The 72,089-nt window shown below is 37.4% G+C and overlaps 3 protein-coding genes across 4 annotated transcripts; 1 reads left to right on the top strand and 2 right to left on the bottom strand.

Annotated features, from left to right (window-relative positions):
• Positions 1-599: 599 nt before the first annotated feature.
• Positions 600-8,637, bottom strand: LOC149077894 (uncharacterized). Its single transcript, XM_089241416.1, has 4 exons — positions 8,449-8,637; positions 4,179-4,226; positions 1,644-1,787; positions 600-1,437 (listed from the first exon to the last, which is right to left on the bottom strand). The coding sequence occupies exons 1-4, from the start codon at positions 8,585-8,587 to the stop codon at positions 740-742; spliced, it is 1,029 nt and encodes a 342-aa protein (XP_089097542.1). The 5' UTR covers positions 8,588-8,637; the 3' UTR covers positions 600-739.
• Positions 8,638-16,496: 7,859 nt separating this feature from the next.
• On the top strand, positions 16,497-26,573 carry mRpL20 (mitochondrial ribosomal protein L20). 2 transcript variants are annotated; one of them, XM_089241497.1, is made up of 5 exons: positions 16,497-16,663; positions 17,842-17,952; positions 21,016-21,093; positions 23,033-23,098; positions 26,353-26,573. In XM_089241497.1, the coding sequence occupies exons 1-5, from the start codon at positions 16,580-16,582 to the stop codon at positions 26,455-26,457; spliced, it is 444 nt and encodes a 147-aa protein (XP_089097623.1). In that variant the 5' UTR covers positions 16,497-16,579; the 3' UTR covers positions 26,458-26,573. The 2 variants fall into 2 exon arrangements, with proteins under 2 accessions (XP_089097623.1, XP_089097624.1); XM_089241498.1 differs by having other exon boundaries at positions 21,016-21,087; positions 26,353-26,565.
• Positions 26,574-30,747: 4,174 nt separating this feature from the next.
• LOC149077892 (endothelin-converting enzyme-like 1) lies at positions 30,748-63,371 on the bottom strand. The gene is made up of 18 exons (XM_089241496.1): positions 62,180-63,371; positions 59,635-59,697; positions 55,562-55,678; positions 54,140-54,226; positions 53,888-54,012; positions 53,572-53,675; positions 52,651-52,781; positions 52,432-52,533; positions 51,346-51,420; positions 50,215-50,318; positions 49,180-49,238; positions 47,794-47,845; positions 41,888-41,955; positions 41,274-41,398; positions 40,625-40,690; positions 39,698-39,793; positions 35,296-35,372; positions 30,748-33,992 (listed from the first exon to the last, which is right to left on the bottom strand). The coding sequence occupies exons 1-18, from the start codon at positions 62,930-62,932 to the stop codon at positions 33,893-33,895; spliced, it is 2,304 nt and encodes a 767-aa protein (XP_089097622.1). The 5' UTR covers positions 62,933-63,371; the 3' UTR covers positions 30,748-33,892.
• Between the last annotated feature and the right edge of the window lie 8,718 nt (positions 63,372-72,089).

Below are 72,089 nucleotides of genomic sequence, written 5' to 3'. Positions count from 1 at the left end.
ATCATTAAATGTGCGGTGGGTCACTTGAAAAACATTTAAATATGGCGTGGGTCACTGAAGAGATTTTTTTTTTAAATGTGCCGCGCGCGCGAGTCAATAAAGGGGACTATAAATAATGTCTAAAAATGGGTCACTAAGTAATGGGAAACAGTGCCACAGGTCCATCCAGTGATTTGTATGTAGGTCACTTTAAGTGATCTGTAAATGAGCGGAGGGTCAAGTGAAGTGGTCATTGAGTCATTAAATGATAAGCGCACCGTGAGCCATTAAATGGCCTGTAAAAAAAATACGTCACTCAGTTCATTTTTAAAAAATTAGGTTTGAAATCGCGGGCCATATCAGATGACTACGAGGGCCACATTTGGCTCATGGGCCATGGGTTGAGCAAGTGTGGTTTAATCTCTAAGCATTACAGCGGGCACCAAAATACATTATGTTTGTCTCCCTCCTTTAACTCATCGAAGCATTCCAAGTACCTAGTTGTGGCCCTACAGGCACACAGAGGCGTCCTCTTAATTTGAATATTATCCACTTCGAATCATGGTCATCGGTATACAGAAAAATTCAGATGAGGAAACATGTCCACACAGCTCTCTTTTATGACGAATTTATTGTCAAGAGTATGGCTGGTACTCATCACACGGATTCGAATTCGACGGCTGTATGTGGCCTACACGCTATTAGTTTATTGGAAAAGCTTTTTATTTGGTGTCCTTGAGATCGTGGAGCTGAATAGCCATCAGTTGATCGCCGGTCCGTTATACAGGTATTTGCTGACGGTCCTCGGCCTCTGGTGATTCAAGAGAATGTTATCAGGCAGGCTCCTCCTGTTAGGATCCTTCTGGAACTCGACACCGAGTCGACTCGCGGGTTTCGTGTAACGCTTGGTCGTTAGCCCACCATCCGAAGCGGTCAGTCTGAGCCTACACATGAACGAATCCCTCAGGTTCTTCACCGAAACGTTGGACTTCTCGTCCTGGCTGCCCAGAGACTGTTCCTCCAGGTATGTCTCGTCGATCTTGTGGCCGGGGTCGCTGTATGAGAGGGGCGCGCCGCCGTAGAATGGTATACGCTGTTGTTCTTGAGGGTGACCGGCCGTGGTAGTTGTGGTGGTGGTGGCAGTGCGTAGGATGGAGGCCCTGTTGTCGCTGTTTCTCTGGTATGATTTATCTGCGCTGTCTCCGTTGGCGGGTTTCTTTGAGCACAATTTGGTGCGGTGGTTGTTGTCAATCGAGACAGGGGTCTGATGGCAGATTTGCTGGGTGTAAACTTCACGGCGAGCTTTTGACGAATGCTCTGTGCCCGAATCACGTACAGGGTTTTCGGAAGTTGTCGAGCCGCCACGGCGCTGGCGTCCTCTGTCCGAGAACTCTTGGAATGTCAGGTCAGTATCCGATGTATCCATCAGGTCACTCTCTTTCTTCAGTTCCGCAAGACCTAGAAGACGAGAACGTCGAATCGATTATATGGCTTTCCTTGTTGGAGGAAAGTACATGTGGCATATCGTCTTTCCGGAATGTGTGATATACATAAACCTTATTGGTCGAATTCAAAAACGTTTTAAGGGATCAGGGATATGATATCAATATTGGGAGGGCCACTCATCTAACAATCAAGTGTTTGCTATAGAAATGTTTATTTACTTTTCCCGCCGCCGACTAATAGCTTGTGGACCATCTCTTGGCGCTCCATCTCTTCCTCCATGTTCTCGGGCTCTTTCTGGTGTATCCTCGGCAGTTCTTCGTCGACCTCTCTCCAGCGGTTCTTCTGCTTCGGGCTGAACGGCACTGCGGGCAGGAAACACGCGAATTTCAGCATGCGATTGAATCGAATGACGAAGAATGGCACACACACACAATGAATCATTGATATTGATGGACCGGAAACAACCGCTTCACATCTTCAAGAGGAGATTTTGAAGCGTTTCCTGAGAGACAGTTTAGGGCCATCTTAGGGGCCCACCCGTGCCCGGGTGAGTTCCCGCATTAAGACGGCACTGGGGCAAGTGCATCCGGAAAACAGTCCAACACACCTTTATTAAATTCAGAAGAGGTGCACGAACAACAAAAGAGAAAGAACGAGATGACACGTTTTGCTCGCATTAACAGGAAAAATAAATACGGGACATAAGAGTCATCTGTGTATAATTATGGGAATATATCCATCTTTAGGGCTAGTATTTCCTATGGGAGCATACTTTTCAGGGCCGTAACTAGGCTACAGCAACCGTGGGCACTGCTGCTGGGCCCCGAACAGAATGAGGAGGCTCCCACAAAAGTTTGCATTTGTTTTGAACAGTAATCAGCCCCGGGCCCCCGAAAAGACACACTACGACCCTGATACTTTTTATGATTTTGCATATTTCGCTATTTTCACGCGATGCAGCATTTTTCTAAGGCATTTTTTTTTTACGATTTTGAATGCTTTCAAGGTAGTTTCCACGACTTTCAGAATTTAAGGTATATTTTCATGTTTTAGAGCATTATTTTGCATATTTCAGCAGAATAATAAAGTAAGGGAATTTTTTCTTTTTTTCCTTAAGCCTTTTCTTCTTCCCTTGCTTCATTTCATACAATTGGAAATTATCAGTGATATTAGCAATAATTGGCAGTTTCACTTATTTTTGGCATTGTTTTTTGGTAATGATTGACGATTGTTTTGGAAATATCAGCAGCAATTGGCAATTTTATTTTATTTTATTTGTGTACCTTCGGCATCATGACGATTTCCTGTAACCCCACTGAGGATATGTAGAGGCTATTTTAAAAAAGGCATATTTTTTTAGGTTTTTTTAGGGTATAAATGATCTTTTTGTGAAGCATAATCTGTCGGTTTTCAAGTCATAGAAATCATATAACCCCTAATCGTCATCAATCATTAAGAATTGCAAAATAACGAAATAAAGCTCCTTGACGTACAGGCTGATCTATCTTGGTCTCCGTTTGTTGGCACTTATTACTGTTATCATTGTGTCAGCTGTCATTTATAGGTATATGAATGAATGAACGCCAGAACTTTGCCACTGGACTTATCCCGTTGCCGAGATCTCTTCCAGCCCAGCTTCGTGGCAGAGTCTGGAACACTTTATTTAGTGTCAAAAAACAAACAAACATACAAACTTTTACAACATATTTTCCCGGACAATTGGGTACTGTCGCGATTAACAAATTTTGTGGTGATTACAGACGAGATGGGATTACGAGTTGGAGTTGAAGTTTCGGGGTTTAGTTAAGATGAATGTACACATATTAGGACGGAGGTATGTTTTAAAAGCAATTGAGACCCGACCCCCCCCCCCCCCCCGCATGCCATCTCATCTGTTATCTTATCCTTGCCATATTATATACACGGGATACAACTATAGGTATATACTGGGTTCCAGCTACCTTTTTTACATTTTTTAGCACCTGAGCTAACCAGGTTAATGTTACTGTAGCCGAATCCAGGAAAAGTTGGCGAAATCTACAATAGGCACCTGCTGTTTGGTGCTACTTGGGTAATAGACACTTGATTATTTGAAGACTTTGTTTACTCGTTAAATGAAGCATTTGTTTGGTCGCGATTTGATGGAATGGCCGATCGGAAATATATAATGTAAATTATAGGAAGTCGATACCTTTGTCAATAGATTAATATACTTTATGGTACATATTTCGAAATTCATAATTTTATTAATATTCTAATGCAGTGTTTCCCAAAGTGGACACTGTCCCCCCCCTCCCCCATGGTGAGTGATGGAATGATCCAAGGGACCGACAGAACCTACAGATTTCACTTCGGGTCCTATGGATTTACTTGAGTTGTGGGCGATAAGACGAAAACATTTCTGAAGGACGGGGGTTGATGGAACAGAAATTTTGAGAACTATGTTCTAATGCATTGGTTCTCAAACTGTGCACCACGGCACCCTGGTCCCCCTCCAACCTTTGTCAGGGGCGCAACGGAGCGGTGACCCTGACAAAGATTTCTTGAAAATATCCTTTGTTAAACAGCTCTGGGGAGCTGTTAAGCATTGAATAGGGAAAAGGGGCACTGAGGGTGGAATTTAGCTGAAGTGCTAAAAAATGGGTAAAGGTAACTGGAACCCTGTATACATGCCTGTAAATGACAGCTGGCACAACGATAACAGTTTTAGAACCCCTGTTCTAATATATGAAAGAAAGGTTTCTCATACTCACCGTATTCGTACAAGCAAATTGGCTTTATCTTCGTCTCTACACCCAGAGCTACAAAATAAAGAACAGCAAACGCTCATCTATATCAAAATCATAACGAGAATATTACGATGAGTTAAAACTGTTTCTTAAACGGGTTAAATTGGCGTTAAATTGTCATTCAAGATTACACGAAAAATAATCATTAGTCACGGGGGGAAATGAGTGAAGTAATAAAAAGTGCGGAAAACATCAATTTTTCGGCACAACATATGAAAGGGCATGCAGCAAATTTCTAAGGATAGACAAGCCGTGTACGCAGGATCGCCATGGGGCTACGAGAAAGTAGAGCTTTGGGCACCTATAACAGATAGAAGGCACTTGAGAGAGAGCTCATGTTGTGGCCATTTCGATAGAATGAATTCACAATATTCTCCACGAGAAATTAAAAATGGAAAAGTTTTGTGCACGCAAGATGGGCGCCAGGATTAGTCACGATTGATCAAAAGCGAACTTAAAAAGCATTTCAAAGAGCCAATATTGGCTCGGAACACTAAAGATTTTAGGCGTAGATTTTTTTGCTGTTTGTGAAGCATGGATTCACCACTGTTCACGTGGTCAAATGGCACCAGACAAACGAAAGCCTCCTTTGTCTGCTGAAAAAGTGATATCCACAATTTTTCAGGATTTTTCAAAGCAATGCCTACATAGGCTACTTCCTTAAGCTTCACTAATAAGAGAAAATTATGCCCATACTTTTAGGAAATTTGAAAGAACGGCTGCACTGGTGAAACGGCTAAGATATTGACGAGCCTAAAAAACCCTCTCTTACCAGTCCAATGATCCCATCTCTATATGTATCTAACAGGTACGCCATTGCAATAGCCAAATTGTGTGAATTAGGCTTTGCACCGATCTCTCATCCACTGAATTCTACAGATTCGGCTACATGCGAGTGAACGTGGAAGTTTGACTTGGTGGGTTTTTTTTTCTCATCAAATCAGAGGCTATTGCAGTTATAAATGAACACTTTAAAAGAAAACGTAATTTTTTGCAGATGGGATAAGGAAATTTAAAATCATTGTAGAAAAGCGCTTCAAGGAGACAATGTTGAAAAATAAAATTGAATTTGTCCAAAACATTTTTTTTAAATACCCCTTTTTAACATTACTTATCAAATGATGCTCGTACTTAAAGCTTGAAAATTTGAAATTCTGGAAGCCAAAAGCATATTTATGATAACTAGAGCCCGGAAGTTTAGGCACTAGAAAAAGGCATTTATAATTAATTAAATGGGAAAAAGGAAAAGCAATTAAAAGCCACTTAGCCCCCCACAAGGATGGGGCTGGCAGGGAAATTCGATAGAATGAATCCAGCCCTGGGCCCGGAAAGATTCTTGTCAATTTTTTTTCACGCGCAAATTCATCATAAAGGGGCCCCGCGAAAGTCTGTTTGGGGGGGGGGGGGGGCCCGCAAAAGATCTTAGCCAACGACGCAAATATTCAATCGTTACTAAGGTGACCATACATCCCGTATTTCCCGGGACAGTCCCGGTTTTTTCTGTTTTTTGGCTGTCCTGACCTTTTTGCAAAAATGTCACGTATTTTCAACGAAGCCAACTTGAATCTTTATTCTTCAAATCAATGATTAAAATCTTTGTAATTCAGAAATTGTATTACGATAATTACGACTACAAACAAGAATATTCATCTCAAACACTTTTTTTTTAATTCACTGAAATTTGCTTTGCCTTGGTGAACGTGGAATTAAATTTAATCTCCTGCAATATATATATTTGCGGTAATGCTTCATTTCCCGCCATTACGATTTTTGGGCAATTTCAGCAATGTTTGGAAACTTTGTTCTCTTGTAGTGTCATTCTTAGCGATAATTGGCGATGTCCCATATTTCTCCGTATTTGGAATCCCAATTTCCCGCATTTCTCTCGAGGAAATGCAGCCAACATATTGTGGCCGGTTTAATTGGTCGGAATAGTGGCGCCATCTATTGGGGAAATTGAGATAAGTGACGTCTTTAAGGCTGTGTGCGCCGATGTTCTCCTTCAAAGTCTCCGTAGTCTGACCATATTTCCTCGAGAGAAATACGGGAAATTAGGATTCCAAATACGGGGAAATACGGGACATCGCCAATTATCGCCAAAAATGACGCCAAAACCAAACAAAGTTGATAGATATTGTTGAAATTACGGAAAAATTAAAATGGCGGGAAATGAACCATTACTGAAAATTGCAGTGGATTAAAATGAATTCCAGGAAAAAAAAAACGTTCACCCAGACAAATGTGGGAGATTAATATTCTCATTTATAGTTGTAATTATCATAAAATAATTCATGAGTTGAAAAATAATGTCAATCTTTGATTTCATTAAAGAATAAAAATTCAAGTAGGCTTCGTGTAAAATACGGGAAAAATCGGAATACTTTCACCAATAAGTCGGGACAACCAAAAAAAAAAGAAAAGAAAAACCGGGACTGTCCCGGGAAATACGGGACGTATGGTCACTAGATATGCTACCCTAAGTACACACAGTTACAAAAATCCGGCACAACTCACTAGGTAGTGAAGGTATATTGTAGGTCTATTGTCCATGCCAATAGGCCTGAGTTGTGCTCGATTTGAAAGAAGGAAAACAAAAAATCCTAGCTTAGGGGGCCCTGCTCCAGGAAGTGGGAGAGGCACATTGAAAAAGCTATATACAATATTAAGGGTCCGAAAAGTGGCTACAATTTTGCTAAACTCACTGAAGCTAGTTTTAATAATAACTGCATTATTAGCTAAGTTGATATTATTACGCCAAAAAAAAGGTGTTTATGGGTATTTCAGGGTTAGGGCGGAGTTCCATTCAACCGGAACACTTAATATGTAATTATATGGCTGACATGCAAAATGACTATCCGCGTTCACCTCGGCGCATACTATCCTGGAAATACCCAACACATCCAGCTGAATCAAAGAATACTTACAGTATATAAAAACTATAATATTTTTTCAAATAGAATTATTTTACAATTTTCTGAGCTTTCTATTCGATCGATTTGAAAAAAAGGATCTCTCGAATTCTGGAGATGATTTTTGCATATCGTCAACTAATGGACAGGGCCGTAACTAGGCAGTGGCCTCTACCGGGGCACTGCCCCTGAGCCACGAGCTGAATTGGGGTTACACTTGTTTCGCATGATAATAATACTTTCGAGTGGGATTGATTCCAAGGAAAAGTTTGCCCCGGGGGCCGCCCGAAGAAGGCAAACTACGGCCCTGACTATTGGGACAGTGAAGTCATTGTTCAGCTATTCATCGACAGGGCTATGCAATGCGTGTTCAAATCTTGATGCGGATTCGACGGTATGTTGACTGCTGAAAGCTAGCTGAAAGCTATGGATAGCGTAGAGCAGCGGTTCTCAACCGGTGCTCCGTGTGCACTTCCCGGGGGCTCCGTGGTGACTCGAGGAAAATAAAATAAATCAGTGAATTTGTTTGATAGTTGTGTTATGTTATGAGTTACTTACCCCGACCCGGCGAATGTGATTCGCCATACGGGGGTTCCCCGAAGGGAGCATTTATTTTCTCAATCAAAAAAAAAAAAAAAAAATTACATGTTAAAAATATATACATTCTATATCACCGGAGCACCATTGGTCCGAGGTTAACAATTCACCTTACAAAACTCGGGCAACACCATTAACAACCCGCGAGCAGGAATGTTGTGTTATGTTATAAGATAATTGTGTTATGTTAAAAGATAGTTATGTTCCGCCATAAAAATTTTACACAAAAAGGGGCTCCTCTAGTCAAACAGGGCTCCGCCATAGAAATTATATGCTGAAAAGGGCTCCGTGAGTCAAAAAAAGGTTGAGAACCACTGGCGTAGAGGAATATTTTTTGTCCCTTCTATATGCCTAAAACCAATTTTCCTTTCTCTCAAGCACTTATGCCTATTTGCATCTAAATGGAGACAGGGGAAAGGGGGGGGGTCTGATAATAATTAATGCTAAGGGCTGAAGATTTAATTATATTTAAGGAAAAATTATTTTGAAATTGTCAATGCTAAAAATACCTAGACCTCTAAATATCACGAATAAATATAAAACAATGCCGAAATAGGCATTTTTGGCAAGAAAAATTAAAAAAAACAAACTTTTACACAAAAGTTTAAAGATTGGCAAAAAAAAAAAAGACATTCATATGGGATTTTGCCTGAACTTCCGGGCTCTAATGATAACAGGAGAAAACAAGAGAGATTGATTATTTACACATTCCATGGCAAGTAACTGACCTTTGTTCCTGTTTTCGATGATCCTTTGCCTCTCGACTTCTTCCTGGATCTGCGATATCTTCTTCAACTTCCTATAGTGGTTGGGCTTGGCGGAATTCGGTGACCACTTGTCTTCGCACGAACATCCGGCTTTCATCATCCTCTTTGTTCAATTCCGGTGTGACAGACTTGGTGTAAGTAGTATCGAATCTAGAAGTGATGAGATAACAATATACGATAAGTGTATACAAGCCCGTGAATGGTAGTCGTATCGCATATGAATGGGGTTGTTAAACCAGGGCCTGATTTTGATACGGTGGAATTCTTGGGAAAAGCAGCAAACGTTGGGGGAGGGGGGGGTTCTTGTGGCATGGTAAATTATGTTTTTTGGACTCTCCACAAAATCACAGGCCCCCCCCCGGAAAATGCCCCACTTGCCCGTAAGAAAATCAGGCCCTGTGCACATCTTTGCTGCCCTGAATTCGTAGAGACCCTTGAATCACGTATGCAGTGTCACTCAGGGCCGTAACCAGGTATTTGATCAGCCAGGCTAAGCACGAACTTTGGCAGTGTAATGTTAAAGGAGCGGTTACAAAAAGAATTCTGGTACAGCGCCTGGGGCACCAGATCCGGCGGCTCCCCCCCAGTTGTGGTGACCCTGGTGGCACTTATAGGCTCATATCCCATGCGACGCGTCAGCAGAAGTGATTTAGGTGCCCAAGTGTCCCGTACGCGACAGATCATTGTTTTCTTATGTTAAATTTTTTCTCTCCTGGTTTTTTTCTGCCCTGGGGATCCTTGTCTATGGACACCTAAAAAAAGGGGGCCACACTTCAGTGGCAAAATTTCATCGGAAGTAGTAACTGGAACACACGGTGACCATATGACCCGTACATTATGAGACATTCCGGATGGCAATAATTGACCACCTCACCCAGGGCCGTAGCGTACCTTCTCGGGGCCCCTAGGCAGACATTTTCTTATTATAAATATTAATAATAATAAGTATGCAAACGAAGTGTACATTTTTTGTCAAGCCCCATTTAGCTCGGGGCCCCGAAACAGTGCCCGCTTCCCCAACCTAATTACGGCCCTAACCTCAATGCGCTTTTCTGTAGTCCTAATTTCCCCCCATTTCAGTGATTTTAGCTATAACTGCAGCTTTGCAATTAGTTGGGGGGGGGGGGGGGGTTGGTGGCAATGGGTGCTGTCCCACATTTACCCAATTTTCCGTATTTTTCTTGATGACATATGGTCAGTCGGTAGTACATAACTGTGGTATGGTACATTTCCGGGTTCCGTTGAAGCTAATGTGACCAGATTTCAATGACATGAAACGAGACATGCAGACAATTTTCGCCTAATTTTGATGATTTTTGTGATTAATATATCAGAGGTGTAATCGTAAAATAATCGGCCGGGACCTGAAAAAACACCACCTTGAAGAAAACTCCACATGAAGCTTGTGACGTCACTGAAGCCCACTCACTTATAGCCATTGGATATACTACGAAAAAGGGTAAGGATTGTGCATGCTTTGGCCAGCTATATCGAATGGCTATAGGGGTGATGGCCTTCTACAGTGACGTCACGAGCTTCTTGCGGAGGCCGCCTTCTATGGGTGATGTTGGATTCCCCCCTAACCGATTGAAACAGGACATTCGTCTGGACAACTTGGCAAAGCGTCTCGACATAGGATCAGGATCATCATCTTTAAGGAGTTCGGTCAAGTCACGGCCGCTACAAATGCAGGGTTACGGCCCGAAGGAACGCATCTCGTATTCTTTTTGGTTTTTCACGCTATAAGTTCACAATAGAGGAGGGAAGTGTCAAATGTCCCGGCTTAGGGGGACCTTGCTGCAAGTTTTGGGGAGGGGGCATGGGCAGTGCCGTCTTAACGCATGGGTCCACCCGGTCACAGCCCGGGGGTCTCAAGAAAAGTGGGGCCTCACAACAATGAGAACCGGTTCAAATTTTCGAGAATTAGCCAACTAGGGCCTCAGAAAAATCACTTGGCCCGGGGCCCCATTAAGACGGCCCTGGACGTGGGTTAGGCTAGCAGATAACCTAGAGACCCCCCACTGCGCTATAAAGCATCTCTTTGGACTTTTATCTCAACCCTGATTTCAGTAGCGATGAAAAACCACACAACTTCGAACAAATCAACTTAACACACAAATTAACTTTCAACACAACAAATTCTGCTTTACCGAAAAAACGGGACATTTTCAGGAAAAAAATGCGGGAAAATATGGGGATGTGTCCCATGAGAAACGGATCGTAAGGTCACGCTAGACAGAGTCATAGTGATGGGCCAAGTGATAAGAATCGAAAAGGTAGACCGAGGTGTTGACCAACAGTTTGGGGGATCCGGGCTGGATCGTACTTCTAAATATAGTAGAACCTACATGACGGACATTCCTCGTCAGCGGACACCTCCCGTTAAGACACTTTTGACGGCTGTGAAACAGGACACCCCCCCCCCTTCCAATGTATTTCGCTATGAAGACACTCTCCGTTACGGACAGAAACTTCGGTCTCATGGTGTCCGTTATCTAGACATACTACTATGTATGTATGCCAGAGAGTAAGTGGGTCTGATGCCCTGGGCGCTGAATCCACCCTTTAACTGCTTCTTCTACATTCAAGGGGCGATAAAATTCTGACTTGCCCCGGGTGACAAAGTATCTAGTTGCGTCCCTGGGTTCTACTGTAGTTTTATTGAACCCGATATAAAAGTGAACTGCCACCGAACGCGACACAAAACAAAATAAAATGGTCTTGTTATTACTTTCCATGCAGTAAAATGTTAAGCACAGAGCAAATATTCAAGGTATAATTCTAAATACACGGAAAAAATATTTAATACAGTAAGTTGATAATGTATGAAAACGAAAATATACCTTATGTGTTTTCTTTTGGGTATGGGGGGAAAAATCAGCTGCGAGAAGACGGTCAAGTTTTTAGCGGCGGTTCGGTTGTGTATTGACTGATGTGTTAGAATGTTTCGGGACGTGAGAGGATGATGATGTGTTACCAATATTATTATTCTTTTGAAAAACCGCGCGGAAACGGCAAGAATTTGGAATGCCTTTGTATCGGATGTTAAAATAAATGCCATTCGTTTCACGCTTCCTCTCAAAAAGCATCGGTCACCAAATTTTCGGACCGCACAGAACTACTAAACAAGCAATTTTAAATCCCTCTATATAAGACCGCTAAAATCAATTTTTTTCTTTCAAAAAAGGTACAAAAATCTATAAAACGTTGATCATGAAAGAAGAAAAAGCTCCGTTTTATAAATATAAGAAATGCACCAGGGCGAGGGAGCCGTGGTGAGATGCGCTTGGTGTGAAGCGGCCAAATTAATTTTTTTGGCGCAGGACTCAGCGATATCCCAGAAACCGGATGAGGATCCAGGACGATCCAGGGAGGGGGGGGACGAATTGTGTAAGCTCGTTGGATCGCCGTATTTTAAGGGACAGGCAGATTTCCCCCATATTATTCGGGTCTTGGGAGGGGTGAGCGAAACGATTGCCTCACACACGGATCCGCGCCTGAGCGAAGGCGGTCTTCAGCTGCGAATGGAGTGGAGACAGACATCTTCAGCTCTGAATGGAGCAGAGGCGGGCATATTCAGCTGCGAATGAAGCCGAGGCAGGTTTCTTCAGCTGGAAATGAAGTCGAGGCAGATATCTACAGCTGCGAATAAAGCGGAGGAAAATATCTTCAGCTTCGAATGGAAAGATGGCAGACGTCCTCAGCGGTGAATGGAGCGGAGACAGACGGATTCAGGGTAATGTGTCGCAGAAGCGACTTATTGTGTATGTGTATTGGGTCATCTCGTATTTTAAGGGGCAGGCGGATTTCCCCCATATTATTCGGCTCTTGGGAAGGGTGATAGGAATGATCGCTCCTCCCCCGGATGCGCTCCTGAGAGAAGGTGGACTTCAGCTGCGAATGGAGTGGAGAAAATTTTCTTCGGATTCGAATGGAGCGGAGGCAGACATCTTCAGCTGCGATTGAAGCCGAAGCAGGCATCTTCAGTTGCAAATGAAGCCGATTCAGGCATCTTCAGCTGCGAATGAAGCCGAGCCAGGTTTCTTCAGTTGGAAATGAAGTCGAGGCAGATACCTACAGCTGCGAATAGAGCGGAGGAAAATATCTTCAGCTTCGAATGGAAAGATGGCAGACGTTCCCAGCGGTGAATGGAGCGGAAGCAGACGGATTCAGGGTAATGTGTTGCAGAAGCGACTTGTTGTGTATGTACATTGGATCATCACGTATTTTAAGGGGTAGACAGATTTCCCCATGTGATTCGGCTGATGGGAAGAGGGTGATACGAACGATTAACCCTCCCCCGGATCAGCGCCTGAGAGAAGGTGGACTTAAGCTGCGAATGGAATGGGGACAATCATCTTCGGATTCGAATGGAGCGGAGGCAGACATCTTCAGCTCTTAATGGAGAAGAGGCGGGCATATTCAGCTGCGAATGAAGCCGAGTGAGGTTTCTTCAGTTGGAAATGAAGTCGAGGCAGATATCTACAGCTGCGAATAGAGCGGAGGAAAATATCTTCAGCTGCGAATAGAGCGGAGGAAAATATCTTCAGCTGCGAATAGAGCGGAGGAAAATATCTTCAGCTGCGAATAGAGCGAAGGAAAATATCTTCAGCTGCGAATAGAGCGGAGGAAAATATCTTCAGCTTCGAATGGAAAGATGACAGACGTCCCCAGTGGTGAATGGAGCGGAGGCAGACGGATTCAGAAGGTAATGTGTTGCAGAAGCGACTTGTTGTGTATGCGCATTGGATCATCCCGTATTTTAAGGGGCAGACAGATTTCTCCATATTATTCGGCTCTTGGGAAGGGTGATAGGAACGATCGCTCCTCCCCCGGATGCGCTCCTGGGAGAAGGAGGACTTCAGCTGCGAACGGAGTGGAGGCAATTATCCTCGGATTTCGAATGGAGTGGAGGCAGACATCTTCAACTCTGAATGGGGAAGAGGCTGATATCTTCAGCTGCGAATTTAGCAGAGACAGTTATCTTCGGCTCTGAATGGAGCAGAGGTGGACATCTTCAGCTGCAAACGAAACCGAGGCGGGCATCTCAGGGCCGTCATTTCTACTTTTTCCGGGAGGGGTCAAAGAACATGTACTCAATGTATGTATACATATATACCATTTTTAGTGTATTTTCAAAAACCGGGGGCGCTGCCCCCTCTATGATCCCCCAAATGACGGGCCTGGCGGGCATCTTCAGCTGCGAATGAAGCCGAAGCAGGCATCTTCAGCTGTGAATGAAGCCGAAGCAGGCATCTTCAGCTGTGAATGAAGCCGAACCAGGTTTCTTTAGCTGAAAATGAAGTCGAGGCAGACTTCCCCATATTATTCGGCTCCCGAGAGGGGCAATCCCCCGCTCCCGATCCACCCTTGCCCAGAACTTACTTTGATTTCAGAAATTAGAAATCTCCTAAATAAAATTCGATCCAAAGTGCCCACAGTTCTGGAAAAACGTCCGACCATCCTACTTTCAAATTAATGGGCTTGTTTCAAAAGTCAAAATATTGGGAGTGGAAAAACACCAGTTTAAAAAATTAGGGACCGTCTTAATGCTTGGGCCCACCCGAGCATGGCCGGCAGGACTCATGATATTGAGATCTCATTAAGATTATAACGTTAAACATGCAAATGAGTAAGCAATCATGTCTAGTTAGGTAGAGGGCCTCAGGAAAAATCAATTCGACCGGAGGTTCATGATCATGACGTTCGCAAGAAAGCACTGCTAGGAACCTTTGACTTAGGGGAAAGCACAATGATGATGATACGAGTACACAAAACACCTATATATGCATTTTAGATCAGTCAGTGTTTTTTTATTGGACACCCGGTGCCCACACGCATGGTCCTCACAAGGAGTGGGCTGACAAGGCTCCAGCCCCGAGGCCCGGAACGATTTTCACAATTTTTTGCTTTTTCTCGCTATAAATTCATCATAAAGGGGCCCGCAAAAGATCCCAGTCTAGGGGCCCTGCTCCAGGATGTGGGGGGGGGGGCCATGCCCAAACGATTTATTCATGAGAGTGGGATGAATATAGGCGTCCACACAAAAATGCATTTTTAATAACAGAATGTATAGAAGCACGTGAAGAACGTATACGAAACACTACGCTAAACAGGAATAGATGGAGAGTATAGGAGGAATGGAGGGAAATGATTTCAATAGAAATTATTTCAGTCAGAATTAAATTAAAGAAATTATTTTAGAACTGAAGAGAGAGAGAGAGAGAGAGAGGGAGAGAAATAATTTCATAACCTCAGGGGAAGGAATAATTTCATAATCTTAGGGGAAGAAATAATTTCATAACCTCAGGGGAAGAAATAATTTCATAAACTCAGGGAAAGAAATAATGTCATAACCTCAGGGGAAGGAATAATTTCATAATCTTAGGGGAAGAAATAATTGCATAAACTCAGGGGAAGAAATAATTTCATAACCTCAGGGGAAGGAATAATTTCATAATCTTAGGGGAAGAAATAATTTCATAATCTTAGGGGAAGAAATAATTTCATAACCTCAGGGGAAGGAATAATTTCATAATCTTAGGGGAAGAAATAATTTCATAATCTTAGGGGAAGAAATAATTTCATAACCTCAGGGGAAGAAATAATTTCATAACCTCAGGGGAAGAAATAATTTCATAAACTCAGGGAAAGAAATAATGTCATAACCTCAGGGGAAGAAATAATTGCATAAACTCAGGGGAAGAAATAATTTCATAACCTCAGGGGAAGGAATAATTTCATAATCTTAGGGGAAGAAATAATTTCATAATCTTAGGGGAAGAAATAATTTCATAACCTCAGGGGAAGGAATAATTTCATAATCTTAGGGGAAGAAATAATTTCATAATCTTAGGGGAAGAAATAATTTCATAACCTCAGGGGAAGAAATAATTTCATAACCTCAGGGGAAGAAATAATTTCATAACCTCAGGGGAAGAAATAATTTCATAAACTCAGGGAAAGAAATAATGTCATAACCTCAGGGGAAGAAATAATTGCATAAACTCAGGGGAAGAAATAATTGCATAAACTCAGGGGAAGGAATAATTTCATAATCTTAGGGGAAGAAATAATTTCAAAAAAATCAAGGGAGGAAATTATTTCATAATCAATGAAATTCAAAATTGTAAAAGAAAATGATTTCAGAATTGATGAATTTAAACATCAATGGGGAAATTCATGTTTTTTATGAAAGGAAAAAATATCCGCATCAAGGAAAATTTATATTTAATGGAAAAAAATAATTTCAAAATTAGTGGAAGTTCAGAATGAAAATTATTTAATTATCGCTATTCCGGAAAAAAACAAAAAAGCGTCCTCTGAGAGAATCCATCTCATTGGCACAAGAAATCAGTAAAGAGAATTAAAGGAGATTAAAAATACTGCTTTCTTCACAAAGTTTGAAATTGGCGCGTTAATTATCTAATCCAGCGGTTAACTCGCGGAGCCCTTTTCAGTATATAATTTTTATGGCGGACCCCCCCTGCAGACTTCTTTTTCTCATTTATCTCTATCAAATATACTGATTTATTTTATTTTCCTTGAGTCGCGGCGGAGCCGCTGGGAAGTGCGCACGGAGCCTTGGACCTTGGGGGGCTCCCAGTGCCGTCTTCAGACATGGGCTCACCCGGGCACGGCCAGGGGACCTCAAGCGAAGAGGGGCCTCGCAAAAATGAGATCTGGTTGAAATTTTCGAGAAGTTGTTTGGTAGGGCCTCAGAAAATTCAATTGGCCCGGGGCCCATGATACTCTTAAGACGGCCCTGGGGGCTCCGCGGAGTGCCGGTTGAGAACCGCTAATCTAATCATTTCAATTCAGAATAGAACAAATAGTGTCGTCTATTAGTCATTTAATAAAACAAGAAAGATTTCAGTGTCTTGAGAGGTCACTAGATGACACTACAAGTAATTTGTTCACGTAGGTATGGATTCTATAATACGGGACGAATGGTCATTAAAAGACAAAATCAAGCCTTTCATTGTGGTCACAGCCGTCCTGGACAAAAACTTTTGTTTACATTTTCCGTTACTCAGTGTTTTCCGTATGCAAAGTTGTTTATTGACTTAGCACTTGTTTGAAGGGCTCGATAATGGTTTTTTTGACCGCTGTCAACTTTAAAAAAATCTTTTTTGACCGCATAGCTAAAAAAAATCGATATTTGCGGTTATCGGGAGTGAGTATACAAGTAGTTAAAGCCGGGGTTTCCGAGGAATAGATTTTTAGCGCCGCGTGAATCGAATTAGACCATTTCGCGTCTGCAGCAACGTGTTACATAATCACACTACGCGTTTGTGTTTTCCTAGCGTGGCGCATCAGATCAGGACGGGTATATTGTAGTATATGGCCTTGGCATCAGTTACTCTGTCGTCTGCATGCTCCGGTTTGAAGGGAAGGGAAAGAAAACACACAAGAGTGGAAGAGAACATCGGCAAAACGCGCGGCGCACGACGCATTTAACTCCTCCAGAAGCTGTCGGCAAATCACGCCCGACGTAAAGCGCTACCGTGAGCCGTATTGCGCTTTGCAGGAGAATAGTCATACTGCTTTTCTTATTGGTGAGTGGAAGGCGTATCGTGCTGGGCGGATCACGTTGCACGCGGCACAGAAAACCTGCTCCTAGGAAAACCCGGCTTACAGTCAGGGATTCTTGAGCCATGGGTCACGGCTACTTGATTCGCATGGGGGCTTCCGATAGGTCGTAAAAACCCACATGCAATCAAGGATTCTTGAACCATGGGTCACAACCCTGCCTTAATTTGCATGGGCTTTCAAGATAGGCCAATTCGCAGGGACTTTAGAGATGCATCATAAAAACCCCTCACAGTCATGGATTCTTGAACCATGGGTCACGACCCTGACTTGATTCACACTGGGCTTCTGAGATGGGTGGTAAAAATCCAAATAGTCAGAAATTCGTGTGCAATTTACCATGCAACCCAGACTCGATTCGCAGGGTTTTCAGAGATAGATGGATTGTAAAAAAACCCTTACAGTCAGGGATTCTGTAACCATGGGTCACGACCCTGACTTGATTTGCAGGGGGGCTTCTGAGATGGGGTCATTAAAATCTACTTATAGCAAGGGATTCTTGAGTCAGGGATCTTACAGCCCAGACTTGATTTGCAGGGGCTTCTGAAATGGGTCGTGCAAATACATTTACAGTCCTGTTATAGTAGATGGATACACTTATTTCGCCACTGGTTTTACTAATTTTTAACACCAAACAGTTTCCATGGGTCGTGAAGCTGATATTGTTGCTGGTTTTGAGTCGCGACTGAAAAAGGTCAAGAATCCTTTATTTCGTTCAGGAATTAATTTCAAGTAAATCATCGAGTTTAATTTATTTTACAGAAATTCTATGGACGGGACCGGAACTGTATATCATTCGCTATCCGCGCTGTTCACAAAGCTCTCAAATTCGCCACTGTGTCCAGGAAAGTCAAGCCAGAGTTTGTGCACCAAGTAAGGTTTCTTTTATTTTTAGTTGTTAAACTGCCATTTGTAATTACTGATTTTCCTTGTAACTAGTAAAAAATTAGATACCAGTCTAAAATTCCATAAGCGAGGTTGTTGCCAAATTCATCACAATTTATGATTGTGCTAAGGCCTGAAAACAGAGTTCAATAAAAAGACCTCTGGTTACACTAGCGTTGCAAACCTTATTTCACTTATTTAGCATCATGAAAAGAACGGTAGAACCGAGGCAGAAGAGAATTTAAAAGAGTGTGCAGCGATGTTTTCTGAAAGAACATTGTGATTTGTGTTTTGTTTCTTCTTCTTCATATCATATTGGAGTATATTGACAAGGTTTCCTCTAACATTTTTTATACACGTGAAGAACGTAAAATAGAGGGATCTATGTCATGAAAACAATCTATTGCTGATTTCAACTTGCGAAGTTCTTCCATTATGTTACTCATGATGAATTTGTCTTCCACTTTACCTTGTTCTTCATCTGGTACTGCTTCAGTTTCAGGAGCAGTCAGCTGCGTTAATTCCTCCTTGGCCAATGCCTCTGAATTGCTATCAATTAGCTGTTCAACTTCTTCTACATCTATTCCATTGAACCCTTCTCCACCCACCTGTTTCGCTAACGTCACAGTGTCTTTTAAAATCTCTTCAGTTGGCTCTGTGGAAGTGGTTGTGTTCTGGAGCGCACATTCTGGCCAAAGGTTAATCTAACCAGAGGTGACTGTTTTTCTCTTCAGAGCTGCCACGGCTCTAGTGATGACAGTAATGGCATTAGTGCTAGTGCAGTTCTTCCATACCTTCAAGGACATTTTTCTGCATTTGCATCTTCTATTGAATGCACAATCATCTCCATTGCGTGATGTGTATAGCGAGCCTAGAATGCTCGCATTACCCTTCTGATCAAGGGGCTGAATGATAGATGTTGTATTAGGGGGCATATATAGGACTTCCACGCCATCATCTTTGAACTCGCTGATATCTAGGTGTCCAGGAGCATTATCCAGTATCAAAAGAACTTTGAAAGGGCATGGCTTCACTCTCAAGGTACCTCCTGACTTCCAGAACTAAACATCGTTTAAATCAATCCAGGGAAAGTGTTTTCATAGTCCAATCTTTTTTATTGTTTGTTGAAAATACTCGGTGACCTTTGACTTATTTTTTCGCTTCAATGCTCACGGATTCACAGATTTGAAAATGATGCTGGACTTTATCATGTACCCATACATACGCATTTGCACAAAACAATATAGTAAGTCTATCTTTACTTGCCTTAAAACCATGGGCTCGCTTTTCTTCTTGGGTGATAAATGTTCTTTGTGGAATTTTTTTCCAATAAATAGTGCAGTTTCATCAGCGTTAAATGCCTTCTCTTCTTGTAAAGTCTTAATTTTTTTTCTTTTCGAAGCATTATCAGTAGCACTAGAAAAATGAGCCATTGTGAACACACACACAACTCAAATTTTGTAAACAAAACACGTGAATGGTGATTGCTGAGTGTTGACAAAAACTTTTACCAATAAAAAACCCAGAATTTAACGGTTTTTACAGAAAAAAACCTGAGTACGGGGGCTGACTGTATATTGGGAATTAGCCAATGGTAACACCCGAGAAAAATTGAAATTTTTTTTTTTTAAATTTGAGAAAAGGACCTCAGTTGTGTTAAAAGCACAAAAAAAGCAACACAGTGTTACCACCAATATAACAAAAGCGCTCTAAATTATGCAAATTTAGGGAGGTGTGCCAATAGAAAGTGAGGTTTTCAAATCTCCAACTCCAATAGTTGGCATCATCAGGAGGTGTCTAAGTTTTTTTTTTTTTTTTTTCAAACCGAGCACAACTCAGGTCTATCACCATAGGCAATTTGCTACCTAGTGAGTTGTGCCGGAATTATGTGTGTACCTAACACTCTGAGTGCGTATCTGGTGTTGTGTATGATTTTTCAGTGCTGCCATCTATATCTCAGAAGTGAAGTGAGTGATGTGTAGTGACTGAATATTTGTACTGTTTGTAGGCCTGTTGCTCTCTGTGGCGAGACTTTTTAACGGGGAGATCGGCTCGCATTTGCGCCTCGAAGTTGGGAACCACAGGGTGTCTAAGTTGCAGGGCTATGGATTCAGTATAAGTGAGGGTTTCAGTCCAGTGTAAGTGAGGGTAGTGGTATGTTACAAGTAACTGGCTATAGCCCAGGGTGGCTGCAAATTTGAGGAATGAGTAGCCAAGACAAATGGTATGGGAGAAGGGCGGTGAAATTTGATAACTTATTGAGGGTTATCAAATTTCGCCACCCTTCTCCCATGCCTCTGTCCAGACAGCAAGGGACCAGGTCATTGAGGGACCAAAAGATAGACGTAGAGAGTTTGCAAGCACGTGAGTGAGGAGAAGAGTGAGCAAGCATGTGAGTGACCTACAAAGCAAGGGAACAGGTCAGTGAGTGACCTACAAAGCAAAGGGACAGATCAGTGAGTGACCTACAAAGCAAAGGGACAGATCAGTGAGTGACAAGTATGTGAGTAACCAAAACCGCATGTGAGTGACCAAAACAGCGTGCAAGCATGTGAGTGACTTGAGAGACACATTGTACTTTGATCTTAGCCAAAAGGCCGAGAAGTACAATACAAAGGCCAATACATTGTACTTGGGTGGGGGGTCAAGTAGGTTATAGCACAGGGTGGCAATTTAAGTAGTCAAGAAAAATTAGACTAGAATAGGAGTGGCAAAGTTTATGTAGCCCACAGGCGGCAAAACCATAAATGCGCTTCTGAGCGAGGGTAGAAAATTTTTTTTATTTATTTAAGAACCATAGCAATCATGTTATAAATTGAAATGCCCAGTGAGTGACAGTATCATCAACACTGGCAGTCATTCTCACTAACAAACCCCAGCTACCCGATTCAGTCTCACAGCAGACCAGGGCTATTGCCACATACTGTGGTATTCAATGAAATAGGATACTTGTCAATGAGAGAACTTACATAATTTCATATAATCATTAATGAAAATTATGTATCACACTTTTTATATGTAACATCATGATTATGTTATTTTTCCCCATAGCTGAGAGTCACAAGGTTGGAAGCTGCGTGTAATGAACATGGATCGACTTACACGACTGTATCACAAAACTTGGTGAAGGTTAGCTTCTGGTTTTTTTCTTATGGTAACACTTTTTTTTCGTCCATAATATTCTATTATAGCTGCCAACTTTCAAGAATGTGAATCTGGGAGATTTTCGATAACATAAAAGGGATTTCGGAAAAACGAGACATCGTACTAGTCATCTGTAAATAGTGATAGTGATCGGAACTGAGAAACCTTCAGGCGCTCTGTCACACTCAATGATATAAGCACATTGTTCAAAGTAACTCTGGTGCTTTTGGGAAAAAATATCGTAAAACAGCTCCTCTGTAAATAGCATAAAGTTGTCCATTATCGCCAAACAGTTAATTAGAGCTCTTTGAAATACCTCTATAAATGCTTTAGGGTAAATTATCACCCATTACCACTGTAGTGTCAGGCATGGCCCAGGCTCTGTTCCACGGGGGATATAAGCACATTATCCCGAAGGGTTGAACCACGCTGGACTACTCATTACCACTGGGGTCATATATATACAGGAAGGGGGAGGGTTAAAAGTGGCGTATAGCCCACGATTACAAATTCGGTGGGACAGCAAATTATCGTAATTGGTAGGTCAAGATCATAAAATTAGAACGGAAGAAGGGTGGCAATTGCATAAATCTGCTATCTGCCTCTTATTACTATAGTTGAATAAAAATTGTGCCAACAAAAAAAACATCATCAGGCTAAAAGCTAGACAGACTGACTAAACCGGGCCATTTTATGGATTCTACTCTTGAGAGGCTGAACTGACACTGGCAGTTTGACAAATTTCATTGGTTTTTTTCGCCAAAATGAAACATTTCTTTGTTATTTAACACAAAGGTCCCAATTTACACATCATGTGACCATTTTGTGGAAGGGAGAAAACGTGCAACGAATGTTTTCCCTAATAAGTTCTCTTTGCTTCTGAAAAGGACCGATTTTTTTTTCTTCTTTCAAACATGGTCAGAATTTACGAGACATAAAATTTTTTTCGTTAGTATAGGCAAATGGAGGTAGAAATTCTGGAGCTCCTGAAGGTATTTCAGCTATGTAATATTAACTTGAATTTTTTTAATATCATGAAATAATTTTGATCACTTGTCCAATATCGTATGGTTTTTTTTTTTGGTATGGTGGCTGCCATCCATTATGTGTCTAACAAATCGAACTTGTAATTTCCCACAGTATAAGTGCCAGAAATGCCTGAATTCACTGTTAAAAACCTAATAACTGCAATATAACAAATCTTTAGTCGTTCTGAAGCATGAGGTGTGCAGAGCAAAGACATCAGAAGTGTTTTGAACCTGTGGTGTGCTCTTGTGAGAATTTTCATGTAGGAAATTTTGATTTCTGAATCAATTTTGGGAGCACTCAGATCTCTCTCTACAAATTTTAGTGGGTGCATGAACACCACCCCCTTCCAACACCACTGGCGCAGAGGTGCACATTTTAACTCTTTGCCTCTATTATTCAGGCTTTTGATACAAATTGTTTTTTCGGGTTCGAAGACCGTCGTCTGTTTGAGTTTGTTCTCAACGTTTCCCCAACACTAGTGGTTGGCATCATCAGGAGAATTGATAAACTGGATCAAAGTCAAGTTTTCCGGAGTCTCAGGTTGTATTTATGCACATAAGTGGCTTGAACTACACTATTGTTTTGCGATTGGTCAGTTGATTCTATGGCTGGCAGCGTATTGTAAACAGTTGTTATGCTGGTAGAACCTGATTGGCCGAGAGATGTGGAGTTATCTGATTGGCTGTTGTCATCATTCTGTTGCTGGACCTTGAAGGGGAAGGTTCTTGTTCTTCTGAGGGAAACGTTGAGAACAAACTCAAACAGACGACGGTCTTCGAACCCGAAAAAACAATTTGTATCAAATGATGGCCGCGAAAACCTTATAGAATATTCAGGCTTTTGTTTGGAGAAAATATTTTCGTAATAATTATATATATATTTTTTTCTTATGCAGTGTCATCTCCAGTTGGACAAACACGTTCTTACAGATTTGGCGATATGGGAACCTCGAACATTTGAAGTGAGTTATCGGAATGTATAAGTCATTTTTATAATCATTCAATTGTGGCATTTTATGATTTAGTATAGTTTTGAAAGTTCCAAATAAAACAAGGTAAGACAGCAATTTTTCTTCTCGTTCCCAGAAAAAAAAATTTCCTCCGAGAATGTGTATTGCTTTATTTTTACCACAAGTGCAAATAATTTCAGTTTGAAGGGGAGTCTCAGTAGGTCCAGTCCATTATAAGTTAGGAATCGATTCGATGAGACTAAGTCCAAGTACGGTTATAGGTTTAAAAAAAACGCAAAGCAATCACGAGTTGATTTTTTTACCATTAAATTCTATTGGAACCGTCAACGACTTCCATATACATCATGTAAGCCATGCCCCTTCTACATAAGTGGAATGCTGGTGGCACTTATCTTTTTTCTTTCTTTCAAACCGAACACAACTCAGGTCTATCGCCATCTATGGGCGACTCTTTACTACCTACTGATTTGTGCCAGAAGTGTAAGTGTGTGTACCTAACAGTCCGAGTGCATAGCTAGTCTTGTGCTTGATTTTTCAGTGCTGCCATCTATATTTCAGAAGTGAAGTGTAATGATTTAATTGCATTTGTACTGTTTGTAATTCTGTTGCTTTCTGTGGCGAGACTTTTTAAAGGGGAGATCGCCTCGCATTCGCGCCTTGAAGTTGGGAACCACAGAAAACCAGCCCCAGCAGATCACCACCACTGTGGCGATGGTGGGATTCATTGGCGGATGCAAAGGGGGTTTGGGGGTTCTAACTCCACAAGCCGAGATTATAGTGTTGTTTTGCAGGAAAAAACGTAAACTCTCCACTTGAGAAAATTCTGCATACCCCTATGTTATGACCACTCGACCATCACAGTGGACAACCTGCATGATTAGGTTGGACTTTTTTTCGCTTTATAAATTTGCCATAAATCAATGTTTTCGTTTAGGGATCCACCAAAAATATTGGCCTAGAGGCTCTACCACAGCTGTATTTAGATTTGACGGGTACCTTAGGCTATTGAAAGTAATATGTGGCCCATTATAAAGGGTGCTGCCATGAAGAGGTGACAAACTCAGAGGAGTGACATTAGGCATCAAGGGGAACAAAAATTGCCATATAACATGGTATCGCAAACCACGTTTAGTCGGTGAAAATCGCAAAAATACCTACGAAGGGTGAGACAAAAAGGCCAATAATAAGTAGAAAAAACATTTATTTGACAGCATGTGATTACAGCACAGCTTGTGTCAACAACTCCTGTAATCATTTCTCATCATCTGCTTTCCGACATTGAACTGTGCCGCACAGGCTGTATTGTAATCATGCTGTCAAGTAAATGGGTAAATGGTTTTTGTGCATACAGTCGATCCCATTTATCATGTCCCCACTGGTATGACTTATTTTCGTAGTCTTAACCCTAACTAATTGTCATTAAGATCTCCCTTTTAAAGCGTTTTCCTGCTCACAATGTTTTTTGTGGCGGCTTTTCAAAATCATCATAAGCAGGATCGACTGTATTTATTTTACTTTTTTGTACTTATTTTATACTTATTATTGTACACCACAGGCTGTGTTGTAATCACACACACATGCTGTCAAATAAATGTTTTTTCTATATTTATTGTTGGCCTTTTTGTCAAACTTCTCACCCTTCATAAGTAATTTTGCGATTTTCATTGACTGAACATAGTTTGCAATGGTCTGTGGCAATTTTTGTTTCCTCTTGTTGCCTAATATCACCCCTCTGAGTTTGTGGCCACTTCAAGGCAACGCCCTGTATGTCTAACTCACCCGCGTGGCATGCTCATCTACCATTGTGGAGGTTGCTGTCACAGTCACAGGTTCAAACCCGAGGGAGGATATAGATAAGATATTTTCCCTAATGAGCTTGAGGCGACCACTGATAGACATCGCCTTCATTTCCAGCCCATCTCACTGATGGCATAAGTTGCAATATAGCGATATGGTGTTTGGTGTAGTAGTGTATGTCCAACTTAAGCTGTCCTTTGTCAAGTATATTTTATTGTTGTCTCTCTTTGCGTTGAATATATGATGTGTGGTAATTTATGGTCCTAATACGTATATAAAGCCATTTGCACATAACAGTTTGAGATTTTTGAGAACCGTTACGGATCTCTGGGTGTTAGGATGCGGACTGTCTACCTATAAGATAAATCCAGCGCTGGGCTCTGCTCTACGATGTAGAGAACATGATGCATAGCTATGTTTTTGCAATATTGTCTTTTTATGCAGAAACTAATATTTTTGGAAAGAAAATATCAGTTTTGGCATAACATCCAGAAAATTAAATTTCTCAGTTATCTCAAGTTTCTCAAATCAAATACCTTGGTGTCATAATCTCAGTCGATCTACGTTGGAACAAACATGTTGACTACATTTACCAAAAGTGTCTAAAAAAACTTTTCTTCCTCCTCCGCAACCTTGAACACTCCACTCGGGGTATCAAAGTACTCTGTTACCAAACTTATATTTCCCCCGTTCTTTCCTACTCCTCCAGTAATATAGACAAACTCGAATCAATCCAAAATAAATCCACTCACTTTGCTCATGACTGCTGGTCATCTTTCGTTTCCGTGTCCGAACTTAAAAACTAATTTCATCTCCCTCTCTCTACTCTGTCTCATTTCTCGATTAACATTGTTGTATAAAATTGCCCATGGCCAATTCAACATAGATACTTCTGGTATCTTGGCCAAACCATCCTACATCTCTCGAAGACTCAACCCATTCCCTTAAAATAAAACCTATTTTTGCTTCCACTGACTGCTTTAAATACAACTTCTTCCCTCATACTATTGGTGAATGGACCTAACAACCAAACTCTATTGTTGAATCCTCCACTATCACTAGTTTTTTGTCCAATATCAAACAATATCTTTGTCATTTTCAATCGCACCGTCTTGTATAGCCCCAGGGCCAACAATATTGTATAGATAAAATGGAACGTCCCTATAAACCCTGCTTCTTTGTACCTCATAAGCTATCAGTAAAACGCAAACGCTAATATTTAGGGTCTTGTAACCATGATTGTGGGCACTATAAGGTACCAACAAAGTACCTCTGGGCCGCAAAGAGTCAATCTGAATAATAAGACCTATATTCTGATTTTGCATAACTCTGATGCTTTTACAAAAATTTGTGCCTTATAGAATCAGCGCATGTAGTTGTTTGTAAAATGTTTTCATTATTAGTTTCTAAATGTTTTAATTTAATATATTTTTGTTACATCTTTTTAGAGTCTCGTACGACTTGCTCAAGCGAAGAACAAAATTGAAGCACCAGATCATATCAAGCAATACCTTCCTGTCCCAGATAACGTCATAACGAGAGGCAAACTGTGAGCCCTCACGAACATTATTCAGTTGTAAAGTAACGCAGGTAACGCTTTTTAGGTGTTTGCTATGGACCTTGTTGTGATTTGTACTAAAATAATTAAAACAAATATTCGTGCTGAAGGAATACGTCATTTGTGCTTGGTTTTTTTTTTCTATGCCGTTTCTCTCTAAAACTGCAGTGAATACAATCATAAGGTGATGTTAACTACGGGGTGATTCAGAAAAGATGGGAAAAACTTTAAGAGGTGATAGTAAACACCAATACAAACAATTGCCATCAAAGAATACATGGGCTAACATGAAATGCCAATGTGCTAGCGCGTTTCAAAATGGCCGCTCCACAAACGTTAAACCGACATTCGTGTTGAAATTTATTGGGAGAAAAAGAACACCATGCATGCAAATGCAACCTGGGGGAGAAGCCGTATGCAAATCACAGTGAATAAAAGGCATGGACACCAGCCCTGTGAAGTTATTCCAGCACGAAAGCGTTCTAACAGTTGTAACGTACGGGATAATGGCTCACTTTAGTAATACTGAGTCCGTGCCTTTTATTCACCCTGATGTGTGTGTGCAGATTTGCATACGGTTTCTTCTTCCCCAAGATACATTTGCATGCATGGCGTTCTTTTTCTCCCGATAAATTTCAACAGGAATGCCATTTTAACATTTGCGGAGTGGCTATTTCAAAACACACTAGAGCATTTGCGTTTCATGTTAGACCATGCATTCTTTGATGACAATTGTTTGTATTGGTGTTTACTATCACCTTTTAAAGTTTTTCCGATCTTTTCTGAATCACCCTGTATAGGAACCGATTGTGGGATGCCCTCCCACGATTCATGAATACTGAATATTGACCAGTGTTAGGTATTTCAATTCCTTCATAAATAAAATTTTGATAACGTCTGTCCAAAAAAACGGTTTATTAAATGATAGTCTCAAATTAATTTTCTGTAGTTTTCAAACATTGAGGCATGAACTGAGCAAACACATCGAGCCGATTTCACATTAAAAAAGTCTCTCCACAAACAGCAATCAAGCCCACAAAATTTAAAAAATTCATGTATGGCATATGCAAAAAACAACCAGCCAAATTTTCTGATTCAGAAGACAGATGATAAGCATCCCACAGAAACAAACTTCACACACTTGGTTCACAACACAAACACATTCTGACATGCATCCATTCGTTTAAAATTCTATCGAGGAATGTTGACGAGATGCATGTGCAGTTTAATAGTAGTCTCCAACTAAGAGCCAGAGACATATTTTTAATTGTCTTTGACAGGCACAGGTAGCCCATGCCCTGCCCCTCTCTCCCCCAAGACAATAAAAATGTGTAATATCGCTGTGAAATGATTAAAGTATGAAAAGAAAATACCTTCATAATTATCTTAATTTCTGTTGCTTTTCACGATTCATAACTGAAAATTCTCTGAAAGAAATTTGTTGTATCCCTGATTCCAAATGGGCGCAGATCCAAGATTATCTGTCGGGAGGTGTAAATTCTTTGAATCATCCCACATTTTATGGGACAAACAAATTTTCCCATATCATTCGGCTCTTGGGAGGGGCCATCGCTACTATCCTCCGTACTAAATCTACACCTGAGCAAAGGCAGACATCTTCAACTGTAGGAGACAGGCACTTTCAGCTATGGATGAAGCAAAGGCAGGCATCTTCAGCTTGAAATGAAGCCGAAGCAGATATCTTCAGCTGCGAATGAACTGGAAATGGAGACATTTTCAGCTTCGAATGGAACAAAGGCAGATATCTTCAGTTCGGAATGGAGCGGAGTGTCTGAGAAGGGACTTATTGCGAAAGAGAATTTCTAGCCTTTGGACTGACTGTGTGAATCGGGAAACGTTTCTATTCTCAGACCGATTTAACTTAACAAGTTTGATTTTCCACTGAAATGGTCTAGAAAAGTGTTTCTCAACTTTTTTCGGCCTTTGGAACATACTTTGTCTTCATGGCTCTCTCCTGTCTTATCCAGGGGGGAAAAGACCCTTTATATATATATATATATTTTTTTTTTCTGTAACGTTATATCAAACAAAAGTGTGATATATAATCTTACCACAGGTATCTCCAGACCCCTGGGCTAGAGTTCAGTGAACCCCCTCTTATTTTATGCAGGACCATCTTAATATCACAGGACCTTGGATGAAATAACAGCTTATATATTCCCATATTATACCAGGAATTCCCATTGGCAAATCGGGAAACAAAGCCATGGATTTTGCTCAAGAAAAAGTCCCACAAATGTTTTTTTTTTTACTTTTACAGAATTTGATGGTCTTTTTTAAACGTAACGAGTTCTGAAATAGATTGAGAAAATTTTGATTCATCCTAAGACTCTAATTTAGCAATCAGGTTGCCATGGCAACTTGGTGCCCAGGATTTGTCAAGCTCTTTGTGTCATACTCTTGAAAATCATTACGATAGATCTCCAAACTAGATTATGTAGCTCCTTCCCATAGATATGTGATGATCCAGGGGATTTCTTAAGCTAAGAGCACCCCAGTTTTTCTATGGGCAATTCTGCTGCAGTCAAAATTTAGTCGATCTTTAGAATGCTTTCCCTCTCGGTAAGACTTATTTTCGTGGTTTCCCAACTTTTAATAATATACTTATCTAGATTTAATGTTGAAAGCGTTCTCCCACTTACATTTTTCCACGATGGTTTCTTGGGAAATGTCTAGGTATAAATTCACCTTTTTATTTTGAACTACTTTTGCAGAAATATGCATATACAGTGTTGCTTGTATAACAAAATTTAACACTTTATGGAATGCAGCAGTTTCTGCAACTGGAGTATTTGTTGTACGAAAAAGTGTCAAATAGCATTCAAAGTAGAGAAAATAATTAAGACCAGTTTGCTTCGTGTGCATTTTTGGAAGGATTCCAAGAAAGGATGGGGGGGGGGGGGGGGAGAGAGGAGGATTTCTCAAGGTAACTAACGATGTCAAAACCAGTGGTCATGCCCCACCAACACACATACAGATAGAAATGTGTTTTTCCATCTCCTATATGTTTAAGAAAATATACAGCAAGTAGTTACCTTTTTTTTATGAGAATGTACTTTCATGCTCTGTTTATAAGCAACTATGAATAGGGTGATGAGATGAAAATAAAATACCCTTTTTCCGGTGCATTTTATTCATAATTTTTAAAGAAAGGGAAAATGAAGCATACTTTTCATGAATTTCTGTTGAAGTTACAGCAAATGTGTTTGGATTTTCATTCGTAAATAACTCTTTATAAAGCAAATATATTTTGTATCTTTAACATTAGGCCAGCGGTTCCAAACATTTTTCAAACCATGCTCCACCAAAGCATCTCTGAAATGTTGATGTCCCCCCCCCCCCCATCAGGGCCATAACTAGAACTTTTGTCGGAAGGGGTAACCCCCCTTCCGTGAAACTTCATAGTTCCACAAGAATGTTTTTTGTTGTGTAAAAACCATTCTTTTTGATTTGCGTCCTTAAAATTTGCAACCCGGGACCTTCCCCCCCCCCCCATAGTTGTCTTCTCCCATCACTTTTGTTATTCTTATTATATTGTCTTGTTATTAATAAAGTAAACCCCCTATTCACATTGAGGGAGCCAAAAAAAAAAGTCATTTACTCAGTCAAAAGCATAGGTTCTTAACCAGCAGTACTTGGAGAGACTTCAGGAGATCCGTGATTTTGGATGACAAAACAATTAATTCTTTTTTACATTGATATACATAGAATATCATTTTGTAAAAGGGTCAGTGGCTTTCATTTTTCTTCATTTTATTGTGGGGGGAAATCCACGGACATCTTACAGGCACAAATTATTCATGGCATGAAAAACGTTAGGAGCTCCTTCCAAAGAAAACACTGAAAGAGAAAAATAGGAGTCAAAAAGTTTTTAAAAAATATTTAAATTGGCACTGCTATCAAAATGGTGGGTGTTCTGAAAAAATTGAAGCCTTGACAGAAAAACTCATTGTCAAATTGCTCGCATTGAGAATCAGTGCATTAGGTCTGACAATCATTTGAATTATTTGTAATAGTGAGATTCTTATTACAAGCCATACCCATTATATATAACAGACTTTTACTGTATTTTAGTGCAAACAACATCTGTTTAAAGTCGAATAGTTGTATTTTTTTTTGTTAACGTTTTAGAATGTGTACAGGACTTCTTGCCCACCCTGTATATTGCTGTGGGTATACTACTAAGTCTAAGAACGAGTCAAACCAATGTTTTTTTCTAGAATTAAAAGGCTTAAAAATGAACTTTAAAGAAAAGACATGAAAATATATTCAAATAAAAACTTTACTTATTAACCATTTTTTTTTATTCATGAAGAAATAACAAATTACTATTTAAAAAAAAAAGCTGGAAAGTACAAGAACGTACAAACAATGGCGGGGGGGGGGGGGAAGGAACATAAAATACTGCTTCCAACAATACACAAAAAAAGTATGAGCCTAACTCATATACACATATGTAATCTTGCAATTCTTTAACATAATCGAGTAAAATAAAATAGAGCATAGTCGTGCATTTAGGAATAAATCAAAGAAAAAATACTAATAAAATTGTAATTTTTTTGCATATGAAAAACAAAATATTTACATAGTAAGTAAAAAAAAATTGCATTTAATTATATAGTAAAATATATACACTCAAACCCCTACTATAGCAAATCTGACTTATAACAAACCAAGTTTTCAGTCTTCTGAAGTTCCTTACAAAAGGGTTTGCATGAGTATATATATATGCATACAAATGTGCTAAAAATTGAAAAATAAATTTCTCGCTAATTTTCAAATTGTCACTGTCTATTAAAGAAGATTTTCCCAGGTCATTTTACTTTAACATCTTCCAATAAAAAAATAAAACATGGCACACTGCCAGAAACAATTAAAACAGTAGCCTACATAAATAGCCAGACCCACTCATATTAATCACATCAGAGTTTGACTTTTTGAAGTTCTTCTACATCTCTGGAATGTTGCAGACGTTCGTGTAATTTTGATATAATTATCACTATTTTAGTTGGCCTTTCTCACACAGGAATACTCGTTGATCTGGGTATCCTGGAGACCAAGAGATTGGAAGATCGAATGATTTGAAAATCACCCATTCTTCCTCACACCGCCATACTAAAAAACTTCAAAATCCACGAAACTGAGAAAAAATCAGTTTTTACATCCTTTCCTTCACTCAATCATAAGAATATTTGGCAACGCTGCAGAAGATGGATGAGGCATTTGTCAAAAAAGTTATTTAATTAATGTATACAGTATAAATTCACAAGAGACATCCTGATGAAAGAACTATGAACAATCTACAGTAGACCCTCGATAAACTAGTAGTGCGCTAGTCTGCCCTATTATGGCAGATGTTCATCTACTACCATGAGGTTACTGTCAGGTCCAGGGATTTAATCCTACAGAAGAACGTATAACAAGTTTTTCCCCTATCAAACCTGGAGCAACCACCAATAGATGGCTCCTTTTTTTCCGACCCAACTCAATCGGTTGTAAATTGTTGCATAGCAACATGCCCATTCAGCATAAGCAGATAGGCTCTTCAAACAAGAGGGAGAGGATTTTCCACCTCTCATTTATGCTAACAATGCAATTTTTGGGGGAAGGAGTGAATACTTTAATATCATCATCAAAGTACTTCCACAGAAACAAATATGTTGGGTTACCTGGATTCAGAGTCTTCTGGTATCTAGGCAATATCAGTATCCGCATGTGAATAGGGACTCTGGTTCCAGTGAAACTGGAAAATCAAGCATCTGCAAGTTGGCAAGCCATTCACACAAGTTATTTGACAAAAACCTCTTTGATGTACAGACAACAGAACAGCCAGTCCCACCACATCAAAATTACTTGCAAACTCAGCATGTCATATGGGTAACAGCCAGAAGTTAAGTGGCATGAACCACCGTCCATGTTCACACTTGCTAATCAGATTCTCAAATTATTATTGTGTATCCCGCTATTTCAAAACTCATCAAATTTATTTCACAGTAATCAAATGTGATGAATAGACTTGAATTCACTAGAGTCTCAAGCATTCGATAACCTTTGCTGTCTCTCTCAAGGGAAGCACACACATTAAGCGTGCTCGGGTTTCCTCCTGGAATAATAAACTTCGTTGCTGTTTTTGTTTTTCATATAAGTGGGTCTGACTGTCAAAAAATCTCAGTCCAAAGGGACTTTTAACCGTTTTTGTTTCGTTAGCATTACACCATGTAACACAATGCTAATACACAATACCCATTCTCTTAACAAGACTTTCATCTATGTTCCTTATCAGATTATGTCTTTAGAATTTCGGCTATTCAGAAAATGCCAGCCAGTCCTTTTCTAAATGCTGTGATAACTCACATACCAACTGCTAGGGTTCTTTACAATATCAAGAACCCCCATTATAAGCAGAACAATAAAAAATATAGTTTTAAAAATGAAATGATGATCATCTCGTCTTGTAAAAAAGGCACAGGTCTGAAGATAAAAAACCATTAAATGATGTTATGGAATGCTTTTATATGGCAAGAAGCCAGAAAATAGGATAAAATTTTGTGTAATTCTCATCTCTCAAATAAGCACAATCTGATTAATAGCAATCAATCTACATAAATCTAAAATCTTATCCACATATATACAAATAAAAATTACAAGTTTCGTGGGGCACAACTACCAAAGTAAAATCTCTGCATGCATATAACATAAAACTGTTACTTGTCAGCAATGAATCTTGGGGTATGATGCAAAATTTACATTCTAGTGTTGTAAATCGTTCCCAAAATCTTATTCACTAAGGTATATAGACAAAATCAACTCATCTTTGAGACATGCATACAAATGTTATATTTTCCATTTATACACTTTTAGCTTAGCAAACACAATATCTTACCCTGCACAAATTTCTACATCGAGCTGCAGTTGATATTCTTTCACCCCAAATAACTTGTACAAGTTAAATCAAATAACTTCTGATAATTTAAATCAGCTGCCATATCAAGTAACATTGATTTTTCCTTGCGATAGATAAATCAGCGATTTCATGGCTCACTGACACAACACACATACATATATATACATACACACAGATACAGATTATAGACTGCATGATTGTAATACTTTGCATTGAATACGCCTCAGCATGATAAAAGCCAGCCAGGTGCAAAATTAAAATGACACATTAAATATTGCATGTATTGAGTAGCAATAAATAACTGTTGCTAAAATTTGAGATTTCAATCATTGATTTTTTTCCAAGCTTGATTTCAATCATGAGTGTATCATATCCGAAAGCAGTACAAGCTTGAATGGATAATAACTGTAATAAATTAATATTCATAAAAAAATAAAACAAAATTTAAAAAAATTTAAAATAGAGTTTCTGTGGGAAACACTGAATTCAAACACCAGGTTTTGAATTACCACATCCTGCACCGCCGCACCAAAGACATTTTAGATCCAGCTCGGCACCCGAATGAATCAGAAAATTCTGTTAACTGCTGCAATACCGCAGTGATTCTGAAATAAAGAGATATGATAAAGAAAATGAATATGCAGTGGAAAATGTATACAGTGACATTTACTCATTTGAATCTCAGTCAATTTTTTTAAGTTCGAATATCGAGTGAAATGGTGATTTGATTGAATGTGCAGTTGGCCAAAAAAACCTTTGACTTAAATAGACAATCAGGAATTTGACCTATCAACTGTAGTTTAAATTTAATGTCCATTGTCTTTTTCCCCTTCACAATTTCACTGGCTTTGGATGTGATGCAATCATTGCAGTTTGCTCAGAGTCATGATCTTGACCCAATTAAACAGTTATGGGATGAATTGTCGTAGAGATTGAGGCCTAGATCAGCACACCTGCTCTATTGATATCTTTTCAGAAGGAATGAAGAAAAAATTACCATTTGATGTAATCCAGAAATCAGTTGAGTCTTCCTAAGAGGATATTCTTTGGTATTTAGTCCAAAGGTAAACTTGTCTTTTATGAAATACACATTGTTTCACATGTCCAGACAATATTATCGGTAGGTAGTGGTTATATTTTTGGGGCAAGCTTGAGGGCTGACGTTGAAATAATTATATATATTTTTTCCATCACATTTTTTACCCATGAATTTCCAGCTTGTTTGCAATTACCATCTACAACAGAAAGTATGTACATTTCTGATTTTTTTCTTGAAGAAAGAGCTGACTGCTGAATTAAGAGTTTTGGCACTCACCAAAATGTCTAAGGAGCTGAGCATCCCTTTTTTAAAGAGAAACTGTCCGAAATATTTCTTGAAATCATCTCTAAATATTTTTCCAGTACTTGATAACCTCTACCATGTTCAAAGGCACACTAATGTAAATTCTGATTTTTTTTTTTTACACATTGTCCTGAGACTCCAATTTAGTTGCTACACACAGAAATTTTAGGTCGCAATTCCAACTTTTTAGTCATCTTAGCAAACTGCTGCTTTGTTCTGAGACTCATCATGCCCAGCTTGTAGAGTTCTATGGCAGTTTCACAAACTTTTGGGTGATGCATCATATTTATCACGCCATGATTACACAATCAATCATTTTAAGCAAAAATGAGAGAACTAATTAAATAAGTTTGAAATTTGTTCAAAATAATTCTGGACATATCCTGGATTAATCTAAAACATGTTTGAGAGTAGATTTGCAATATGTGAAGAGTTTTATTCAGAAATATCAACTAAAAAGTATAGTTTGCACTTTCGATTTTCTTTTCCTATTGTGAATCAAATACAAAAGAGTTTTTTGAGCTATAAACTAATAAAATTATCTATAATTTAATGATTTTACATACCTGATTTCAGCAGGTAAAGTTTCTGATGAATCATGATATGCTAATATTTTCTTCTGCCGACTCTCTTCACAAAGTGACTGCAATGAAGAACAAGAAAATTAAATTTATGCAAGACCCAAATTTTCAACTTATGGATTCATAATAGGGCAACAACACACGTAATAATTCTTTATCTGGTCAGTGCATCTGAGTTTCATGTACTGAAGCAGATACACAAAAAGACAGCGAAACCTTCCTGAAGCTACTATTTGCCATTCTATAGAAAAGTGGAGATGGCGTTTAAAATATATACAAATACAAATACAACGCCACAACAGGCAAAATGCCCAACGAGGTGGCTGATAAAAAGATGCCCATAAAAATATGGTTGTCATATGTTTCAAAAATACAGCAACCCAATTAAAAATGCAATTAACACAAATTACAAACAATATATACACATGATAAAATATGATACAATGCCCATAAAGAATACTTATGGTTGTCTTATTCTAAGAATGGATAGCTTCTCGATTTACCCCAACATGTTTATCGTATTTCTTTTTAAACGTGCCAATTGTGTTACAATTTACTACCTCCGGGGGTAAGCTATTCCATTTATTAACAACCCTACTGGAGAAAAATTCCCTGCGACACCATAACCTTGCATTGTCCCTCACCAATCGATACTGGTGTCCCCTTGTAAAAGCAGTCGATTGGCGGTGTACTAAAAGTTCATGGTCCATCCTATCCATCCATTGAAAATTTTGAACACTTCGATCATATCTCCTCGACACCTGCGTTCATCCAATGTAAACATATTCAAAAAATGAAGTCTTTCTTCATAACTCAAGCCCTGTGTGCCAATAAGGACACGCGTAGCTCTTCTCTGCACCCCTTCAACCAAGTCTATGTCCCTCTGTAGGTATGGTCTCCAAAACCTTACAGCATACTCCAGTCCAGGACGAACTAAGCCTCGAAAAAGCGGAAGAATGACTTTAGGAGAACGCGAAGAGACCTTTTTGAAAATGAGACCAAGCATTCTATTCGATTTTTTGACAACCGCTGAACAATGTTCAGAAAACTTAAGTCGCTCGTCAATGAGAATTCCCAAATCGGTGACTCTAGTTGCATCCGGGATAGTGACACCATTCAACTCGTAAGAGAACCGTGGGTTGTTCGAACCAAAATGAGCGACCATGCACTTATCTACGCTAAACGTCATGCTCCATTCATTTGCCCATGCTGCAATCTTGTTTAAGTTGGTCTGGAGCAACTCCCTATCGCTTTCATTTCCGATTACCCCCATTAGCTTCACATCATCTGCGAATTTGCTAGTAATTCCATCGATACCCTGATCGAGTTTGTCGATAAAAAGTGAAAAAAGTATGGGGCCAAGGACACTTCCCTGAGGAACTCCACTTGTGACGTCTGTCCAACCAGAGAATTCCCCGTTCACCATAACTCGTTGCGACCTATCTCTTAACCACGATTCTATCCAATTCAGCAAGTTGCCCCCTATTCCAATCTCGTGTAAACGCTTCAAGAGTTTGCCATGTTGGACCCGATCGAATGCCTTCTGGAAATCAAGGTAAACAACGTCGACATTTTTGCTCTTACCCAAAGCCTTAGTCACGTAATCATAGAAGCAAAGGAGGTTAGTTACACATGACTTCCCCTTCCTGAACCCATGCTGATTATCCGACAATACATTATTCTCGTCTATCCACTTCACAAACTGCCTTTTGATGATAATTTCCAAAATTTTCGAGAGGGAGCTCGTCAAACTCACTGGACGATAATTAGACACCACTTCTCTACTACCCTTCTTAAATATCGGAACAACGTTAGCCAGTTTCCAATCTCTCGGGACGATACCCTCAGCAACACTACTCCTGTATATCTGTGCGACTGGCCCCAACAATTCATTAGCACCTTCCCTGAGAACCCTGGGATAGATATCATCTGGTCCTGGTGCTTTGCTTGCACATACATTTCTTAGAAGATTTAGGACCTCCACGTCTTCCACTTGAATATCGTTGAGCGTTTTATTACCCCATGCAACACCCGTATATCGAATATCATTATCTCCATTAAAAACCGACGCGAAAAAGTCATTGAAAGCACTACACATGCCTACATTGCTCTCTACTTTTGAGCCTCCTATCGAGAGGGGGCCAACTGTCCCCTTACATCCATTATTGACGTATCGAAAAAATGATTTTGGGTCAGAGCCAATGTTATCTGCCAACCTAGATTCAACTTGCTTTTTACTATCCCTTATCGCTTTCTTCAACAGTCTTCTTTTATCAGTAAACAATGATAGGTCACCTCGTCCACTTTTATACTCTCTGAATGCTCTTTTCTTTTCAAGATAAAGGTTCCGCACGCTATCCGTGAACCATAGAGGGTGTGATGTACAAACACGCTTTTTTCGAACAAAGGGTATGACGTCGTGCAAAACAGAGGACAGCTTCGTACTAAATTCTTCCCATTGACTTACCACCCCTACTGATTCCAACCGGTCTTTGAAAACTTCCGCTAACCTTCTTCGCAAAACATCAAAGTTAGTTCTCCGAAAACAAGGAACCAGTCTTTTGTTATCAACCTTACCCGAGGAAAAATTACAGTGAAATCTGACGATACGATGATCACTGGAAGAAAACTCTTCCCCCACCGAAACATGTTCAACTAGATCCTCAGAACTAGTAAGAACTAAATCCAAAATAGCAGTACCCCTAGTGGCTTCTGATACATGCTGATACAAAAAATTTTCGAGCACCAACTTAAGAAAGTCTCTTTCATACTGATTTCCAGATGAAAGGTTCTCCCAATCAATACCCGGGTAATTGAAATCCCCTAGTATGAGAACCCTCTTTCGCTTACACATGTAGGAAATTTCATCATGCATTTTGGCGATATAGTTTAGATCCCTATTCGGTGGATTGTAACAAACCCCAACAATAAGCTTATGACGTCTTTTGTTCTCAAGCTCAACCCATACAGTTTCAATATCACTTCTCTGCACGTTACACTCTCTAGCCTTCAAACATGATTTCACGTATATCAACACTCCACCCCCTTTCCTATCAGATCTATTTCTCAAAAAAGTATCGTATCCGGAGATGTGTAAGAAAGATTCATCCCCATCGTTTGCCCAAGATTCTGTAATGGCTATAAGATCCAAGTCCTCCACAACTATCATAGTTTCTAAAAAATCTTTCTTGTTACCCAAGCTCCTGGCATTTATTAACACACATTTTAATTTGCCCGGTGGTTTGTTGTCAATCGAGAAGCCATCCAAGTCAGAGGTGGGTAATTCCCCGTCAGTACTGTTGTGATTATCATTAACTAACCCGCATTCCCGACTACGTGGTCTGGGAGTAAAAAACCTGACCTAAGACTATCGTAAACCTCCCAGACCCCTCTCTTATTTAGATGGATCCCATCCGAACGAAGCCACCTATCGGTAAATGCGGGAAGCTCCAAGAACGTGACCCCAAGTGAGGAGCAAATGTCCTTCAGGCCTATATTGAATTGGTGGATCCTACTCCTATATCCCCTACTACCCCTTGGCAGCACTGGAATCACTGCCACATCCGAACCCCCCTCCCTAGCGGATAATAGTAAATCCCGGTATTCTGACAGAGACTCACTAATATTCGCTCCTACCTGATTTGTTCCCACCCACAGAATCACCCGCAAGGGCAACTTTCGGCGATGAAAAACATCTCGAACGTTGCCAATCTTCCCCCCAATATGTCTGTGGAGCTTTTTCTACTTTTCTTCCGAGCAAAATTGGGAAGTTTGCCCTCAAATAAAGGTGGCTTATGGCTGTTTCACTGTGCATCTTGCTCAAGATAAGATCCAAAGCTAGACACACTAGATTTTGTTAAACCAAATCAAAACTAAGAGTTATGCAGCCAGAGGAATATTTATGAGGTGCATGTACGCAAGTTATGTAGTAGTACTATGTTAACTAGTAGCTTTAAGCACGTGACAACTGGACAGCAAACAAACTTCTAGAAATGACATTTACAAAGATTACATATTTATATATATATATTTTTTCTCACTGTTAACACATTGTAGGCCAATTTTTTAAGGAAAAGCTCACTCATCACACTGGCTACGAATGCATATAAAAACGTGAGTTAATTCATGACCAGTGAACAATGTGTTGATGTGAAGACTTTTGCTCAAAGCGTAATTTTTACAAACTATGTTAAAAATACAAAAAGAAAACCCCATTCCATGCTCTTAAACAACACAATTAAAAAACAACAGTTTTAGCACCAAATAAATGAAATGCTATTAAATAAACAACATTTAGCATGAGACAAGTTCTCACAAACGGCTGAAATCAACAGTAAACACCAATAAAATTTAAAGAGAATGTATATACATTAAAAAGTTTGTATACCTGAGCATATGATACAAAGAACAACTGATCATTATTCATTCTTAATCCAGGCAAATCCTTTTCATGGCCAATTTCCCTGACATGGCGTAGAAAAGCCTGAAAAGGATTAAACCAATTAATACATACTGAATACGCTACATTTTGGACCCTCATGTAAAAAAAAGCAAAATTAACAGAATTCTGTGATGCACATAGCATCACTTTGCATACATTTTAGATTTAGTGGTTTCCCAAAGTGGGTGATGGAAGGGATTAGAAGAGCCTACTATACATACAGATTCCTGGGTCCTATATTAGAAAGAGGGTGATAAGGGATGAATGTTCAAGAAGGGAGCAATGAAGCAAATACGGTGGAAAAACTGCTTCAGATGTTTGAATTTGATGCCAAAAAAGTCATTGGTTGCTCATCAGACATGATTTAGATTAGTTTTATGGTGAAGGTGGTATAATTAAGAATTCACTTATGTGCTCCTCCGATCTAAATCTTATAGAACATGATCTATAAGAGCTCTGATCCAAATCCTAAGCATGGAATTAAATAGAAAAACATCTTTATGCTTGCTGGAAAATTCCTACTATTTAAAAATAATAATAAATAAACAACTTTACTATTTCAAGCTCTCTTTGACGAACTAATGTTAAGCATGAGCAGCTGTGAGTTAATTATCTCCTCTCACATGAACGAAATGAAACAAAAAACAAACCTCCCTCAAATCTTTATAAAAGGTCTGTGGACCCCTGGTTAATCGAACCCTGGAGTTTCACATTTACCCTCACTCTAATTCAAGGAGTGTCTAACCTTTTCAGTCTAAAGATCTTAGGAATGAGTTGTGTATATAGATTTTCTTCACTCACACAGACCTCACATCATACAACTGAAGTAAACAAAATTTGATGTAGCATACAAATAATAAACTGAAATGTTACCTCATATGCTAATTTCACTCCACCAATATCAGAAATAAAGGTGCCAATCGTAAGGTTTGCATCCATCTGTAAAATAATGATTATTTTAACCAAAAATTATATCAGTAAAACCATGAAAAAAATGTTGTAAACAAAACATGTGCAGTGATATGCACGTGAATGTATAAAATGAGACGTGTGTGGAGGGGGTTATTAAAATTTTTTTTCTCAGATGAACACACACAGAGCATTAAAACCATGACACATTTATATACGACACAAAATTATCATATTTACTGTATGGTAAAACTTTGGTACGTGGAAGAACTAGTGGAAGTCTACATTACTTCGAGCTACTGAAAATTTTATGTATAGAAAATATATCGCACAAGAAATCTGAATTACTTTAAGATACCTGAAATTTCAATTTTATAAGTTCAAATGCATTTATTGCATGAATTTGCAATTCTTTTGACTTCATCTCTTTATTACTATTTCTATTTATAGAGTTTTTATTGCTTCAATAGATTTGTAACAGCAATAGGCTAAACCAAAAAACCCATGCATTTGAATTATTTTCCACACATCATATCATGAGAATTAGGTGTAAGGAATATTCTGAAAAAAAAAAGCAGAGAGTCACAAAATATCAAATTTTTGACAAACTCACCGAAACATTGTCTACTGTAAAATTTGACAGACCCTTGAATAAACAATTCAATTGGTCTCTATAATACCCCATGGAATGGTTACTCATCCAAGGTTGAAGAGTTCCAAAGGTGTCATAATTCACTCCTTTAAAGAACAAAAATAAAAAAAAAACACCCATTATTGAATGATATTATCTATTCCTATATGAGAACAACACATGGAAAGACATACTGTATTAATGCAATGTTATAGCTCATACACTTGCATCTCAACAGGTGAGCAAACAGGACTGAGCCATTCTTAATCATTGAAAAATTTCTGCTCATTCTGGATTCATTTTTATTTCATACTCTGTTTTTTTTTTATCGACAAGCTCATTCAGTCATTCACCTCCAATGGGCAACTTCTATATAAGTTGGGAAAGATGACTCGATATTTTTGGGCACAAGAATGGAGTTTCATGCAAACAAAATAGCTCTTGCTTTGCTAATTTAAGTACAAGAGGTAAAACTAAAGACCAATTTGTTGGAATTCTCCAGATTTCAAGCTTTGCTAAAAAAACAAATGAAATGAAAAACAAAAATGAAGGCATTTTTAATAACTTAAAATGTATGAAAAAGACATGTTACATACCTTTAATATCAAACATTGCACTAAGTTTGTTTGCAACATGTCCTGCGAGTACTCCATATTTTACAGCACTGAAAGAGATTATAGAATTTTGGCACATCTCTTATTATATATGAACAATTAAATCATAATTATTATACATAATAGAATAACAGATTTAAAAAAATAATAAAGTGACAATATATGAAGATTGTTTCGTTACATTTAGAAAATGCCCCCGAGTTTATTTCCAATGCTATGCGACATTTAAATCTAGAAACTATTCATACTTACAATAAGACAACCATAAGTATTCTTTATGGGCATTATTATAAAATTAATCATGTATATATATTGTTTGTAATTGCATTTTTAATTGGGTTACTGTATTTTTTAAACATATGACATCTATATTTGTTATAGGCATCTTTTTCTCGGCGTTGGACATTTTGTGCATCTAATACAAATTCAAGATCACTAAAACCTGCTGAGATTTTTTTATAATTACCATATGTGCTAACATACAAGGAGTTAATTTTTTAGCCCACTCTGACAATTATATTTGATCACTGAGAGAAGAAGTGATTACATTCTTATATGGCCCACAAAATTAATCCTGAGTGTCATATGCCATGGAAAAGTTTGTGCAATCATTTCCATTGTAAAGGTTTGAATAAAGGAAAAATATAAAATGATCCCACCATAAATTTATATGATAAAAAGTGTATGGCATTGTGATGTCTATGTAATTTAAACAGAGTTTAAAAATATCATACATGATTTTGATTTACACTACACTGCAACTTGTGTAGGACTTTACTTCAATGCTTATATCAGGCATCTTCAACTGATTGCTCACGAGCACAGAGGTGCTCTCTGAACAACCCAGAGTGCTTGATGTCTGATTTCATGCTCATGAGCACTTGATCACAATGTTCCAAGTAAACACCTTGTGCAAATTGCATTGAAGGATTGAAATCATCCTGATTTCACGTATTATTGGTATGTCAAACTTGCTATGAGGATGCTCTTTTTTTGATAATGGGTACAAGGAGTGCTTGCAACTAGAAAAAGGTTGAAGACCTCTGGCTTGTATATTACATACTAGAATCATGTACATGTGCATTATTTTTCAAACAGCGGATAATGGAAACCACTAACACAGGATCTGCAGATACAATGGTCTTACTGTATGCAAAATAATTTAGCTGATAATAGCAATTGATGAAATTGAATTACCAACTATAATAAACTAAATTGTTTGTAAAAGAAACATTATGCATGCCAAAATTATGCATTTGAATGCAGTTGAATCAACTTTTTAACTAAGGGGTGCAAAAGTTTTAAATATTCGCTGACTCAAGATTTAGAAGAACTTTTCAACTGTGATTTTCTTAAAAAGGTTAAAAAAAATAAAATAAAATAAATTCTGATTTGAAGAGCACTGGGTCATTCCATTTCAAATCACCCGGCAAAATGCCAAAATGACACCCATAGTCTCAGATTTCAATGATTTTTTTTTTGTTTGTTGCATTTACCATCCTTATTAACCGTGTGAAATATTATTTGCATATCTCGAAAACTTTTTGAGAAAAAAAATGTTGAAATTTATCAAAAACTGATGCAGATGACTTTTCCGAGGCTCAATTTTTAAGCGGCATTGTTTGAGAAAATAAATCATAACTTTTTCAATTTTCAATATATTCAAGTGAAATTTTCACTAAAGTGTTCACAAAAACATACAGAATATGAATAAAAATAATTCATACATTTGCATTTGAAATTTACATGCAAAAAAATTATGTAAACTTTGTTTTTGTGGAATTTTTCGTTAGAAAAAATACAATTTTTCAAACATATTTTTAGACCAGAGGCACAGCAGTTACCAAAACAACTTTTATTTTAAATTTCTCCTAAATATATGAAGTAAAATACTGGAGAAAAAAAATAATGGTTTTTTGACCGTTAATATGTTTATTCTGGCTCGCAACACAAAATTCATCGAAATAAGACTGGATCGTTCAGATTTCAAATCATTCAACTAGATACTGAAATGCAACCCATCATCCCAGATTCCAATTATTATTTTTTATTTATTGCTTCTACCATGCTTGTTGACCATGCAAAGTTTCATGTACATATCTCAAAAACATTTTGAGAAAAAAAAAATTTCTAACCTCACGAATGACGTCTCTTAGGCTAACCCCATTCAAGCAATATTATTTGTGAAAATATATCATAACTTTGCAGATTTTCAATATATACAAATGAAATTTCCACTAAAATGCTCACAAAAAAATGCAGATTATGAATAGAAAAAATGTAAACCTTAGAGGGAAAAAGTCATTTAAATTCAATTTTTTTATTATTTTTTTTATTTTTAACACAATTTTTTACACACTTTTTTTTTGGATGCACAGCATGAATTTTCAATTTTTTAAAAATTTAATCCTATTAATATATTTAGAAGACTAGAAAAGTAAACATTATTTTGACAGTTAGTACATTTGAGTAACAAAACACAATTGTACTTATATGACTACATTAATTATATTTGTACATTTCGACTTAATATAATGATTCATGCTTAGTAAAAAGAAATTTATATTTTATTTTTCATGTACGCTTATACATTTATTACAGTATTCATTAAATTAAGTTTCATGAGTAGTTAATGCAATAATTCAAAACAATTAATAAATTTTAAAATTCTAGAATTAAATGAATTCATGAAATAATTAGAAATGTTAATGTAATGTGTCAAATGGGAGTTGGTGAAAAAAAAAGGTTTTGGGTGAATAAAATAATTTTTCAAATTAAACCTTCATGTTCAGATTCTTAGAAGTGTTCAAATTCCAAATAATTAATTTCACTTTTAATTGATCTATAAATATTTCTTATGATGCAACAAAGACAAACTTTTGCAATCTGATATATTTTTGCATAAAGAATTATTTTATATTTGATAAATCCAGATAATATTAATCATGTATATAGATTAATTTTTTTGAAGTTTTTTAACATGCTTAATTATAAAGTTATTTTACCACAACAGTGTTAATTTTTTTTAATTACTTTGATTTTTACAGTATATATTTTAATAAACATATATTTAATATATATGATAAATATGAAATGGTTATACTTGTGTGAAAAAAAAATCTACATTATAATGTTTAATACAGACCTATATAGATTTTTCCCAAGAAATAATTTAAAATTGCTGATAAAAAGCCAGAATACGAGCCATCAAATCACAAAGAATGAAATAATTATCAGCTACAACCTAATTGTTGTAGCTGAGGCAGATGGAAGAGAGTAGAATTGAAAACCTAATGTATATAATGCCTGGTGGTGATATATAAGATGTGATGTTTCTTGTTGTGATGATGATTGTAAAAAATAATAATAGCTTCTGTGAAGATATGAACTATGGCACACTGGTCTTTGTCCTTCAGAGGGCAGCTGGTGTCTTATTTAATTATAAGACTTTATCATCCCAGCAGGTGATGATAAAGTCACTACTGCTGTTTCATTGTGAAAACTAAAATAAAAGTGTTAGAACTAAACTGCCCCCCCCCCCCCACATCCAATGATGCAAGTCTCAATTATGATCTTGCTGAAGACAGAGAATGTGCTCCATAAAGTAGCCTACTCCAGGGTTAGCAAATTTTTCTTATGATAACACAATTTCCATTTGAGCTAAATATTTTATATCATCATTTTGGAATTCAAAGTAAAATGTCAGAAAAGACACTTGAAATTTATAGTGTTGGAAAAAAAACTCGATCTGACTGTCATAAAAAGTGTTATGCAAAGTGTAAAATCTGTTACCCATTACATCATTGGACCCATCGGACATCAATATTGAGGAGTGGAGCAAGTTCTGAACATCTATCTACTGTGTGTTTAAGCATCATAGAGCTTTTTTCTCAAAGTATGAAATATATCCGGAAGCATGCTTTAATCCTTTAAAATGTCATAAGAAAAAAATAAAAGGTTTAAGGATAGTAAACTTGTATTTTTCATGTATAAATGAAATAAATGGTTGTACAAAATCAATTCCAGGGTAAAAAATATGCCATGCCTGTAGAGACAGTGAATATAAACAACAATAAATTAAATGAAGAAACTGAATACTGTGAAGAGATGAACAATGATAGTAATGTAGAGAAGTAACTTGGAAAAATGTCAATTATTAAACAAGAAGCACTTGAAGAAATAAATTAATCTCTACAGAACATAGAAGAGTCACCAATTAAACTTCATAGGATAGCTCCACAGTGCAAGTCAAACAATGCCAAAAGAAAAGTTGAATCTGCTTGCAACACTTTAAAATCAAATGTTTGTAAAGTTTTTGAAGAATTACCAGAAAATGAATATCAAAGCACACTTAATGAAGATATTAAACAGAAAGCAAATATGAATATTTTTATAAAGTTAATTAGAAACAAGACTCAATTTACCCATCACAAGGGGAAAACTGCAAATTTTAACTCTGGCCCCTGCTTTAAGAAAGGGGAACAAGGAAAAAAATCTGTAGAGTTCAATGTCACTGAATATGCCGTGAGAAAAGCAGGAGAGCTTTTGTAAATGGCTTTTGTTAAAAAATTAAATTTCAACGATTTTTTTGCAATCTAATTTTTTAATGCAAAGGTTTAAATTTTCTTTCCTAGTCATAATCTACATTTTTTTGTGAGCATTTTAGTGGAAATTTCATTTGTATATATTGAAAATCTGCAAAGTTATGATATATTTTCACAAATAATATTGCTTGAATGGGGTTAGCCTAAGAGACGTCATTCGTGAGGTTAGAAATTTTTTTTTTTTCTCAAAATGTTTTTGAGATATGTACATGAAACTTTGCATGGTCAACAAGCATGGTAGAAGCAATAAATAAAAAATAATAATTGGAATCTGGGATGATGGGTTGCATTTCAGTATCTAGTTGAATGATTTGAAATCTGAACGATCCAGTCTTATTTCGATGAATTTTGTGTTGCGAGCCAGAATAAACATATTAACGGTCAAAAAACCATTATTTTTTTTCTCCAGTATTTTACTTCATATATTTAGGAGAAATTTAAAATAAAAGTTGTTTTGGTAACTGCTGTGCCTCTGGTCTAAAAATATGTTTGAAAAATTGTATTTTTTCTAACGAAAAATTCCACAAAAACAAAGTTTACATAATTTTTTTGCATGTAAATTTCAAATGCAAATGTATGAATTATTTTTATTCATATTCTGTATGTTTTTGTGAACACTTTAGTGAAAATTTCATTTGAATATATTGAAAAAGTTATGATTTATTTTCTCAAACAATGCCGCTTAAAAATTGAGCCTCGGAAAAGTCATCTGCATCAGTTTTTGATAAATTTCAACATTTTTTTTCTCAAAAAGTTTTCGAGATATGCAAATAATATTTCACACGGTTAATAAGGATGGTAAATGCAACAAACAAAAAAAAAATCATTGAAATCTGAGACTATGGGTGTCATGGCTGGGTGATTTGACATGGAATGACCCCACTATGAGAATTTATAAAGACACTAAAATATTTGACTGGCCAATTGTATCAATTGATTTTTAACATATTTCAAAAATGTTTAACTGATTTTTTTTAAAAACCTACTCATGTAAAAATTGCATAATAAGATGGATTTAATACATATGGATGACTAAAAAACAAAGTTAGCTCCTCATTACACAGCACTTCGATAAAATGTTTTATCAAGGCCGATTAATTTCAAAAATTCAATAATTGCATATTTTGTGCTTTTTATTTGAATTTTTAATTTGATATTTTTAATTTTTTTAATATAACAAGGGGGGTTTATTGTATTGATGCTGAGCAACAAATTAATTGACAGCAAACACAAAAACAAACTAATGAATAACAAAAACACAAACAGTTGAACCACAAAACTTACAGAGGGGAATTTGAATTGAACAAAGGTTCTTGAAGTAATCCAGATGGTACAACTAAAACAAAATAAGGAGAGAAAGAAAAATTCCAAACTAAAAACAAAAACTAAAGAAAAAACATAATCAAGCAAATAAAACAAACAAAAGTTAGGTGTTTTAAATTAAACAAAATAACTCCATGAAAAAAAAGTGAATTTTTTTTTGTGTGAAGACACATTTCATTGTTCATTGGGTGCAAATGAACACGTTTTTTTTTTCAAAATTGCTCTTTATTTTGCACCCAAGAAAAGCTGAACAGATTCCATGACTTACACCATTGAGCCTTTTCAATGTATACTATCCAAGAATGATAAAGATTTTTTTTAATTGGTCGATTTTCAATTAAACCAATGCACATAGGAAGGGCTTTGATCCAAACAATCTGATTTTTGAGAAATAAAAAAAGATTTCTTTAAGCTGTGTATGTATTATATTCTGAATAAAAGAACCAGCATTCTAACCGCATTACAACTGCATCACAATTATTATTTTTCGCACACATAAATGAAAGAATCATTAAAAGTTGAGTCAGTCACATTGACTCAATCTTTACCAAAAAATAGAACCTTTTCTGCATGGATAGATTTGAATATTAGATAGCATGAAATTTGGTCAATGTTAAATAATTGTCAGATCTTTTTTGGTTTCACAAGAATGAAGTTCAGTTGTGTTCAAAAAGCTTTACACGCAAATCTTAACTATTCACTTATACTTCTCAGCCAAGAAATGTTTGGAAAATTTATTATCATTAGAGAGTTTCCCATCCCCCCTCACTGTGCATAACAAAATAACTCTGCAATCACATGCCTTCTGTTCAACCCATAAGCCAATGAGCAATATCTTGGAGTGATTTCCATGGATTTGATGTGGAGAAATTATTAATAAACAAGCATATTTTCCAGCCTAGATAATGTTGTAAACCAATGAAATGTACTGATATAAAAAAGTGATTCCACTATAATATACTTGTACTTTAGCTAATGAGGTGAGCTGAATGATTATGCAGAGCTGTAGTTTTCAAACAGTGTGCTGCAATATCCTGGAGCGCTGTGATCCTCAACTAGTGTGTCACAGAAATTTAGGGTGATACCTAAGTGCCTTAAGATATTTTAACATTTGAATCTCATTCCTAACATTGCTACAAAAGCATCAAGTTTAAAAATCTCTGATTTAGAGCATTTCATGCATGTATGTAAAATGTATGTAAGCCTGAAAATACAACACTGTAAGGAGAGATTATTAATAGAATAAATAAAATGAAATAAATTGATAGAGTATATTATCGAACAATTATTAATAGAATAAAAATTTCTGAAAATAAAGTCCTTCATAGATAAAATAGAACACCATACCTAATTGGTTACCAGCATAGCTGTAATGAGCAGTGACATCATGGGGATTAACAGGCCAGCTACACATGAAAAAATACATAAATATATGAGAGATCTGCATGTGTAAACCTCAGTACACCATGACACAAGTAATTTCACCACTAAATGCATATTAATATAAAAAGGTCTATTTTATTTTAAATGTTTAGCATTTATTCTTTATTTTGTCTGAAGTAGTAATTCATTTCACTCACAGAGAAGTTGGAAGCTTAATAGTTCCACTGAGACAATTGCATTCTTATTGAGAAATAATGAAATCATTTTTACACTAGCTCTTTAAATGTTACAATCTGGTGATTAAAAACTAAATTCTGGTATATATTAAAATGAAAATTGTATTAAATATTGTTGGAATGCTGTCAAAAAATGTTATATTTGTTTTTATTGTACCAAGATCATTTTGTTCACTCATGAGCTAATTGAATTGGGACTTAACAAGGCCTGTAGCCAGAAATTTCTTTTGGGGGGGGGGGGGGACAGTTGCATTTCGAGAAGGTGGGGAGGACCAAAGTGATAAAACAAAATAGATTTGACTATGCTTTTCCTATTTTTTTCCGTCATTTTCACACATTTTCGTGGCGGCAAACCCCAAGTCGCCCCACCCCCCTACAGCCTTAGGACCTGTAGTTTTGAGACAATTCTAAATAATATATTCTAATACAAACCTGCACAGCCAAAAAGACCTACACGATTGACAGATGGGAATTTTTTGTTGAATTCCATTATTGACATAAAATTTTAAAATATGAGAAAAAGTATTTCACACATTCCTTCAAAGGGTTTATATTAGCTACCAGGTAAATACATGAACAAATATATACAAAACTTGAACTGCGTATTTACTAGCTGACCAGCTACTGCAGCCGATAAAAAAAGAAAAGTTGCATGTACTGCAAAGCTTGTTTATTTATTTTTTTTTGGAGATTACTACATTTATTGTGGAAATACTTAAAAAAATATTATAAGACAAATTTTCGTGACAATAAGTTATCTTACTGGCAAGCAGAAAATGCTCCTTGCTGCAGCATTTCACTTTGCTTCATGCGAAGGAAAAACAGACCTTCCTTGATGTTTTGGAAGTAGTCTGCTTGCACAACCCACTGGAAAGGAAAATGGTAGTATAAATTGTAGTCATCAGAGTAATCATGTTGAGTTTGGGGAAGAAATTCATTGCATCAAAAAGACACGAAAACAAAAAGTCACTCTTAAAAAATGGGTTTTTTTTCAGACTGCAAAAATGTGCTATCATTGTCAAAACTAAGAACCAAATACACATTATTATAATAGCAATTAATTTGTAGTACCATTAATTTTTTGAGTTTGTTGTTTTATTGACATTTTGTGGGGCATCATTAAACTATGCTAATATATTCTGCCTATTTGGTGTGATATGATCCATATTTTATTATTAGATTAGCAAACCAAACATTGTCCTCTGAAGTTGGTTATAGTATAGTTTGACTACATGATAAATATTTATTCCCTAGCCTTTGCCAAAGATAAAGCCTTTTTACATTTTCTGGGATATTGTGTATAAGCAGACAGAGCAGCCAGGATCATCCAGAAACATTAAACCCTAGACTCAATAACGAATTTCCCAAAGCCTCCTTGATTTGATGCCATGGCATATAGAAGCTCCTTTTGGAGCCTTAACCCTTTACTGGCTGAATAGGATTTGAATCGGTTTTCTTTATTTTTTTCTTTTATTTTCTCTTCTGATCTTTTATTTTAGAGATATCAACCATAAAATTCATGAAAAAAATTTGTCGTGTTTTCTGTACTTACCCATGTCCACAGAAACAACATAAAAATTAAATTTTATTCTTCCTTAAAAACTAGGTCATTAAAAAAAATTAAATTTATGACATCAGTGCGCAAAAAAATGATGGAAATTTTGTTTTGTAAATTCAGTTTGGAATGTCACACCTTCAGAAAAAAAATCAAGTGGACAAAAAATATTTTTTCTCAATTACTAAAACTGATGGTCCCAATTGGGATGATTAACTGTTAAAAGGTTAAGAAGATTTTACAATTATTGTATTTCTGTTCTTAATGTTATTGTGTAGACCTGAAAATATGTGTACTTATGATGATGTATTAAAATTATATTTCAAAATAACAACTCACTTCTTTATAATAGTTAGATACTGTGCAGTTGGGATCAAACTCAGGATATTCCAGCTGAAGAACGGCAGATAGTATCTAATAACAGAGGAAGGAAATCAATAATCAATTAAGAACCACATCCACTGTAAAAAAGGATAAAGAACAATGTTGTTAGCATTAATACAAAACCTTGAACAATGAGGGGTTCGATTATGCTAAAGTTTTAAATTGTGGCAGGTACTTGAAAACAGATTTTAATTTATCAAGAAAGCAATATTTTATTGTTATTTTTCAACATTATGTATGGGAAGAAGAAAGTGGGGACAAACATCAGATTCAGAATGTGAAAAGTTTTGATATAATACTTTCATGTTAAAGAAAAAGAAAAATGGTGACAACACTTTGGAACAGATTACCACAATGTGACAGACCCTGTAGGGTGCTGTGATACATTTTTGACATGCAAAAAGGTATTTTATCAATAAAATCCACATTGAAAATGGTTATTGAAACAGTGATTTCCAATGCAATGTTACTTAAAGAGGCATCATATTTCTTGAAATAAGAACTGGGGTGCTTCCATTTCTGTAAAATACTTGCTGAACACTCAGCAAGCATTTCCCAACATATGTGTTTGTGGCATGTACTGTAATTTACTGTATAGGCCTATACCTTGCAGGCTATCTTAATGCACACTGCAGGTGAAATCCGCTTTTATGAACTTAAACTTGAACAATTAATTCATAAATAAAAAAAATGTTCAAAGAAATGGCATATTGTCTGGGACAGAAGACTAGTTAATTAAACTATGGCAGTTTATAAAATCAAGTAGAAAACTATTTTAATGGATATTTTCACTCCTGCTGGCAACACAATGGTGCAGATTATACATAGAAAATTAAGTTTTTTTCCTGTTAAAATTGAATTTAATCATCAAAAGATAGTATTTAAAACTGGTGCTTAATTTAATTTGATAAACACTTTTTCAATTTTTTTACCCTGACAAGCTTTAAGCAGAATAATCCCCAAAAGATTTATTCAAGGTCATTGAGTTAGTTTTATCATTCACATCAAATTTTTTAAAATGCTAATGAAAAGATTACTCACTTTACCAAGAGCTGCATCATGTGTTGCTGAGTCAGACAACCAATACAATCTCCTTGTCATAGATGAAAATGCACCGATGATTTTGTGAACATATGTGCCAACCTAATATAATTCATTCAAAACAACAGAATTAATTTAAAGTTGTTATGAATATGTCTCAAAATATATCAACAATGTAACATACTTCATACATATATGAAAATATTACACATCTCTTACTTCTTTTTTACTTTCCGTACTAACATACTGCTTCATATACATGGAACCAACAGCATGACCCAAAAATTTGCCAGTAAGATCAATACAGTATTCCCATCTTTCTTTGTAGGGAAGATCGGGGCTATCAACACCTTAATAAAAACATGAGAATGACAAGAAGTAATTAATGCAAAACTCACATGCACACACGAGCAGACAAATTAATTTTTTCCAAGAAGATTTATGCAAAATTCATTATGGTTTGTTGAGAAGATAGTCTTGAACGATTTCAAAGTATGCAGTTATAAATAAGATAAGTGATATTAAGACAGCTTGAAACAAATTGATGAAAACTCTCACATATGAAATGAATTTTGTGATATTCCTGTTTAGTTGATCATTTCATCATTTTTGTCGCACCTTGATAGCTTAGGAGAGCAAATCAGACTGAGACTAAAAGCTTTAATTGTTTATTCTGAATAAATTTCCGCAATATCTCTCGCTAAGAAATTGCCATGCACAAACACCTTGGCGTAGGGAATTTTTAGAGTAGGGCTTGACAAATCATAAGAAAATCTAGGCACCAGAATAAATTTTTAGCAAGCAAAATTTTTTTTAGAGAAAAACCAGTCAAAAAATATTTAAAATTTTCCAGGATAGCAACATTTTTCAATATTGATAGATAGGGTGACATGAATTTAAAAAAATTTGTGTTGTTTTGGCCCTAATTTAGCAGCAACATATAGAAATTTTAGGTGCCAATCTCAATTTTTTAGTTGTCATGGTGCCTGGGATTTGTCTAGCCCAGTTTTACAGTATCATTGGAACATTTTTTGGCACAACAGGGTTATTATCTGTCTGACTGATCTGACTATCAAATTAAATAAACATAATAGCCATATAATTAGACCTTAAAACCACTAAAAATATAGGATTCACTACCTTCAAATGCTTGATAAAACTGATTAGCAACCATCCTGTGTTTTGAAGACAAATGCATTACATAAGTGAAGAGTAATCGCCACATGTAATAGTCATTCAGCAGCCTGTAGAAATTCAAAAAAATTCAATAAGTCATCACCAACATTGAAATATCATGAAGCATTCAAATAGCATCATGTTTCACATTGTAGCGTTTAATGCAAAAAAAGGTTATTAGTTATGTAATAATGCAGCCGTTCTAATGTGCTATATAGCTCAAATAAACAAGTCCTATTAAAATAATTTATAATTAAACTTGCTTTGATCAGAAACTTACCGAGTATCGGTAGCAGATATCAGAGTTGATATATCACTGAAATACTGTTCAGAAAGTATGGCTACTTCTGTGTATGGACGGACAACATCAGGAAAGTACGAGTGCAACAAGCTTGACCAAGATATCTGCATGCATATGAAATAATATTTATCAAGAACATGGTTGAGACAGTATAATTAAGTTATACTTCTTGTTATATTCATACAATAATGATACAACAATGACTTGTTGAGATTGAATAACCAGTCTTACACTTGTCGATAACTTGTCCAGATCAGACACACTCATAACCTTATAATTTTGTGCTGTATTCCTTAAGGCTGGTGCTTCAGGAGTTATCTGCCAGAAAAGGAAGGGGGAGGGGGGAAAAGAAAAATTTCACATATGTGTGAGGAATCAAATGTATACTTTTCTTATTCTGCCTTATTGTAACCCAGGGTTGGCTAAATTAGAGAAAATCCAGATTATCAAGGAAGATGAAATTAGTGGAAAACTGTTAAGTTTTTTATGCATAAAATCAGTTGGTTACTTGATAGTGAAATATTGTATTGAATTTAAGAAACACTATTCAAAGATTAGGTAGTTGAGAATTACAATTGAAAAATAAGATTGTTTCACACAGCAAACAGGGATATGATGTACGTATTAAAATCGTATACTTTGGTGTATTAACATAAAATCACTCGCAACATTAAGCATTCTTTAAAAAAAAATTACTGGTACTTTTTGTTTCAAGTAAATAACAGGTAAATTGCAGACTGAATGAATAAATCAGTAAACTTTTAAGCCCTGGATAAGAAAAGGTATCATAATAACCATCTCCCTTCCCAATCCATTGTCAAAGCCAAACAGGTCAGGGAAAACAAACATACTTAAAAAATAGTATCAGAACCTATTTGTTCTAGAAAAATTAACAAAATATTGCAAGTCATAATAACATAATAAGCAGGAAATTATATTATCTAGGTTTTCTAATGTAGCCTTAGAGGCCAGATTAGAGAGGTTCTACCGTATTAAATACAGAATGTCACACAATAATGAATACCATTTTAGATTCTAAAATTCATCCTCCTCAAAACCTGTGCGGATATGAATTGGCCCAATGCCATCATCTTATATTTCTCTCAAACTTGGCCCAAAACCATGTCATAATTTTATTTTATTATCTGTTAATCAGTTAGTGATCATTATTCATCCTCTTGTACTGATATTCTCAGTTAAAATCATTTGTATATGCATTTCAGCCATAGCTACAATGAAGTCAAAATGTCTGTTCAATGAATTAGTTTTGCGTTTACCAGAATTGTTAGAACTCTGTGTCACAATTATCATTGAGTAGAGGTAGCAACAGTAGAGATTAGTACTTAAGAGTCTGAAAGCTCATGTAAACATCAATAATTTGCATTTAAAAATAAGTAAGATAAAAACAGTTCATCAAAATTGAAAATGAATTATAAAAGATTTACAGTGAAAATTGAACAAAACACGAAATGAGCAAAATTGTCTGGATAATGAAAATTTAGATTTAAACAAATCCAATGAGTATAATAATTGTCTACCCTTCTCTTTCAAATTTAGTCTGCGGCTCTGGGAGAAATTTTGTGTTTTATAAAATAAAACCAACCCTGGTCAAGGTATAGAAAATCTAGAAAAAAAAATATTTAACATTTTTACCTCTGCCAACCGCTTTTCATAGGCAAACATGTTCTCCGCAAACCTATTAGCTATTTGGACATCAACAGACATCACCATCAACAGGTTTTTCATGAACAGCTTATAAGCCTTGACCAACTGCAAAGAGCGGAAAATTATTCTTAGAATCACTGATAATTCAAGATCAAAATACAGTGGTGACTTGCAATATGACAGTCTCACACTCTGATGCTCAAACTTTTCAGGATTGAGTATGCATGAAATCTGCAGATAAACATGTATGAAAAACATTGTCGTGCAATTCAACATTAGTTCACTGACTGAATACTAAATAAGCGTAGAAATTGTAAGGCCCCACTGCAGAAGTGAACGTTTTTAAGGGAAGTACAAATCAATATGACATATTTGAAAAAATAAAATGCAATTTTTCACTACTAACAACACATGAATGTAAAATGCATGATAAATGAAGTTTTTATGCATATGAGGGCTAATTGAACCTGAGCCTACATAGAGCTTTAAGCTGATTCTTAATGACAGCTAAAATGCAGGATTAGCACTTAGGTCTGTTGAAGTTGACTTAAGCTTACACAGTTTACATTGGTTGGGAAAAAAGCAATTTATATATAAATAATATTTTATTATTCATTATTTTAGAATTTCATAGCAGCTTAATAAGAATGCCAAACTTTGGTGTTCTAAATTGCTTCTGGAAGTTTATTTTGAGCTACCACAAATTTGAATTATTATCTTTCAATGTATTACAAGGGAGAATGAAACTATCTCGAGATACTGGAAATCTGGATTTTAGATGGAAGATTGATTGGAGATCTTAAGTGTGTGCTACACATCCTCTATTGTCTGCAAATTATTAATAGTGCTTCAATAACTTTCATTATTACACATTTTCAAAGAAATTATGTGTAGGTTCACTTTCATATCCTATGCCTGGAAATAAATATATTTATACTTGTTCTATAAGATTAACAGACTGGTAGTAGAAAAAATTAATGTTTATATGCAAGTTAATAATCATGAGTGCTCTTTTCGGCTCAAAAATCACACCTATTCAGATGAGTTATCAAAGATGGATAATTCAAATCCAAGGCTTGATAAATCAAAAAAAAAAATAAAAAATAAAAAGTACCAACAAAATTTCTAAAGAGCCAAACAGAAAAAAAACAGTCCAAAATAACTAATTTTTAAGAAAAGAGATGTTTTTCTCAGCCACAATACATCTAGGAAAGTGACTTTCTGGATACTATGCTGAGGCATATTTTGAAAACAAAAGTTAGTTGTTTCCTCCCACAGGAATCAAACTTGTGTTCTCTTGCAAACTGAGCAAGCATGTGCTAACCAATACACCCCACACAACTTTTCTTTTCTTATAACTAGTGGTGGGAATCGATTAAAATTTTTAACTGATAATTAAAAATTTTCAATTAATTAATCAAATATTTTTTTTGACCATATAAAATTAATAGATGCTATAGAAATATATTTTATTCATTTCACTCATCTATTCTGTAGATGTAAACAAATATAGGAATAGGTTAAGAAATTATGACTGCCAGCTTCAAGCAATTTCATATGATGAACATAATTGACAAAACCTGTAATTTCTTCACTTGAGTCTTGTCTTTTTTTAAAAAAAATCTGTTATTTTTTATTATTATTCACTGACTTTCAATTATACTGTGTTGCTTGTTTTCCCAGAACCTCCTCTCGAAGATGAGATACTTCTAAGAATAACTAGAATTAAGAATCTTTAACTTCTAAGAATAACTTTAAAAACTAGCATTCATAGTGGAGGCAATAAATTTTGGTTGTCTTCAAAAACTCCCATCAAACTCAATTTGAAACTGAAATCATCAGTTTTTGCTGAATCTAATTTGATCAATATATTGATTAAAATAATTTTTAAATATGGTTAATTATCCAAAATATTCTGTATAGAACATGATTCATATATATAAGACATAATTGGTTTTTTTTCTAAAAAAATCAAGTTAATTCACAAACTTTAAATAATAATTTTAATCAAATTGATCAAATCGATTAACTCAACTAAAATTGTTAACTGTGATCAACAATTGTTCTATTAACTGATCCGATTGATCAGACCTTCAAAGCAGAATGCTTTGCATTGTTCTGCAACAAACACTCGACTGACTGGAAATTTTCTGCAGTAAAAATCCCCATAATAGTGTTTTTTTTGCAATTCTTTTAAAATTCTTCCAAATTATACTGCAGTAGCACTAATCGTTGGCATATTCTGCTCTCAGAATTGAACCAGTCCTACTTATCTCCTCCGCCTAGTAGACCAGCGGTAAGATGCTCGTCTTCCACTATGAAGGTTACCATCAAGGTCTGTGGGTTCGAGTCTGGGCATAGAATGTCAGAAGCAAGTTCTTTACCTACCAAGCGAATGAAAGTCGATGGCCGCCTATCGGGTACTACAGACAGATGGAGCCTTCATTTTCCACTCAACTCCACTGGTTGGAAATTGCTGTATGGTGAAATATGACTGAAGTTGCAGTAAAGTATAGCCCTAATTATAACACAGTAGTGTGATATGCCAAATGGGGACTGCAGCCTCCCTCAACTCACTTCACTCATTGTTAGAAAAATTGATGGTAGCACTACATATAACAAGCATTGCACAGCAACAAATTTCATGTTAGGTTCACAACACATACACGCACATTTCAGCATGTACCGATTTATTAGAAATTCCACAGAGGAATGTGGGAGATGTGCATGTGTGGTTTAGTAGTAGTAGCCTGCCTTAACTGCAGAAATAGCTGGTCTTATACTAATGTTAGTAAGAAAGGAAAGTTGCATTGGTTGGCATGTTTGCCCAGTCTGCAAGAGTACATAGGTTCAATTCCCAGAGGAAATGATCAACTTTTCTTTCAAAATTGTGCCTCGTGAATTCCCCTCCCCCCCTCTCCCATGAATTATAGAATTAGATGAAGTTGTATAAAACTGATTTTGTAGGGATGTCAAGATAAACCCCTGATGAAATAAAAGATTTTTCTATCACAAAGACGTTTACATTAATTTGAAATGCACTCACTAGAAAACTATTAACCTATTAGATTTCAATACAGGCCAATATGTGGGCACCTTAATGGTTTGTAACGATATATGTTACACATTGATTTGTGCAGAATTTGTGAACATATAAGGGGGACTGATATATCTTGTATTTCAGCAAACAAATAAAATGGTATGGGCTAACATTATCTATGAAGTTAATGGTTATCAGAACATAATTCATGTTATGGTGATGAGTATACGAGTATTTTCAAATTGGCACTATTTTATGGACTTGACAAATCAGAAAATTTAGGCACCAGCCAGATTTTTTAGGAGTCAAAAATGGTTTGTTTATCAAGAAAAATAGTCTTGAATAACATCTATTTGACTCTTCCAAGACTTTTTTCATGTTGGTGGATGTGCTGGCATGAAATCAAAATATTTTTTGTCATCCTGGGATGCTGATTTTACCATTCACTTAAAATTTTAGGCGACAATACCAATTTTCTAGTCTTCACTTGGAAGACTAGAAAATTAGGGATTTGCCAAGATTTGATTTTTAGTGTGAGATCACACCTATGGAACTTTTCATGCTCCACTAAGCATGCCATAAAGGCAATTTAGAAATACCAGCCATCTTCCTCAAAAACTTAACAAGCATTTTCTGCCAAAATGATTGGCCAGCCAAATAGTAATAAAAAGTCATGCATAATTAAATAAGGGTCAACTTATCAAACATGTTCAATATTTAAGTGAAGCAGTATTAAGCAAACCAGTGCTGTAACTAGGCAGGTGTAACAGGTATACCCACAATGAATGAACGTCAGAACTTTGCCACTGGACTTATCTCGTTGACAAGATCTCTTCAGCCCAGCTTCATGGCAGAGTCTGGAGCAACAGGTACACCCACACAAGGCCCACCTGGAAGGGGGGCCCAGAATGAGTCTCGATGGGTTATTTTCTGGGCCCAAAAATGGGCTAGAAGGGGGGGCCTAAATGAAAATTCTAGCACACGAATGGCTAGTTACGGCAGTGAAGCAAATGATACTCACCACATGGTCAATTGGATAGAAATAATATTTTGGGCTCGGTAGACCCAGTCCATCAGGAACTAACTGCAAATATCAAAATAACTTGTTATAATAATTTCACTTACAAATATGTTAGCGTAACTTTGATAAGTAAGATATTCATATGCAAATATAATTGATAATCATCACAACTCATTAAGAACCCATCAAATCTGGTATTGGGATATGATAATAGAAAGCTATTTCAGAGAAGTAAGAGCCGATTTATTATATGTATTTTAAAAATGTTCAATTCACATAGGCCTACAAATTCTCAATATTTTCCTACTTTAATAATTTTTCCCCCACACAGATTTTGTCATAAAATCAGCTTTTTCTCTCACCCCCCCCCCCCCCAATGGGGGAATCATTTGTGAATTGCACTCTGCAATTGAAAACATGTTTAAAAGTTGACTTGTAATATAAAGGTTTTTGAAAGGCTCTGTATGAAATTCACCGAAGGCATACTGCCAAAAAAAATGATTTCAATCATCACGTTTGCAATTGATTCATTTGAATCTCATCCGAATAAGCTAAATTTTTGATGGAGAGGATTTAGAAATTTTATTTCTCTTGTTTTGTACTTTAGTTTGAATTGAATAATGAATAAGAGGGTATGATTCCATAAACATAGTAAACACCATTACAAGGACTCCCCCCCCCCCCCCTTGCCAAGATGCTTGGTGATTTGTCTATCAAAAAAGGCACAAGTTCATTTTTTACAAAATTTACTTTTTGACATTTCCCACTTTATTACTCTATACTTTTACATGTTGTATATCAAAAGGGCATCATTTTGTGGTTCCTGGTAAAAAAATAACTATAGCTGAATTTTCAATATTTATGTATTATACCGAAAAAGCTAGTTTTTGTTTCTTTGTTGTTTTCTAAATACTAGTTTCAGTAACTGATGTTCTTTTAGCATAACGTGATTCAATCAATCACACGTGGAAAACTTTAGATACCAATTTTTTTAGTCACCATAATGGTCTGGCATCCAGGATTATCAAGTGCATGGCTTGACAAATTGACAAACAATTCAGGCACTATCCAGGGTAAGAAAATAGAAAACAATTTCTTTACCTACCAAGTCTAGGGCGACCACCGATTAATGACACTTTCATTTCCCACCCAACTCCACCCGTAGGAAATAGTTGTATGGCGATACCACCAAAGTTGGTGTGTGGTAAAGTAGAATTCAGATCTCTTAAGAGCCGAAAAAAATTTTCCTGAGAGAGAAAATGATCCAAAATTATTTTTCTTTCTTTTCCCAGACTTACTGACCTTTTCCATTGTTGGTAGGCATGTTGACACTGAAAATTTGCCCTCAGAAACCAATTTAGTAACCACTCATTGAAAACTTTAGGTACAAACATCAATTTTGTTTATTCTCCATGGCACCAAGGATTTCCCCCGTCCTGGTCAAGTGATAAATACTTTAACTCAGGGCCCCAACTAGAAACAAAAATTCACTCTGTCATCTGGGGGACAATATACATTTTGGAGTCCCTCTTCCCATTATTTTGAATGGGAAAAGAGTAAACTCTGTGCCCTTCCTGGTCTAGCACCTGGGCACAAGATCTTTCTGCCATTCCCAAGTTGAGGCCTTACTTTGGTAGGGATTGCACAATAAAAGTTTGATAAAAGTTCTTCAATAAAACTGGAGAAATGCAACCAATAAGCTTATTGTATTTGCTCGAATGCAACATCATACTTATTGGCTGCAATTTTCAAGTTTTGTAAAAGAACTTTAAAATTTTTATAGTGTAATCTCGGCCTAAATAATTGGCTTTTGAACTTTTTTTAAACATTTTTTTCAGTTTTTACAGATGCCGATATATATATTTCCGTGGATGTGGATTCACTCAATAAAGTGTGTACAGCTTTGTTGTGGGCTGAAGTTTCACAACACATTGTGTAAAAAATTTATATTGCGAAGTATTCAATAATTCAAGTTAATGCCAACTTTCAACATTTCTAAAAGTACCAAGAGCAAATTAGCTTCTAATTGCACTTGGTGCTAAACTTGAGGTTTGCGACATGGTTTCTGTGTCACTATTAGGAATAACCTTGTTTAATTATAAATGCTGTAACTTCTCGTAAAAAAAATAATGACAACAACAGCAGTAAGAAACCACAAGTGCGAAGGAACAACAACAAGATTATTGAGATACTAAAAAGTCTTGATACAGAGCTGCCACTAATTTTAGAAGTCCGCCATTAGGTAGGTGTTCACCTTCGATTACAGTGAAACATCGCTACTGCAATATTTTTCCAAGTCTTGTTTGGAAATGTCTACACTCTTATGTTCAACAGCTGCCTCTTGATATAACGATAATCCTGCTATACAACAATGTTTCTTGGTTCGCGGAGTATTGTCATATCAAGGTTTCACTGTATTCAACAAAACAGCACTGTGTATATCACTTTGGATAAATATTTTAACATTAAATTACTAAAATTATTAGACATAAAACTGATTCAGCTAACGAAAACTAGCTCTTTTTAAAAAATGTAAAATAATCACCTTGATGATGTTTTTGGATGGATCCAAATCATTCGGTTCAACCAACACCCGGAAATAAACAGGCACTCCATAGGTAACATGCAACTTCTTAAGCACCTCATTCCTCTTCCACTGCACAGTCGAGGTTTTCTTCAAAAGCGGCCAGCCACCGATCTCTTGAATCGTGTAGTCAAATTTCAACGGTAGCCAATACTCAATCTCAGCCAAATTCATACAAGACGCATAGAAATTCTTCACCTTGAGCTCGGGTAGACTAACATCACCGTCATGCGGCACGAGATCTATCAGGTGTCTTATCCTGTGGTAAACGGTGCTCTTAAGTTCATCGAGCACAGAATAGGACCCCTTATTCTGGGGCAGGGGATTCCTCTGGAACCAGCCGTTACAGGAATAGGCGAAGAAATCCACACACGGGTTCTGGGTATGGTCGGCCCTCGCGACCACGGCCGAGGCGGTCTTGAGGCAGTCGGCTGTCCTGCAGTGGTCCGGTTCGGGACATTTCATAGACCCTAGACGGGCACCTAGACCGATAACTATGAACAGGAATATGAACAATAGCACACACAACAGAACTATGATAACGTGGTATTTATTGGACGCGAAGTGTTTGGCCCGGGTCCTCAGGTCCTCGAGCCTGGATGAATTCGGGGGTTCCTCCAAGTCCTTCTCGCGGTCGTTATTCTCGACCATTCTGGAATTCTCCTTGGGATCGGTCTTTTCTTCGTCCAATGGCTTGTTGTTTTCGGCGGTCATCCTCGTACTTCAAGATGAGAAATCCCTGGATCCAGAGAGAGAGAGAGAGACAGGGAGGGAAGGACAAACACGAAAAGAGCCGGCGCTAGCCACACTTCTTCGAGGAGGAGCACATACTTCTCTAGGTAATTCACAGAACTTAACCTTCAATTCACCTGATGACGAGCAATACACAAATCACACGCAATCACCTCGATTCATATACAAAAAATAAAAACAAAATTGTATCTAATAAATTGCACAACAACAACAACGAGGAAATGAATCGAAGGAGCGCATTTAAAATCGCGGCGCTCCACAAAAATCAACAAGTGGAAATGAGAAAAAAAATTATTTCTTTTCTCTCTGTCTCTCGTCTGCAGGAGGAGGAAGAGAAGAGAATCGCAAACACGCGCACACACACAGCGACAGCGTCGCCAACACACGTAACACGTCGTCTGCGGCACTCTGGCATCAAGTAAACGATTTGGCTCTATCCGGAATGATGCCAAACGAGCGATAAGAAGTTGTTTCTATTAGGACTTGGCGATGGTAAGTAACTATAGCGGCTTCTCAAAAGTTGATGGAAGGGTTGTCCGCGACTAATTTTTATCGCATTTTTATACTGAATGGGATTGAATCAAAGCCGAATAAGATCTTGAACAAATCTTGCATAGGCGGAGATAGACGTGGAAGTCGGGGGGGGGGGGGGCATGATGATGATGATGATGTCGATTCATCTATACATATTATGCATTAGATCTGTCGACTTCACCTTCGATTTTGGGGGGGGGGGGGGCTGCCCCCCCTCGCCCCCCGTATCTCCGCCCATGAAATCTTGAGCCGCTTTAGATTGAATAAATTCCGCGTAATAACCCTGCACAAACCCCAGTATAGCGAACCAGTGCCGTCTTAACGCATATACATACAGTATATATCAGTGATTCCCAACGTGGGCGATGGAAAGTTCCGGGGGGGGGGGGGAGGGTAGAAGCTACGGGTATGACATAGGATCCTATGGGTTAGATTGCGTTGGGGGGGGGGGGTGTGATAGGAGAAAAATATTTCTGAAGAAGGGGTCGATATTACAAAAACGGTTGGGAAACTATGGTATACAGTCGAATCCCGTTTTAACGAATACCGTTATAGCGAAAATCTCGTTTTAACGAACACTTTTCTAATCCCTCAGATAAGTTTACATAGGAACAATGTGCAAACAACCTGAAATTAATTTATAACGAAATTTCCTTATAACGAAGTGATTTCTCCGGTCTCTTGGAGTTCGCTATAACGGGATTCGACTGTATATGTATATATAGGTTCAACCGGGAATGCCCCCAACGCACAAGGGCAGCCCTCAAGCCACAAGCGGAGATACAATTGAGAGTTCCGCCTTTGACGCTGGGAGTGGGGGTGCCTCAAGGGTGTGTGACAGGTGCGGTCGCACCGGACCCCGAGGTTTGTGGGGGACCTCGCACTTACCGGTAATAGAAGTGAAAAAATATATAAATTTCTAAAAATTAAATATAAAATTTTTTATATTAATTTTTTTTTCTATAATTCAGAATTTCTATCGATTCTGTCACAAATTCTGAATTTTTAATCGATTGTAGACTTTTTTTTCTCATTAATTCGGAATTCCCATCGGTAATAAGTACATATTTTGCACCATTGCATCAATTGCCGAATCCCCCTCCTCCACAAAAGATATAAAATCCGGGTTTAAGGAGCCCCGAAATTATTTTCGCAACAGGCCCCGCGTCTGATAAGGGTGGTCCTGCTCATTGAAAACGACATCTGGTTAAAATTCGCTATAGTGGGCATACGCATGCAATTTGGTAGGCAAGTATTTCTAGAAAAGTATAGGGCCTCAGAAAAATCGACTTGCCCGTGTTCCCATGTTGCTCTCGAGATGGCCCTGTAGTGAGCCCGGTTTACGAGCGAACATTTTGGTCTGTTCCTTATAAGTTCTGTTGTTAGGCAAATATCAATTTTTTTGGGGCCCCCCCTCCCCCACTTTTTAGTAGTCTCAAACAGGAGGTATATGCCTCCTATAAAATACTAAAGGTGGCAAATTCTGGACGGGCGCTATGCACGTTGCACCGTTTGTCTAAGCTAGAAACAAGCCCTGCTGTCACCAGGGCTGCAATTAGAGGTGGGGGGGGGGGGGGACCAGGCTGGTTTGGTGCCCCGGGCACTGGACCAGAGGGGGGGGGGTGCAAATTTTCATACTTTAACACCTGTCCTTCAACATTACATGCGGAGAAGAGAGAAAATGCGTGCTGGCTCCGGCTGACCACAAGCTTCTAGTTGTGGCTCTGGCTGTCAGTATGGCCCCCCCCAGAAGGGTGGGTAGAAAGCCTGAGGCGATTCTCATCACTTTTTTTCCCAGCTACATATTCACTATTAAGGACCCTTGAAAAGTCTCGTCCATTATCCACCGATGATGATCCCAGTCTGGGAGCTGCGCCGTCTTAACGTATGGGCCCACCAAAGCACAGCCAGGAATCCCAGGTGCAGGGGGGGGGGGCTTGTGATAATTAGGTCTGGTTAGAATTTTCAATAGTAAATATGTTAATTGGTAGGCGGTTATTTTTAGACTTTTTATGGGGGTTTCCCGGGGCAACGAGAAGCTGTCATACCCCCTTCCCTTTGGTTCCAGCTCAATCTGTGGGTGCTCGTCTGAAGTTTCATGTAGGGAATTTCGGTCTCTGAATTAATTCTGGGGTTGCTCGGGACCATGCTACAAAATACTGTGGGAGCCAGAGCCGTCTTACGAGCATCATGGGGCCCCTGGGCCAAGTGAATTTCTGAGACCCCATCAGGCGAATTATCGAAAAATTCAACTATTTCTCATTTTTCTGAGGCTCCCTCTTCTCTTGAGGCCCCCCGGCCGTGCCTGGGTGGGCTTATGCGTTAAGACGGCACTTGTGAGAGCTCGGACACCCAATGCAACCCCGGCTCCGACGCCACTGATTCCGATCGTAAAAGCTTTTGGACACCCCCACTCTGTAGACGTCTAACTGAGAGCGTAAAAGAATTGGGCGGTGGCGCCCCAATTCTTTTTTACTGATTTTTGCACACACACAAACAAGATTTTTGATACAGAAACCGGGCGCAAGGGGGGGGGGGGTGCCAAACTCATTGAGACGATCCTACTAGTTTAGGGGGGGGGGGAATAAGAATAGGGTCAATGAATAGATTTAAACCCCGAAAAAACAAAATTCGGAATAGCAAAAGAGCCATCTAGTTTTTGAGGCAATATTTTTTTCTTTTATACATGGATCCCCCCCAAACATGTTTCCAGAGAAGTTTCGAAACATGTCTCTTGCTGTGTTTTAATACTTAAATAACAAAAAAAAAAAAAAAGCTGCATTATGTCTATTTCGCCAAAAAATTTGAATTCACTCGCCAAAACTTCCAACTGTGTTTGCAAACATTGCGCAATAATGCTTGATAATAATTTGGCCTTGGTGATGGGCGTGACGACGACGTCGAGATTGAGAAGGAAAAAGAAAATGGTCACTTTCTGGCAATATTCAATTCTAAAAAAAAAGGCTTCGAATGAAAAAAGCCAAACGGAGCGTAGAAAAGAAGAGCTCGTTTTGTGGCTCTTCACCCTTTAAATGTTGCTCTATTGTCTTTTTTCTCCTCTGAGCTATGCTCTTTTGTGATCCGGCTTACCTCCTTCTTTCATAACGCTGACAGCAAAATAATATCGCGATATCATTCGCCAAAGACAAGGATGTGCAGTCAGGACCATCGCAGAAAATTTTCATGGCCATGAGGGGGAATGATGCAGAGTTTATTTTGATCGCATTCATTGATTCGTGGATTGATTAACTTTATGGTTCGTGGGTCCCGGGCGAAGTAAGTTTTCGGAAGTTTTCGGCACCGTCCAAAGCCCCCCCCCCCCCCTGTGTCATCAAAAATCAGCAAATTGGAAACCCCCCATTCTCTCCCCCCCCCCATCAATGCTGACGTAATACTTGAATGATCCCTTACCAATTCACGTGCTTGCTCTTGAAAATGTCTAATCAGATGTGATTTGAGGAAACCAAGACGTGCGCGGGTGAGCCCATAAGCAAAGATAACACTGGGCAAGGAAAGAGCAGAAATTCAGAAAAAGGTGAGGGAAGCGAAAACTTTTTAAAAAAGAGATATCATTCGCCCTGTCATTCAGTGACAGAAATTAAGAAGAAAAAAAAAATGTAGAAACGTAGAAATTTTTAAAAATTGCAAAAGTGCATGGGGCAGAAATATGCAAAAAAAAAAGCTGAGGGAAGAAGAAATTCTGAAAACAACAGGGCCAGAAATTCGGGAAAGAAAGGCAGAAAGGAAGAAATTTTAAAAAGCTTAAGAGGCAGAAATTTGGAAGATAAAAAGGAAGGGGCGACAGATATTCAGAAAAAAAGGTGAGAAAAGTAGAAATTCAAAAAAAGGTGAGAAAAGTAGAAATTCAAAAAAAGTGAGAAAAGTAGAAATTCAAAAAAAGGTGAGAAAAGTAGAAATTCAAAAAAAGGTGAGAAAAGTAGAAATTCAAAAAAAGTGAGAAAAGTAGAAATTCAAAAAAAGTGAGAAAAGTAGAAATTCAGAAAAAAGTGAGAAAAGTAGAAATTCAAAAAAAGTGAGAAAAGTAGAAATTCAGAAAAAAGTGAGAAAAGTAGAAATTCAAAAAAAGGTGAGAAAAGTAGAAATTCAAAAAAAGTGAGAAAAGTAGAAATTCAAAAAAAGTGAGAAAAGTAGAAATTCAGAAAAAAGTTAGAAAAGTAGAAATTCAAAAAAAGGTGAGAAAAGTAGAAATTCAAAAAAAGTGAGAAAAGTAGAAATTCAAAAAAAGTGAGAAAAGTAGAAATTCAGAAAAAGGTGAGAAAAGTAGAAATTCAAAAAAAGTGAGAAAAGTAGAAATTCAAAAAAAATGAGAAAATTAGAAATTCAGAAAAAAGTGAGAAAAGTAGAAATTCAGAAAAAAGTGTGACATGTAGAAATTCAGGAAAAGGTTAGAAAGGTAGAAATTTTAAAAAGAGTAGAGAACAACAATTAAAAAAAGATGCAGAAATTCAGGAAAAAGGCGAGAGAGGCAGAAATTTAAATTTAAAAAAAAAATCAAGGGGGGGGGGCAGAAGTTCTAAAAAGGTAGGAGCATAAATTCAGAAAAAAAAAGTGAGAAAGGCAGAAATTTCAAAGGAAAAAGGAAGGGAGTGGTGCAGAAATTTAGAAAAGGACAGGAAGTAGAAATTCAGAAAAGAAAATTGCAATCAAGTGGCAGAAATTTAAAAAAAAAAATGGCGAATGAAAGAATTCAGAACTTACATATTAGAATGGACTTGTTGGGTAGGTGATAGAAAAGACTACATAAACAAATGCCTTATTAAGGAAACAAAAAAGCAGGGGGGACAATCAACCTTGACCCTTTTCTTAGCTCCGGTGTCCCAGAACGGGGCGAGGGAAGCTATGGGCTGCTAAGAAAAAAAAACAAAAACTAAAAAACTTAGCGTCATGAAAGGGGGTGTTATGATAGATAAGCTTGGAAGAACTCTGAAAGAGAGAGGAAAGGGTCTTTTAGGATCCCCGTTCCAAGCACCCAGTTCCCACTGTTCCCGCCCCAGGGTTTCCAGTTCCAGATTCGCCAGAACATCCCAGTTGTGGCCCTGAATATGACAAGTATAATTCTCATGTTTGATCACAGTAGAACAGCTACAATCTTGAAACTAGACTGGCAATTTTTAGCAATAGATGAGGAACACACATTTTTTCTCTTCGGATCGTAAGAAAGTAACAGAAAGAACAAGGAAGAAGAGGGGAGTAGACATGATTCCCATCAACCGCCGCACTCGAATCTTAATGACTATCATCCATTTCCTGGAGTTGAAGAGAGTTTTGAATGAATTAGTTTACGCAATAAATCACACGTTACTGGGGGCCCCAATTTTCGCGCATTAAAAAAACGTGTCGAGTGCGCATCTGAAGCAAAAGTAATATTTTATCATTTCTACGAAATATTCCAATGGAAAGAGGTTCTCTCCTCTCCGGGGCCGGAGTAAAAGGCTTTTGCGGCAGGGGGGGGGGGCAATTGCCAGGGGTTGCAATCTTGAGGTGGCGGCAAATTTTTAGGATAATAAGGAAAAGAAAAATTATTTCCAAACATTTCATGGGAAGTATAAAATGTTTCATTAACTCTTTCCCTACTATATCCGGCCGATCCGGCCCGTCATGCAGACTACCAGATCCGGCCCAGCCGGCCGAGGTAGGGGGGATAGGCATTTCACATTCTTTTATTCCGTGGGCGGGACGCAGTGACGGATTGTTGACGGCTGCTGAGTGGGGTTCTTGTCGGAGAAAGAGGATTATTTTAAAGCTAGTTACCTATGAAAGAATGACTATTGACAATGACAATACCTCGGATGAGCTTTGAGAAAGACGCGTGGTTACTATCTTTTGAAATTTCGCCAACATTCTGATTTTCATTGAAAGTTTATTTCGTTTTCTTTGAAACTAGTAAAAGATCCGCCAGCTAGCTATAGGTTTAATTAGTAGTCGAAGAATTTTTTCCGTAATACAATAGAAAAAAAGAACATTAATTTAAATACATCAGAATATCTTAATTTCTTTTTCTAATTAAAAACTTACGAAAATTTTATTTTTGACATTTTTTATGAAACACTCAAAAAGTTCAGATGCACTGTACATCGGACCCATTAAATTTTGAAGGAATCAATGTCGAAAAAGACAACTAAATATTATTGTATTTGCACATCACTGTCGTTATTGTTAATTAACTTACGTACAATTTCAAATGATTTCTAGAACTAAGATTACCGAAGTTCGATCTTTCCCTATTTTTTCTAGCAAAACATACGCACACCAAGAAAATAAGATGTTTCCGTCAAAAAAGTAATTAAATATCGGTAAAACTGAAAGGGAAATTTTTATTTTTTATTTGTTTTGGATTTAGTGCGAATTCCATCTTCCACATCCAACTGCAGTGGTTCTCAACCTTTCGTCACTCGTGGCCATGCCCCCCCCCCCCCACATATTGAATCAGATTGGCTCGGATCTCCTGCATCACGGGCCTTCTTATGCGGGAGGGGGGAATTAAGAATCATCCCGGACCCCGGGGCTGGTGCCCTGTCAGCTCTACCCTTGTGGGGGTCATACCAACATCTACTAGAGAATTTTCAAGGCCGCAACACGAGCTCGTGACGTCACTAAACTTAATCGACTGCTTGCGCTACGCACTGTGGAATCGACTTGATATATGTACCGTACTCATTTATTATTCCGCGAGTAAAATTGGTGCTATGAAATATTTCTGCCTTAACGTTTTACTAGATGAATTTATATTATATATATTTATATTTTTTTATTTTAGTCACCCCCCCCCCCACCCCCTCATTTTTCAGTTCAGACAAAAATACAAAAAATTCCCTGTACTTGTCTAGGTTCACAGAACCATTGAAAATATGAGCCACAGAAAAAAATTATCCTTTTCCTCCTTGAAAATGGTTTTAGGAAAATAAATTTATAACTGAAATGAAATTTTTCTCAATCAAGTTTCATATCACACACCTACAGAGAAAAAAAAATCAACAGAAAGTGGAAGTTTTTTTTAAATTAATATTTTCTAGTGGGTTTATTATGTTTTCTAGTGGGTGTTGGTCATGCTCGTGCCTCCCTTGTCCTGTTCATAGTTCATCTGTGGCTCGCAAAATAATTTAATATAGATATTGTACATCCATAAAAGAACCACTTCAAAGCATAAATAGGCACACACATACACATCAGTATTTCCAGCTCGTCGTGACGCCCCTCACAAAAAAGTGGGAACACCCCCTAGGAGCCACAACGCACACTTTGAGAAACACTGCCCTGTCGGCTTAAAATTGGTGATAACAAAACTAGAATAGATTTTGATAAGCACCACTCCTTGTCTCCAACATTTTCAGCTTCTAATCCACTTGACAGAAGGTTGAGATGGTTGAAGAATTCACTATCGCAAAGTGGACAATACATGTATGAGAAGATAAGTAAGGGCTGTTATACAGGCGAGTTCCAAGAAAAATTGGCCTGGCCTATACTCAATACATATATGCTTGTAACAATAGCAGAATTTGGGTTGTGGCTCTCACCATCGGTTTGTTGTGCTGTTTGTTATCCTGCTGCTTTTTCGTGTTTGGACATCTCTTTTCATTTTTAGCTCTCGTTTTGTTTGTATCAAAACAACGGCTGGATTAAGGAAAATATTCGCCCATGGGCAGGGCACTGCAAAAGAAAGACTTCTTGAAAACAGAAAGACTTATGGTGAAAAGATTCGGGGCTTCAAATGATTTGAATGATTTCCTACTGCGATTGGAGTTTGGGAGGTCCTTACTTATCTGAAAACACGGTATTTAAAATTCTTTTCAAAAAAGAGGATTTTTTTTTATCGATTCATAGATTGGGAGTGGAGAACTACGGCTCTGTGGGTACGTACACGTGGCTCTTCAGTAAAACTAAGAAAAGCATAATACAGTGTAGTTTACTAGCAAAAAAAAGAAAAACTTTTTGTCTCGTGAATAAGTTTTGAGTTATTGTGAAAGACAGCTTTGAGGCTCCTTGGACTGAAAAGCTAGCTGACCCCAAGTGGCGTGTAATTCAGAGATCTCTATAAGTATTTTGTTGGGAAATGCAAAGGTGTTGTATTAGAGAAAATCTACCTTTATTCTCGTGTATTTCCCAGGGCATCTTTTTTTGACCACCAATGCGTCTGGTATTGGGTTCCATTGTGTGATAAATAAGGATTAAAAGTTTGTGGGATGTTTATATAGTCTAAACTCTGTCTTCTACTAACAGACATGCTACTAGTTATAAGCAATCTTCTTGAATAGATAATGTCCACAACATAGGCGTACGCAGAATTTTCTCGAGGGGGTTTTCAGATTTTTTTCCCTTCTGGGGAGGGGTTTTTACTTTTTTTCCTGCAAAATATCCTGCACTATAATCTTGGCTCAACTCTCCCCCCCCCCCCCCCTGCGTACGCCAATGGTCCACACAATTCTGTAATGTGATTAGTTTAGGGATTATTTTTAAGCTTTACATTTCTCTAGTTTTCGTCATCTTGTCTTGATACATATTCTGTTTAAAACAGTAGGTCGTAAAATATTTTGTCACTCAGCCTCTTAAATCTTTATCGATTAAT

The sequence above is a fragment of the Pholcus phalangioides genome, unplaced genomic scaffold, assembly GCF_987345545.1.
Source record: "Pholcus phalangioides strain wild (caught in Gottingen) unplaced genomic scaffold, Ppha-v1.0 ptg000014l_1, whole genome shotgun sequence".
NCBI classification, from domain to species: Eukaryota; Metazoa; Arthropoda; class Arachnida; order Araneae; family Pholcidae; genus Pholcus; species Pholcus phalangioides.
The sequence above is the reverse complement of the archived record's forward strand: the minus strand, read 5'-3'. Positions and strand labels throughout refer to the sequence as shown.

Coding starts and splice junctions, on each gene's coding strand:
- LOC149077894 (XM_089241416.1), bottom strand. CDS start 8,587: ATGATGAAAGCCGGATGTTCGTGCGAAGACAAGTGGTCACCGAATTCC. Junction 1,788..4,178: donor AATTTGCTTGTACGAATACG/GTGAGTATGAGA, acceptor TCCTGCCCGCAG/TGCCGTTCAGCCCGAAGCAG. Junction 1,438..1,643: donor ATTAGTCGGCGGCGGGAAAA/GTAAATAAACAT, acceptor CTCGTCTTCTAG/GTCTTGCGGAACTGAAGAAA.
- mRpL20 (XM_089241497.1), top strand. CDS start 16,580: ATGGTTTTTTTGACCGCTGTCAACTTTAAAAAAATCTTTTTTGACCGC. Junction 17,953..21,015: donor AGCCAGAGTTTGTGCACCAA/GTAAGGTTTCTT, acceptor TTTTCCCCATAG/CTGAGAGTCACAAGGTTGGA. Junction 21,094..23,032: donor TATCACAAAACTTGGTGAAG/GTTAGCTTCTGG, acceptor TTTCTTATGCAG/TGTCATCTCCAGTTGGACAA.
- LOC149077892 (XM_089241496.1), bottom strand. CDS start 62,932: ATGACCGCCGAAAACAACAAGCCATTGGACGAAGAAAAGACCGATCCC. Junction 55,679..59,634: donor TCTATCCAATTGACCATGTG/GTGAGTATCATT, acceptor CGCTCTTTGCAG/TTGGTCAAGGCTTATAAGCT. Junction 39,794..40,624: donor GAGTGAAATTAGCATATGAG/GTAACATTTCAG, acceptor AATCCTTTTCAG/GCTTTTCTACGCCATGTCAG.